Source organism: Polyodon spathula, chromosome 2 (genome assembly GCF_017654505.1).
Source record: "Polyodon spathula isolate WHYD16114869_AA chromosome 2, ASM1765450v1, whole genome shotgun sequence".
NCBI classification, from domain to species: domain Eukaryota; kingdom Metazoa; phylum Chordata; class Actinopteri; order Acipenseriformes; family Polyodontidae; genus Polyodon; species Polyodon spathula.
In genome coordinates this window covers 13088870-13160958 of record NC_054535.1, presented here as the reverse complement: position 1 = coordinate 13160958, position 72089 = coordinate 13088870, and the positions used below count along the sequence as shown (strand labels likewise).

The 72089-nt window shown below is 36.2% G+C and overlaps 2 protein-coding genes across 2 annotated transcripts; both read left to right on the top strand.

The window, feature by feature from the left end:
* Positions 1 to 29242: 29242 nt before the first annotated feature.
* Positions 29243 to 31322, top strand: LOC121327651 (homeobox protein HMX1-like). Its single transcript, XM_041271790.1, has 2 exons — positions 29243 to 29827; positions 30577 to 31322. The coding sequence occupies exons 1-2, from the start codon at positions 29536 to 29538 to the stop codon at positions 31173 to 31175; spliced, it is 891 nt and encodes a 296-aa protein (XP_041127724.1). The 5' UTR covers positions 29243 to 29535; the 3' UTR covers positions 31176 to 31322.
* A 5264-nt stretch (positions 31323 to 36586) lies between these two features.
* On the top strand, positions 36587 to 37982 carry LOC121327642 (homeobox protein HMX2-like). The gene is made up of 2 exons (XM_041271778.1): positions 36587 to 36878; positions 37350 to 37982. The coding sequence occupies exons 1-2, from the start codon at positions 36674 to 36676 to the stop codon at positions 37898 to 37900; spliced, it is 756 nt and encodes a 251-aa protein (XP_041127712.1). The 5' UTR covers positions 36587 to 36673; the 3' UTR covers positions 37901 to 37982.
* Positions 37983 to 72089: the final 34107 nt, after the last annotated feature.

The window sequence follows — 72089 nt, the reverse complement described above, 5'->3', positions numbered from 1 at the left end:
TAATTATTACTGCTGATCTTCAGTTTGATTTTTTTTTTTTTTTTTTTTGCGCGGCAGTACTGTTTAAAAAAAAAAAAAAGAAAAACGGCTCAGTGCTAATTGGTGTTGAAGAGGGCTAGCGTGTAGACAACTCCTCCCCTTTCTCCCTTTCAGTCGCTTCAAAAGTAAAACCTAAACTTAAAATATGTGGAATATATTTTTTCTCAAAAAACATTAAAATGACAAATATATAAATAAATAATAAAAATAGGTTTAGAATATCCCCTCTTCCACCACAGCGAGCCGTTAGCCATTTTGAAGTGAACGCTCTGCAAGTGGCAGGAGTGTGCATCGAGCGTTCTGAAATTCATCTCTGAGACTGAGTTTACAAACACACCCATAGACTGTACACACAGATGTCGTCATCATTTTTCCATTCATCCGAATCTGAGACGAGAGAGACTACAAACAGATAAGTGTCAGGTTACTTATATCTGCTTATTCACTTGTGTAATTACACTATTAATGCGATTTATTGTTACATGCTTATTGTAATTGCTACTTACACGTATTGGGTACTCAGCCATGGTTTTCGTTAGTCCCACAGCGGCCTTGTGCCCCGTGCAAAGCTGGTGGCTGCATCGCCCCTACCCAGGGACCGAATAACCTTAACTTGGCTACTTGTGTTCTCTCTCTGGCTGCTAGCTTCATTTGAAGTTTAAATGTAAAGTTATGTTTCTTGTTATGAAAATTATATTAAATGAACTGTATCTGAGTTGTTAGTAAGCTATGTGAGAAAATGAGTTTCTCAGTGTGTATTTTTCAGTTTTTTTCACAGAAATACAGACACAGCTGCTGGGCTCAGCAGTCCTGCGTTGGACCAAGATGCATGCTTCTAGCTAAGCTGCTTGCAATCTTTCCCACAGTGTCTCATTGCCACATTAGTTCTGCTTGCAGAATAAGGGTGAAGGCTGTTAGAGCTCTATCAGTAGGCTTTCCTCAGTTTTTGAGCTGTTGGTTAGCCAAGAGCATTATAGGTGGGCATCCCTATATATTGCCCCCGGGTAAGTATCGGTCCCAGACCGGCTCCCATTCCCGCTGGTACTTTGTACAACGAACAAGATTACCTTTTCCGATTCACTAGCAGTTGCTGAGATCAGCTCTTCTTCAGGTCTGACTGTTCATTACACTAATATTACAGAAAGGAAAGGCTATTGGTTAAGAGATATTCATTAATAATTTACATCTCATTGATTCCTTAGTCAAACGATTACAATGACCACAACATTATTAGCATACATGGCAAAGATACTAATATTAATTATGGTTACACACAAAGTGGTCTACTTTGCATTAGTATTTTCAATACTCTTTTCTTGTTTTAATCAATATTTCATATCAAAATGAATGAGAATTAATTCAATGTCCCATTCAGAACGGAATCCAACATTCCAGTAACTAATTTATCAAACTAGTTTTAACATTACCATTAGTTTAGACATGATCTACCTAACTGACAATATGTTATCACCCTCAATTGATTCTATATTCAAATTAACTCAGAAATGGGGCAATGATCAAATTTCTCCCATCTCTCTCTCGATCTGAAGTTCCACCAAAAGAAAAGAAGACGGTTATCCTTGAAAGGCACCGTATTGCATCATCTCGTAGCAAAACAATAGTTATTTTCAAACGGAGGCAGCTGTCGAGTTCAAATAATCTTGCAACATTATCTTTGACTTGTTGGAAGGTTTCCAACTGGAAATAGTTCAGTTGATCAGACATAACTCATAGTGAAAGAATGCGTTCCAAATAAAAAGTTATGTAGTTGTCACAGGTGACGAACCGCGGTGTTAGTGTTTTATTAATTTCTTGTTTCTCACTGTGTGCACGGTGAACTGTTCTGTTGAATCTGCTGCACTGAAACCTTTGCTTTTATTTTTGACTGCACTATCTGTGCTACCCCACTGCACTTTCACCAGCACTGTTGAGTAGGTCCCGCCTTAAGCATACTGCATGACTGGTGATTGGGTGAGCAGGGGGAAGGGGTTGTATAAAGGGGGTGGCTAGAGAACCAGAAAGGGGAAGCACCAGGGAGAGTCTTGGAAGGACGGTTCTTGGAGTAAATGGTATTTGGAAGAAGAAGGATCTAAGACTGGCGGTGTGGAATACAAACGGGAGCTTCGTAAGCTTTGGATAATTTATTTTTGGATATCGGGACTTCATTGGAGCATAGGTGATACAGCCATTTGTTTCGGGACTTTGTTTTCTTTGTGGTTGGATTAGGACTGTGTTTTTTTTAATTTTTTGCCAAAATTATTATTTTTTTGGCTGTATTACCTCCCTTAGTCTGTATACTATACCTTATTTGACTCTACCTGGTGCATAAATACTATTATACAAAGAAGGAATAGACTGACGGTTTTATTAAAAAAGGTTGTTTTTAACAGAACTTTTATTGATTGGTTACAAGCGTGGAAACTATTTGGAGGCCGCACAATAGGCTATTTTGTGGTTGCCCTGGTATTTTCTTTTTGTGTGTTCCCTCTGCGTGCTGCCTGTGTTGGCGGAGGGAGGGGGCTGCCACCTGGGAAGAGGAAGGAGAGAGATGGTGGCATAGCATTGTGCAGTGGTGGTGGACTACATACTGGGACGAACGCAGCAGACTCGGTTGGGTCGATATGGTACTGGGAACCTGAAAAGACACCAGCAAGGGGTGTAGTATTCTGCTTGCATTCACTGTGCAATTTCATATTAATGTGTGCAACTGGGAGGAGTCTAGCAGCTACTTACCGAGTGCATTGTTCCGTGACACCACTGGGGGCAGTTGACGATGGCGGTACCAGTTCCAGAGTTCAGAAGAGAGCAGTGGCGACGCAGGTTCCATCTGGGCTGGGTAGACAAAGAGGTAGAGACCAGCAAGGGCACAAGTCCAGTTAAAGGGAAGTAACCAGCTTTGCTGGATTTAGGAAGAATTGTGAACCTGCTTACCTGTATTTCCTCTTCCCTGAAAGCTATTTTTGTCCTCTCCCAGGTTTCCTGGGATCTCCCCTCTATAGAGTCGGCAGTGGGTTGGAGGACGATTCCAGTGGGTGTAGCAGCGATGATATCGGGCAAGGATGGGGAGGGGGGAGCATAACACCCCCCCCCCCCCCTTTTTTTTTTTTTTTTTTTGGACTCTGATCTTTTCCATTCCTTTGCAGGATTCTGAACTACTAAGAACTGCATTATTATTGCACTTTGTCTCCTTTGTTGGATTTGCTATTTTATTAATAAAGTGTTTTTACCGGCGGGAGGGTAGCTCAGAGTTGTGTTTTTAGCAAAAGTAAGTAAAGCAAAAGTGTTCTTGTTGCAATTCTTTTGTATGGGCTACGAGACCTTTCAGAGGCACAGCTGCTGGCTCTTTGCTTCCGTTCAATTCATGGTTAGTTTCAAACACCAAAAATAAAAGACTTAGTCTCTCAGAGAGCAGGGCCCTCTTCACAGGTGATTTCAGAGTCCTCTTAGCCTTCTCAGAACATGACTTTAACCATTTTTTGGACCTGATTCTACCTTTCGATTTTCTGTTTGCCTCAGTGTTTTAAATTAAAACCTGACCCATCTTGACTGGTTGGTTTGTCTCTGGGCCACTCCTTGGCCATACCTACAGCTCATGATTGACAGTTCAACCAAAGTTCCTTTGTCCTGTCGAGGGTGATTGACTAGCTTCCCCCCTCTCCACTTTATTGCGGGGGTAAGAAACTCACCCATGCCTTTGTCTCCTCAGTCTGCCAGAATTGCCTGTACAGAGATCCCAGTTCGTGATTATGCAAAGCAATTTTTACAATCCAGCTTCACAAAGTTGCATTTGTCTACCTCTGACCTAGAGATGGGAGAAGAGAAATATTAACTTGCAAGTTTCTCAAATGATTCAAACTGCATTTTAGTATGCAGCCATACCCTTATTTGACTGAACTGTCCGCTACAGTACCTTACATTTGCACCATACCATTGGTACTGTGTAGGGTGCACCATACCGTGTGTACCGCACTGTAGGTACCTTACCATATGCACGGTACCATGGGTACTGTGCAGGGTGCACAGTTCCATGTGCACTGTACTGCGTGTATCGTACCGTGGTTATCCGTCTGTATCAATAATTCACTGTCTTTCTGTCTACAGGAACAACAATGCCTACATTGCAACCTTTAAAAGAAAATGACGGCTGATTTATTTTCTTTTCTCTGTTTCTTTTCTTTCTTTTGCCTGAGGTCAAGTTTACAGCTTGTTTGTCTTTTAAAACAATTCAATGACATTTCTCAACAATCTTGATGAGTTAGTGCCCTCACATTCAACATAATAACTTAATGTGGTGTTTATCTGAAATAAACTCTGCAGCTGAGATCATGGCTCCTTATTTCGCTTGCTTTTTTCTCAATTCTGTTCCACCTTTCAACTTTGGTGTTTTTAACTTACTAACAAAAAAAAAATGTACAGGGCTCTACACATCTGCCATGTATTTAAAAGGTACTGTAATATCAAAGAAAGATTTTTGTTTGGTATTACAGTACCGGTTACGGGTGCGGAGCCTTACGCGACACACTGCCTCAGAAAGTCGCTCTAGGACTTGGCAGCGACCCTCCCACAAACTCTCCAGCTTGGAGCTGAGGCACTTCTTGTGGTGTGGGCAGTAGACTCACACCAGGTCCTTGGCCTGGAAACTGCGGTTCCGGGCCTGGTAGTCATACGTGTGCTTCTGGCTGACCCCAGCTAGCTGTAGATGAACCCGAGCAAAAGTGTATGCAGTCTCCAGCCGCTCTTGAAGGGTGGTCAGGTACTCTGGATCAAGAGGACCTTGGAGCTCTGGTGTGGGGGTGTGGCAGAGCAAAGCTCTGCCCTTTCTAAATTGGCAGGGATGGGGTTAATTTCCCCTACCTGCCTGGGTTTATTATGTTCAAGTGGCTGGGGTTGATTAGGTTAATTAACAATCAATCAGCGTCCAGCCACCCGACATAAAAGGAGGCCTCTGCTTCTCATTTGGGGAGGAGGGAGCTGAGGAAGCAGGTTGGTGGGTTTTTTGTGTGTGATTTTTGAATATTGATAAATCCAGTGAAGGCTTTGCCCAGCCTGGAAATTGTTATTTTTGCTTTTTGTCTTGCTTTATTTGTGTTTAAATCCCTTTATTTTGGCCCTTGTGCCCTTTCATTTTTGTGTTTATTTATAATCAAGTAGTTAATTTTTTGAACTACAGACTGTCTCTGGGTCTCTATCCACTTCCCAGCCTGCCACATATGGTGTCAGAAGCGGGATAGCGCCACCTAGAGGCTCAGAACAGTATTTATTTATTTATTTTTTTGGGAAGAATTGTTGGGAGAATTATTATTATTATTTTTTTTTGATTATGGGAAAGAAGAAGAGCAGACAGAAAAGCAGCAGCTGAAGAAAAGTAAGCTGCTGCAGCCACCGCTGGAGGACCCGGCCAGCCTCTTCCCTTGGTGTTCCTGGTGCGGGAAGGAGGACCATTGTTGGCGGTCCTGCCCAGATGTGCCACCAGCAAACTGGTGTGGCCAGTGTGAGGAGGACGGCCACAACTGGGCAGGATACCCCTACAACCAGGCCCAGAAAGAGGTGCAGTATTCACCCCGGGCATCAGGGGCCACCCCACTACCTCCAGCACCACCACCTTCACCACTGTCCCCGTCTGGGACTGGTTGATGCACCCTGAGGCAGACCTCGTCCATGATCTCCCCATAGTTATCAACACGCTGTGGCGTCGAGATGGGGAGAGGTGCGAACAGTGGGAGGAACAACACCACCCAGCGTCCTTCCCAGAGGTTGCCCTCATGGTGGTTAATTACCTGGCGGTAGACATGGGAGATGCCCGGGTCACTCCAATAAAGAGGGAGGAGCCGCCGTCGCTCCCAGAGCCAGAGAGGGAGGAGGAGCCGCCGTCACTCCCAGAGCCAGAGAGGGAGGAGGAGCCGCCATCGCTCCCAGAGCCAGAGATGGAAAAGGAGCTGCCGTTGCTCCCAGAGCCAGAGAGGGAGGAGGAGCCGCCGTCACTCCCAGAGCCAGAGATGGAGGAGGAGCCGCCGTTGCTCCCAGAGCCAGAGATGGAGGAGGAGCCGCCGTCGCTCCCAGAAAGGGAGGAGGAGCCGCCGTCGTCCCCAGAGCCAGAGAGGGAGGAGCCGCCGTCGTCCCCAGAGCCAGAGAGGGAGGAGCCGCCGCTCCCAGAGCCAGAGAGGGAGGAGCCGCCCCTCTCAGAGCCCAGAGGGGAGGAGCTATGGCCCAAGGATGCCTGCCTTGCACCGCCCAGAGATGCCATGCCCGCTCCGCTCAGGGATGACTCATTTGGATTGCCTGGGGTTGTCTGCTGCTCCGCATCGCCTGGGGTTGCCTGCTGCTCCGCATCGCTTGGGACTGCTAGTGTCTCCTTTTTGTTTTCTAGGGTTGCCAAGGGTCTGCCGCCGTCTCCGCCTCCGCCACCAGAGGGAGCCGGGCCGCCGTCGCCGCCTCCGCCACCAGAGGGAGCCGGGCCGCCGTCTCCTTGCTACCTTGGAGATCCGGGGCCCCCTCAACTAAAGAAGGCTTGGGGGCTCCGACATCAACCCTGCCCACCACCACCCACCATAACAGCCCACCCAAGGGACATAATTGGACTTGAGGGGGGAAGGGGGGAGTTGGCCGATTACGGCCGGTGTAAGTTGTACATGGGGGGATGTGTGTGGCAGAGCAAAGCTCTGCCTTTTTAAATTGGCAGGGATGGTGTTAATTTCCCCTACCTGCCTGGGTTTATTATGTTCAGGTGGCTGGGGTTGATTAGTCGATTAGGTTAATTAACGATCAATCACCGTCCAGCCACCTGACATAAAAGGAGGCCTCTGCTTCTCATTTGGGGAGGAGGGAGCTGAGGAAGCAGGTTGGTGGGTTTTTTGTGTGTGATTTTTGAATTTTGATAAATCCAGTGAAGGCTTTGCCCAGCCTGGAAATTGTTATTTTTGTTAGTTTTGCTTTTTGTCTTGCTTTATTTGTGTTTAAATCCCTTTATTTTGGCCCTTGTGCCCTTTCATTTTTGTGTTTATTTATAATAAAATAGTTATTTTTTTGAACTACAGACTGTTTCTGGGCCTCTATCCACTCACCAGCCTGCCAATGGGGGTCTGCAAAATAACAGTTCCACCAGGGTGCGCAAATCACGGCCAAATATGAGGGCTGTGGGGGTGCACCCGGTAGACTCCTGGATGTCGACCACTACTTGCTCAAGCGGGGTCCCCACCTGATAATGCTGAAGTGTCGAGTGCTCCCAGTCGAGAGGGCCCTTACGGTGCAGGAGTCTGCGTGGCAGTGGCCCCATTAGAAGCTTTAGACTACTCACCAGTTTAAATGTTACTTTAGATTATAAAACGTACAATACATACTTCTGACAAACATAATTTCCGGTCGGAGTCGTGGGTCTCCAACCCTGTGTGAAAAGTCGGAAATAATTTAAAATCTTGCACCGCACGTCTTTTTTGGAAAGGAGCACAGCCTTAACAGATCGTCAAACATTTCATCTGTCATTCTAAAATACCTAAAATAACTGTCACATACCAGCATCTCTCTAAATAGTGTTTGAAATTATCTCTTTTGATTGTATAGATGTTCAAACTCAGCACATTTACTTAAATGTACATTTGCATAAATGGCCAGCAGCTCCCCTTTGTGGGGCTCCGAACATCGTACTTCCTGCTGCAAAAGTGAGGCTAGGGGAGCTGGTCTCCTGACCTCCCCCCCTTCTTTATAGCTGACATCCCCCTTTTCTGAGGTTCTGGCCCCAGTGCTTCCTGTGGTCCTGCAGGACTAGCAGCAGCCCCGGGTGGCACAAGCCAGGCAGTGGCCCCAGGCAGTGCAAGCCGGGCAGTGGCCCCAGGCAAAGCAGAGCCCTCAGCAATCCCAGGTGAAGCAGAGTTCTCAGTGACCCTAGGCAAAGCAGAGCCCTCAGCAACCCCAAGTGAAGCAGAGCCGGCAGCGACCCCGGGTGAAGCAGAGCACTCAGTGACCCCAGGCGAAGCAGGACTGGCAGCAACCCTAGTAGAAGCAGAGGAGAGACAAGCAACACCAGGTGAAGCGGGACCCTCAGCAACCCTAGGGGATATAAGAGAGACACAGGCTGCCCCAGGCGATGCGGAGCAACAGGTAGCCCCAGGCGATGCAGACGTGGCATCCTTGCACGGCGCAAGACAGGCATCCTTGGGCGGTGCGAGGCAGGCATCCTTGGGTGGTGTGAGGCAGGGCAGCAGTGGACTCTCGGGAGGCGACAGTGGGAGAAGAGCCAGGCCTAGCTGCGGTGCTGGGGTCGGCCCACTTCACAGCCACTGCGGCAGGGCAGTTTTCCCCCATGCTCCCTTCAGCAACCTATGCAGAGGCTGCTGAGGTCTGGCAGCATCCTGCCTTGGTCCCTCCAATGCTGAAGGGAGAAGCATCTCCTGCTTCTCTCCCTCTAGCTGGGTGGAGACAGAGGCAGCTCCTGCTGTTTTGCTCCTGGTGAATGCAGCAGGGGCTCCTCCCGTTCTGGCGGCGAAGGCGTCAGGGGCTCCTCCCCTTCTCGCAGTGAAGGCGGCAGGGGCTCCTTCCCTTCTGGCTGCAGTGGAGAAACAAGCAGGCATGCTTCCTCTGCTGGTGGAGGTGGGAGTGGCACGTAGTCCTCCCACGGTGGTGGAGGTGGAACCAGCAGGCATTCTACCTCTGCTGGTGGGTACCTGGGTTGTGGATGCACAAACTCTCCCCTCTTGGGCTGTGGATGCACCAACCCCCCTCTTGGGCTGTGGACGTACCTACTCCCCCCTCTTGTGCTGTGGACGTACCTACTCCCCCCTCTTGTGCTGTGGACGCATCGACTCCCCCCTCTTGGGCTGTGGATGCATCGACCCCCCCTTGGGCTGTGGACGCATCGACTCCCCCCTCTTGGGCTGTGGACGCATCGACTCTCCCCTCTTGGGCTGTGGATGCACCGACTCCCCCCTCTTGGTCTGTGGATGCACCGACTCCCCCCTCTTGGGATGTGGACGTTCGGGCTCCTCCCACTCAGGCGCAGGATGTTTGGGCTCCTCCCTCTTGGACTATAGTGGGGGTTGGCACAGCATGCGTTCCTCTGGGGGGACGGGGCAGTTCGCTGGGAAATTCCCCCACTCCCCACAGATGCAGCAACAATAATGCACTCCCATGCTGTGGAGGAGGGCTTCCCAGCTAACCTCCTCTTGTATCTCCCGATTAGCAACAAATTAATCACTTAATTAATTCAGGAGATGGCCACCTTCTGCTCAAGTTTTAATTAACATGGATGGGCTGGAAAATACATTTTCAAAACAAAACACGGCATTCGACGACATTTATATATTAATAAATAAAACAAACACAAAACACAGTACAGGGGCGGAGGGGGAAACCCCGTTCTAAAATAAATACTGAACAGGGCTGCTTGCCCTGTTACAGTCCCCCTCAGGGTCCATCAGCCAGTTTAAGATCTCTCTGAAGGGCATTGCTTGCACTGGCTTCCCCCTCGTGGGCACTGGATGCACAGACTATTCCTTTGTCTGTGCTGGAGCTTGCAACGGCTTCTTACCCTTCTTCTAGGGATAACCACTCCTCCCCTTCTTCCTCTTTGAGGCCAACAGTTGTTCCTCTTCCTCCAACAACACCCAGGAAAACCCATCGAGCTGTGAGCACTTCTGCCATAAATGGATGGAGTGCTCACACAGCCCACACCAGTCTTGGACTTCTGGACCTTCCAGTGGTGGTGGTTCTACTTCCCCAGTACACGCAATAGTATCACTCCTTTGGGGCCATTGTATATACCTCCATTCTTTCAAAAAAAAAAATCATTTTCACATGCAAAAAAACTGTGTACCCGCAGTACAGTTCCTGGCCTGAGTGTGGCAATGCTGTTTCCTACTTTCTGGCACCATATAAGAACATAAGAAAGTTTACAAACAAGAGGAGGCCATTCAGCCCATCTTGCTCGGTTGTTAGTAGCTTATTGATCCCAGAATCTCATTAACAGTAGAAGGACCGGAGACTACTACTATATATGAACATTTATTTTACAAATCAAAAAAAGTATAAAGTATAAATAAACATGCATTCTCACGCTTTTATCTGGATAGGGCATTTTAACCCCATCCAGGCTGTAAAGAATAATAACAAAACATACAGTAAAACAATAATAATAAAAAAATAATACAAACTACATACAGGGACGGGGTGTACCCTGTCAGGCAGGAAGGACACAGCCTAGAAACAAGTGGAGGCTGAATGAATTGTAAGACTGTACATGTTTACATACAAGATAAAGCTCCCATATTTTACAACAGTGGTGCACAACAAGGGTCATTCCACTTGGAGATACAATTCAGACTAAACCAAGGCCTGGATTAAATCAAAACTTGGACAACACCATACATGTTACAAAGTGTAACAAGGGTGGAAAAATTAACTTTGATTCAATTCAGGACTAGGCATATGCTGCAGAACTGCTACCAAACACTTAACAGATATTTACCTGCAGCAAAACAATATTCTGCGCATAACATCATGGTTATACTGTACTTTAATTTGAGGTTAGAGTGTCTTATTAGTTAATGGGACATATACATGTCTATGGCTAACTACAGAGACATTTACATGTACAAACTCTATACCTAGAAGAACATCTACGAGATCAACACAAATTACAAGTCATATGTTTTCCAAAACAATGTACTGCAGTGCCCTCTAAAGGAGACAACTGAGAATTTTAGTTTAAAAAAATACATTTAAAAAAAAAGCCTCTGTAAGTCGCCTTGGATAAAGGCATCTTCTAAATAATAATAAACAAAGAGCTTTGTGCAAGTAGAGCATTTAAAGCACAGTAAAAACAAAGAAATACAAATAGTAGGCCCATGTATTTTTGTAACATTTTGAAATTGCAAGGCCGTTACTTTTATCAATGTGTTTAAAAAAAAAGTCAATTTAATGCAACAGTTTTTAAAAACAAGTTCTTAGTACAAATGTATTTTGCCTTTAAACTTGAAGTTTCAACGTGCTGTCTAAAATTAAGTTTACAAATGTTATTGATTTGAAGACTTTAGTTTCGTCAGATGGACACTAAAAAGGAGGAGGTGTCAGGTGATTCCAATCTTAGCTTGTTATGTTTTGTAGCAGGCCTACCATTAATTTACATTAAGGTATTAATTAAACAAAGTTGTTAATTTCTGGTTTTAAAAAAAAAAAAAAAAAAAAAAAAACACATTAAAGATTTTTGTGTCAACAAAGAAGTGTTTTCACAGAGTAATATTGACAAAAACGCTTTTGTTTTTTTTGTTTTTTTTTTTTAACATGTTCTAATAAATTTCAATTAACACAGCGGCTAACGCTTGGACAATATGGTTCTTAATGACTGTGGCCTATTAAAGTGCCCACCACACTGTGGCTGGAAGTGGTTATGGTTTCATCGGTTTGCTACTGATGCAACGAATTGATCATTTGGGGCCATATTACGCAGACAGGTTTCTTCCAGTGCGTACATAGCGTGTAGACGAAGTGAGACGAGGACCCTTGTTTATTGAGTAGGCATTCTAAAAACGCACTGCATGGCATTACGTTTTTCTTGTGCGCTAAATAAGACATTTCTTAATAGGCCTTCTGTAGTAATTTATACATTGAATACATAATCAGAATACAATTTAAATATGCAAATGGTAAAATCTATTTGTGGACATGGATGAGTTCAATTAAAAGTGTGTGTGTGTGTGTGTGTGTGTGTGTGTGTGTGTGTGTGTGTGTGTGTGTGTGTGTGTATGTGTGTGTGTGTGTGTATGTATGTGTATATATATATATATATATATATATATATATATATATATATATATATATATATATATATTGGAAATTCTGGCCTGTGATTGGTTAAAACCTCATCATAGGAGCAAAAATAGATTGTTGCCCTGACATCCTTACACCACTGGGCAATAGTGACATGTGACAGGAACGCCCTCCACTTCTACTACAAGATAAAGTGGTTGAATTAAAACAAACTGCTGAATGGTGATTCCGTGACTTAACAGAAAATGAATTACAAAACATACTGTAAAAAAAAAAAAAAAAAAAAACAAAAACAAACAAACACACACACACACACACACACACACACACACGCCATTTACCTGCATATGCCCTTGTACATGGGGTTCTGAAAAGTGCCGGTGTAGTTTCCAGAAAGAACAGGAAACAATTATATAACTAAACTAATTGGAAATACCCCATGTCACATACATTTCTGACATCATTGCAACCTGTGATATATTGATTAACCAAAAAAAAAAAAAAAGGCTGAATAAATTAGTGTGATTGCATGGTAAAGTAATTTAGATTGCTTACTGGGTAGTATTGAAATATTTAAAAATGCATGTGGAAAAATTGGAATGCCATTTAAATGTGAACAAGTGAAACATGTTGAGTATTGCAACCTTTTAATACAATTGATTGTTTTAAGATGCACGGTTAGCAAACTTCAAAATACAATTAAGAAAGAGCTTTCCTATAGCTCAATTAACTGGATAGCATTAAAGTCACGCTTGTCTGTTTAAGAATAGCCTACAATAGTAAACATGTAAAACCGTTGGTCAAATGAGATCAATTGGGAATGTGTCGTAATAGGGAATGAAAGAACCCACCCACTGCCTAATGGTACTGAGTTGAAACCCAGGCTCACTTGCATCGTGAAGAATACCCCAGGGGTACCTAGGCAGCCAACAGATCTACTAAATAATACATAAAACAGCCCTGTAATCAATGACAAAGACCTTTTTTCCCTCTGTCCAGCCTTTTCCAAGCCCAAGGCTTCCTCATTGCAGCATTTACATGTTTTATGAAGCCTGTGCCTGTGGATGGAAAAACAAAACACCAATGTCCTGCTTTGAATGAAATGGTAGGAGAGACTGGGGCTGGTTGTCACATTGTTTACTGTTTATTATTTTCCTCAATCTGGTGATATGCTGCGAGGTTCCGTTCCTCGTTATATTGAAGAATAACTCTTCACATACAAAGTGATGTTTTTCTATTTCAGTATAACTTTATTTCAAATATGATATTTAGATGGTTGAAAATGCGCCGGTCACCTGTGACAACCTGCCCCATACTGGGGTTGGTTGTCACACGATATGGGGTTGGTTGTCACAACGTGTGCAACATTTTTAGTTTTTTTTTTTTTTTTAAAACATAAAGTTTCTACTATGTACAAAGACAGAAAAAGTTGTATTTTTACTTTTTATGTGAACATAAAAAATACAGACTTATATATATTTGAAATGTTGAGCCATGCTACAAAATAATACCACAGCCTCCACAGCACCAGAGGACAAACAGTAAATAATTTAAATAAGCATTACAGTGTGACATAGCCCACACTTTGATGTAAAAAAGTAGAAAGAAAAATATAAGACTTCTTCCTATAGGATTTACATGTGACAACCAACCCCCAAAACTATGTGACAACCTGCCCCAACCAGACCTTACATGATAATTAAATTCTCTCAGTACTGCTGGGAGAACCTACTGGTTTTGTTTTTACACCAGCCAGTATCTGGTTCTATTTAACATGGCCACCAGTTCAAACAAACTCCAATACTACTAAGAGTTATAACATAAATAACAAAATATGCATTTTTTATTTTGGGTATGAAAAAAAAATGAAATATGTGCTAACCTTCATGTTGCATGGAATTGACCTCAAATTACAAGATGGTTGACTTCCAGACAATAGAACACACACATTTCAGTGTTAGTATCACCTGCCTGCGCCTTCTAGTTTCACAGCTATGAGCACTGTAACAATCAACCCATGTGACAATCAAGCCCGGTCTCCCCTATTGGCCATGGACAAGTCGCTGGATTCCAGGGGCGCTCCATCCGTTTCCTTCTTTATACACGATATTTTGGGAGAATCCCCATCTAAACCACAACACCACGATGCTGGGCACACAAAAGTATTAACCATTTCCACAGAGAACGCAGAGCATGAAAAACAATAGGAGGCCACGTCTAGCGAGAATTCCGGTAAGATGCCGATACAAGGTTATACAAATGCCACAGTGAAGTTTAATGAATATGGATACTTTATAAGAGTGAACATTTCCCAAGCTAGCCTTATTAGTAGAGTATCTAATATTGCATGTCGCTGCTTTTGTTCTCGTATTCGTTTAAAAAGATAACAAGTTATCTATCTTTCACAAACGCTTGACGGAAAACTCATTACATCTTGTATTTTTTTTTTAAATTTTCAACACAACCTGTATATTTCAGTGATTGTTGAAAAACAGATCCTGAAAGGAAAAAGAAAACAAGGACTGTTTTTTTCACACAATCAGGTTTTCCAGCTGCAATCTACATTTGATATAAAACGATATTTAAGCAGCTCCGAAACAGCTGGACTGGCTGCTGCTTTGCATCTCACAGAGACTCGGGTTTCAGAATAGAAGAAATACATGGAAACGACAACTGACCTCTGAAACGGAGTCACCAAATCTAGGAACCGAACCCCAGCCACTGTCATCGTTCCACATACAAGCAGCTTTACAGAACAGAGACGAGCCTCTTCACACTCCAGGAGATGTATTACAAAATAAGGCCTCATTGTATGCAGCATTCTTACCTTATTATGGGACATTACTACCACAGGATACGCCAATCATACATTATGCTTTACTCTAAAAAACACAATTGTTTGATACGTTCTATGTTTATTCTATTATTTCACGAATTACACATTTATATACCGGTATACACTTTACAAATTACAATAATTTATTTTAAAATATTATTATTATTATTATTATTATTATTATTATTATTATTATTATTATTATTATTATTATTATTCACATTGCAAACTACTTTTTGACTATGTAGAATAAATGTTTTACATTTTTCGAATTGCCATGGAGGTATATCTGAAACCTGTCATTTTTCTTTGGTCATATTTAAGAAATTTTAATTTAAACTCATACGTTGCATGAGTAAGAAGCGTATTTATTAATCAGTTTATTTAAAATGTTATTTTTTTGTACTGGTAAAAATCTGATCTGATTGAGAGGAAGACTGGTATTAGAACTTCATAACTGTAAACGACAATAACATAAACTAGAAAGTTTATAATATGTGAATGTGTTTTGTAACGTTTTTGAAAGTAGCGACGTGTATATAATAACTGCAGTGATAACACGTTTACGCGTTTACTGTGCATACCATAAAAGCAAACATAGTAAATCAAACTAAAATCAAAGTGAAAGAAAGGCAGAAGACAGGAGAGCATGGGAAATGGTGACTGAAAACACAGTTAATTACCCGATTAAGAAATGCATGGCAAATGTGCAAGCACTGGAGAAAAAAAAAATAATAATAATAATAAATCATTTATTTAAAGAGACGGGTCTGGTGCAATAATGCGCACGATAGAATGTCTTTAACCTTGGGGGCAGATAGTTTCAAGCCAGCCCTCTTCTCTTTCTCACGCGATTGCCAAGTTCAACAGGCGTTCAGTTAGGCGCAGAACAGCTTTCGTGCATTAACCGGTTCATTGTCTGTTTAGATAACTTCAGAGGAACTCAATCAAATAAAGCGTTTATAAAACAAAATCTCTTCAGTCGGTATGAAGCAGACAATGGACACAGAAGCATACCATAGCTAAAACAATGAAAAAGTCACTACACTAAACAGCGGCTTTTAAAAAGTATCAAATAAGAAAACCTATATATAATAGTTTCATGATAGCACTGCATACAATGATTCAATCGTTCTGTTGTATTTATGAAATAAACAGGAATCTTATGAAGCAAATTAGTGGAAATATAAATTAGTGTTAATAGTTTTTGAAATTACAAATCTTTACAAAATCAGCATTAAGGTGTGACGTATATATCTTACACCTTTGATTTACAGTATGGTCATAATTTGAGCCCAACTAAATATGCAATATGAATTAAGAAATATATTTTTATTTATAATGAAACCTGCGTATATTAATTTTAATATATCACATTAGTAGAAAAACAGAGAGCCTCAGTAATATACTAAAATACGGGAAAGTTACAATTACACTGGGTTTACCACTTATATACTGTTTTACAACTTTGTCTTTTCAATACAGGGCTCAGAATTTTGTAGGGTGAATCTGTTTCTTGTTTGGTCATTCTTACTGTAATGAAAGAGAAAACTTTCAAATATTTCAAACCAAGCTAATTGAAGATTAATACTAGAAGAGTTTACCATGTAAGTACATTTTATTTGAACCTGTATTGTCAATAAGCACAAATCTCAAGATCTGTTTCCTTCTGTTGGTTCTCACGATGATAAAAAACTTATCTATACATACATACATATAACGAATGAACAACCGAATTAAGAAAAAAAAGGTACATGAATGTGTAAAAGTGTCCCATTATTAAGAAAAATATAATTTGTTGTATATTAATGAACCACAAATAAAGACCTGTCGGTTTTAACTGCATACAACATATATGCTATGTATAACGGGTGTCAACACATTTCTTTACTGTTTTAATGTATGAAATAATACGTTTATGTGTGTGCAATTCGCAGATATACTGTATTTTTGCATGAAATGCTCTCAAAGCATTTGGTGCATGTTCTTGTGATCAATTTTTCTTAAAAATGGGGAACACAAATGGTATCTTATACGATTCCAGTGGTGTCTACAGCACAGTATTTTACACACTGAAATGTCTAAAGCCCATATTTTATATAGTTTGCGGTTAATCTGAAGTTATTTTAAACGGTTAAATAAAAAATATTAATAAAAATGGTAAATTGATGTTTTACTATACACTAAAAAGTTGCAAAGACATTGATTTTGAAAGCAAATAGGTCCAAAATGAGTCAGATAACAAATGTCTTTTTTTTTTTTTTATTGCCAACAACTGGTGGCAATCTGGAAAGAAAGTGATGTGCTCACTTCTGACCTTAGTTCCTGGCAATTCTCAGCATTGTATCAATTATCTTTGGGGAGCGCTGCCAGAGTCTTATTGAACACATAAAAACGTGACTCCACATAAGCTCAAATAGATTTGCATTGATTTAATTTCCCATATATAATTTCACTTGTATTTGTATTCATTGTTCCAGTAATTGTGTGTGTGCGTGCATGTATGTATGTATGTATGTATGTGTGTAGTTCACATCTTATCTTATATGTTAAGTGCTATCACGTGGAACACAATCGCAACCTGGGGCTCGTTTCTACATGCACTTACGATATCGTACCCAACAACGTCCCTGTTCATTATGGTTTTTATATGTTGTGACTTCTCATGTGTCGCACTTCTGATAGATTTAATAATCAGTCAAGGCAACACAATTATATGTTTATGGTGCAGTCCCAAGCATTTCATTTACATGGGAATACATACAATAAAAAATAGGGTAGATGGAAAATGTAATAGGACATTTAAAACTATAGTTTCTGCCTGTTACGTAAGTAATGATTACGCAAACCTAGTTTTCTAGACCATTCAAAATATATGGTAACCTTGTGGTGCTTGCCCAGCGCTAGTCGACCTGTCGTTCAGAAACACGACAGCGACTCGAATGGATTTTCATAGCCGATCGAATTGACAGGTGAGAAATGGTCGAAACATCTAACTGCAGTTATGACATCGCAATATAGAAAAGAGCCCCTGGCTATGTAAAAAAAGTACTGACCTACACACCACACACCTACACCAGCTGTGTATCCCCTAAACAACCAAAACAACAAAATATTAAGAGAAGAAACTGCATTGTAAAAGGTTATCAAGTTTGTTTGATCTTGGAAACCGCTAGAATAACTATAGTTGTTCCGTTTATCTTTTTCATTTTATTTCGTATATCAAAAACAAACACCAGGCTAACCAAAGTATGATATTCCTTAAATTAGATTGAATTCTAACAAGCTTCAAACTTTTAATTACAAAAAGAGGTCAAATGTCTAAACGATAGAGGTTTACAATTGTTTATTTGCCGATGTAATGCTTTTAATTAAGTTTCAAAAAGTATTTGAAATACTAATGTCCAGTATGGAGAAAAGCCATGTACAGTTGGTATTGGATATATATATATATATATATATATATATATATATATATATATATATATATATATATATATATATATATACACACACACACACTATCTAAATATTTTTGAATGAAAATTTTAGTGATTTCTTTTCAAACCGTTTGTATTTTATTTAAAAAATACCACAACATTTGTAGGCCCTACAATTCCTAAAACATACCAGAAAACATTATATATATATATATATATATATATATATATATATATATATATATATATATATATATATATATGTGTGTGTGTGTGTGTGTGTGTGTGTGTGTGTGTGTGTGTGTGTATATATATATATATATATATATATATGTGTGTGTGTGTGTGTGTGTGTATATATATAATTTATGATATCGCTAGAGGGTCCTACTTATACTCAGCTATGGGGGTTGCATATAAGTTTATTTAGAACAAGGAGAAACCTACATTCGTTTACATGACAAATATGGCATTTTGTTTAAGGGAGGCCCTCTTACCCCACCCTACCCGCATCCTTCATACCATGGCAGAGCGCTGTACAAAGTAACAAACAAAACAAAATAGCTCTTGTGTTTAATACACTCCAGTTACAATGAATTATTTAAAAGCACAATAAAAAAGGTAGGTTTTCAATTTAGATTTAAAATAATCTGTATGTTTCAGCCTGCCTAATGGTAACTGGAATTGAGTTCCCCAACCAAGGAGCACAACAGTAAAAAGCTCTTTTAAAGCTGTTTTTAGATGGCTATTTGGAACAATTAAAAGTTCTGCTTTTTCTCAAAGAACCACTAGGAACATATAGAGTTAGTAGTTATTGGAGACAGGATGGCCCTAATCCATGAAGGGCCTTATAAGTTATTACAGAAACTTTAAAATCAATTTGGTAGATCATTGGTAACCAATGTAAGGACCTAAGCACTGGAATAATATGTTGAGAATGATGAGCAGGCCTATGAGAAAGAAGTCTGGCAGCTATAGTGGCAGGTATAGCAACAAAGAATTGTAGTAATCAAGATGAGAAGTTATAAATGCGTGCATCAACATCTCTGAATAACTCACATCCAATATAAGATAGGCATTATATCATATAAAAGTACACCAAACATAGCTATAGATTCTACAATTTTAAACAACACAAAAAACTTGTTTTTTTAAGTACATTTATTTTATACTTTTATTGCGTTTTTATTATTTAAAGAGACAATAACTTGCCCCCATTCAAAATGCTGGAGTCGTGACCAAATCCCCTTTGAAAATAATATGATGATAATAATAATAATAATAATAATAATAATAATAATAATAATAATAATAATAATAATAATAATAATAATAACTTTTATTTATTATAGCGTCTTTCACACCTAGATGTCTCAAGGTGCTGTACAAAACAAAACAATCAAATAAGCATCACAAAAACATAATGAATAATAATTATTTAGTTTAAAAAAATCTATATTTGCATAAACAAATAAAATACAATCAAATAGGTAAATATAGTGATAAAAGTACAGTATATTATAATAAACAGCAGTAGCATCAATAAGTTAGAAAGGTACCCTCTGCAATCCTAAACAGGCTTGTACAACGTCGGGGCAGAATATACCACAGAATTAGCTTTTCTATATAATGTTGCTCACTACTTGGTCGCATTTCATTGATACCAATTTAGCCTCATTGAACTTTGAGAACCATGGCATTGTAAGATGTGTGCGCAATATCTTGACATGGTTTCTGATCAATAAATTATTATAGTTGACCGCTTGAAGAGGGAGGATATGTGACAGATCCACAATATTCTAATAACCCTGTCTTCTGATACTGAGAGTGTGTCCCGGGTGAGGGGGCCTTCTCCTGTCATTTCCCACTCATGTCTCCACCTTTGTATTTTTTTGAGTGCAATGTCAAGATACTATAACCTGTCCACTTAACCAGGCAATCATTCAAGAGTGCAAGTAAAAAAGGAAATTACAGAAAATGTGATTAAATCAAAACATAAGTTGTGCCTTGTCATTATACTACACTAGAAGAAAGGAACATTGTGATTTAATGTAGGGATATGGAGCCAGACAATTTTAGTGGTACATACATTCTTGCATTAAACACTCAGAAATACTAATCTCTTAAAACCTTAAACATTTTGGAAAAAAATTCCAATCAAACTAGAATCTTGAGATTAGTAATTGATTTTCAAAGTTCCCATCTTTGCATTCATCACATTTCCATTTTTGTCTTCATTTTCAGGGCCACAGAAGTGACCTTCAGTACAGGTGTGCAGAACATTATACAACACTTAAGCACCTATTATGACTCTGGAGTTAGGAAGAAAAGCATTGCTTACATTTAATTCACACATTGATCTACAAAATGCATCTCCAGTAACTGATGTGCAAAAGGAGACAAGCTGAACTATAACCATTACAAAATCTACAGTATATTGCTGGAACTCATTCTAACTTATTTTACATGGCCATTAAATACAACCCACTACTAGGGACGTCTATTGATATATTTGCAATAATTGTAAATCGGGTATGGGTAAAAACCTGCTAAGCCTGGGCCAACCCAGACAAGGCTTAAATTAAATAATAAATGCCTTTTTTTCTTAATTCATGCCTCTGTTGTTGTTGTTAAATCTAACTGGCTGCCATCTTGCTTGAACGCATTGTTCTTACTTCATGATAAGAGTTTAGAAGCAGATGAAGTTGGCAGATAACCATAACGAAACACAGGGAAACCACTTGATATCGCTTCAATTTCTAACCCCACAAGTTTGCAGAGTACAGTTGACTCTAAGCCCTATAAAACAATGGTTCGTGACTTATCTGTGATTAAAGTGGCTTTGTAGCTTACACTTTTGCAAAATCATTTTTCCCGAACTCCCTTGTGTCCACAGATGTCCCAGACTTTTACTTGAGTAAGTAATGGAAGCACGTAAATATTGGTTTACTCTATTTCTATCTGCAGAAAACACACTTCAAGGAAGTTTTATATAATCAGTGGCTTAAAAAGTGAACTCGGTGACCCTTATTGGTTTTAACACTGTTTGGCTTGTAAACTTGTAAGTTGTTGTTGTTGTTGTTGTTGTTGTTGTTGTTGTTGTTGTTGTTGTTGTTGTTGTTTTTGTTGTGAATGGATTTTAAAAAAAGAAACTAAACCAAAAAGTGAATACATGAAGGTCTGTTACATCATCAAAAATGGTTTGGGAACAATTCCTTTTGAATTATGTTATTATAACATATTTGAACTGTTTTTACACTCTTTCTTCTGGATATTTGTTTAATCAAGTGTGTTTTGTGAATGAAGAAATTAGCACCCAAACTGGATTCATTTTTTTCTAGGTGTAGGTCTATATTCCTCCAGCAATTCCTATTGTTTTAACAAATGCTAATTACTTTATAGATGAGTTTTTGATAGTAATATCCTTCAAATATCCTTTATGAGCAACCAAAGTCAGCCTAAACGTGTTTTCAAATGTTATTTTTAGTGAAGCATATCGCGTTTCTAGCCACCAACTGCCAGCGGCTCGTAATAACGCAAAGGCAATCTACAGTGCTGGAGTGGCTTAGGGGCTAACACTCAATTAATGCTCACTTTATTCAATACAAAAATCCTATACACTGGCGTCGTGTAGTCTGTACAGGAATCTTAGACTCTGCTAATGTTAGTTAATGGAAAACAGTGAAAACTTATAACACAGAGTTAAAACGTTAAAGAGCAAAAGAGCAAGTAAACAATTTACTGCACTTAAAGATAATAATGATACAAAAAAGTACTACTGACATTGAACACGGGGCCCTCTTACACACACACACACCACACACACACACACACACACACACACACACACACACACACACACACACACACACACACACACACACACACACACACACACACACACACACGATACATATATGGTCTCTAACGAAAATCAGTACTTTAAACATATATCGCATTTAGAACTGTACCATAACTCTGCCATAATTATTTTTTTCTTTTGTTGTAAAACTATAAACTGTTTTAATATTTCAAAAGTACTACTTCAATCTTCCTTCTGGAAACAATATAATATCAATTCAATGTCATTGAACTATTCGAGGCTGTTGTTAAAGAATAGTCTTCAGCAATTTCATGAATATCAGCTGTGTTTTATAAATACAAACAAACAAACAAACAAAGAGACAGATACAAAGGACTGGTCGCAAAATTGTTTGTTTCAGTTAAGGCTATGATAATCGGCATCATTGTCTATAATAATAATAATAATAATAATAATAATAATAATAATAATAATAATAATAATAATAATAATAATAATAAATTATGCTATATTCCAAACTCAATTTCAAAATCACTTTGGCCTAATGCCTAATGACAGGGATAATGTTGAAGTTAAAATAAACCCGTTTTTAATCGTTTTCACAAATGTGAAGTCTGCAATTGAAGCCCTGAAGGTGCTTAACGCGGGGGTTGCTATGAGCAACCACAGTCTTTGGAAGCGCTGGGATGTTGGTACCAGATCGCATGCGATTGATAAGGTATTTAATCACAGAAACCGCAGAATAGTCCACGTAGCGTGCTCGCTTTGGGCCTATTCTCACTTGGTTTACTCGCTATTTAAGCGCTGAAAGAACGGTTTACAATTACGCACCCTCCGAAAGCCTTTCTTCCAGAGCGTAAATAGCCTATAAACCAAGTGAGAACAGTGCCCTTGGTAATTTGGGTTTTAAACGTTGCTTTTCTTTGGTTACAGAAAAAGGCAAGCAAATATCACTGTAGTCAATTTGTAGCTGCTATATAGGTCGCCACAGAACTATTGGAGTAAATATAATGGTGAAAATTAAAACAAATAGAAACTAACTACACCTCACCTAATGGTTGCCATATCAAAGAAAAGGTGAACACTACTGCTACTACTGCTACTACTGCTAATAATAATAATAATAATAAATAATAATAATAATAATAATAATAATAATAATCAAGAAATAGTTGTTAATATATTAATACATGAATATATTTTGGTGCGCCAAGAACAAATTGCGTTTGAGTTCAGAGCTTAGGAGAGGTGAGCTGCCTTGTTGTTTATTATGGTCCACACCAATTATCACAATGACATCTTTACACAAACAGGGTCTAATTGGATGAGTGCCAATCGTAGAACCCATTATAGTGCAGTGGGTAGAGAATATATATGGGTTGACTGTACCAGATATATAAATACAGTACCGGAGATCTGAGTTATGAACGGGGGACGATTCAGCCAGAAAGGTAGACCGCAATCATAAAGGTGATCATCAGGGTCGTGTCAAAATATAATTGGAAAGGGTCCCTCAATAATCAAATCGTCATTAAAAAAATGATCATTGACATTATAAACACACATGAAGTTATCACATCACATGCAATACATCACATGCAATCAGAATTATGATAATATTATCTAAGGCATTACGAACTGTATTCAGTTAATTCAAATCATATATAGACGTTGCGATAGATTACATCTAAAACGGCATATGCGTTCTAAGATGTTGTGTCTTACGCAGTTCCCTTTTTCTTACACGTAAAGTATAAGCCGAGACATGGTCTTAAAAATAAATACCCAAAAATCATGAACTCGTCAAAAACTGAGCATAGTCCATCTGAAACCCTAGTAATGGCACCCTATGTTAAAGTATGTGCAATACATAACACCGTGTAACAATTTTATTATTATTATTATTATTATTATTATTATTATTATTATTATTATTATTATTATTATTATTTTTTTTTTTTTTTTGTTCCTGGGTAGTAAGTGTTATTTCCTAATTGCTTATTCCTCAAAAGTATAGAAAATGGATATTATTCCCCACAAACTTTGCTTTTGTGACCAGGACAGGTGCATTTCAAAATATCACTATTTCCAATGAGAAAACGGGCGAATTTGTGTCTTTTCGTTCACATAAAGTCGATTATACTGTAAATTTACAGTATAATCGTAAATCTCGAAAAACTACTCACTTCTAAATCGTTTGTAGTCATTTTTGTATTACTTTAGTATAAAGACATGTTAATTTGGATTCATATGTTGTTTTTTTCTAACTTTATGTGAACGAAAAGACACACATTTGCCCGTTTTCTCATTGGAAATAGTGATATTTTGAAATTTACCTGTCCTGGTCACAAAAGCAAAGTTTGTGGGGAATAATAGCCATTTTCTATACTTTTGAGGCATAAGCAATTAGGAAATAACACTTACTACCCAGGAACAAAATTGTGTTCCACAGATGCTCGTTTCTATGTAGGATGTGGTATCAGGCGAGTAAGACGTCTAGAGTAGAACATATGACAGAAGTAGCGTTTCTATACAACGTCCCTCACGCTAATTGGTCGTCCCTGTCGTATTTCCACCGACGCCAATTTATCTGGCGTATAGGACAGGATGGCAGTAAATCCGCTCATTGAACTATAAGAATCGTGGCTGTTCTGTTTATGCTGTGCATTTATGACACGAGACAATCGCTTATTTTTTTCACACTCACGTCTCCACTTGTATTATTTATTTATGTGTTTATTTATTTCGGGGCCAGACTGATATAACCTGTCCAATTTTTTAATTTTTTTTTTTAGCTTCGTCCATGTTATTGCACGCTAGCAGCATGTATTTTATTGTAAATTCCAATCCCTTTCACTCTCTTTGAAGAAGGTTGTTCATTTATAGTATCTGCAATCTATTTCTACTAGTATAGGCTGATGCTTTCTTTCTGTTGTTGTTTCGGCAGAAGACATTATTGATTTTCCTGCCCGGTGTGTATCCTAACACAACACAAATGTTCCTTTACTTTTAAAATATTTAATAATTATTTATTTCAATAATAAAATAAACGTACTAGATAATTATGTATTAGTCTATGTAACACGGTGCTGTGTTTATGGTGCAGGTCCAGAGTGAACATTAGGAATATATACAATTACATATACTGCATACATTAGTTAGAAAATGGGTTGATATTCGTGTATTTTACGTATTAACATATGACCGACTACGATTTGACTGGAATATAAAAACAAATGATAAATGATCGTAATATAGAAACGAGCTCCAGAAGATCTCTTAAACTTGTATCTGCCTATTGAATATTTTGCAACCAATGAATGACGAGACTAGTGATGAGTTTCGTTGATTCAGATAAATAGAACATTATAAACAGATCGACTTTGTGTTTGAGGTTTTTAATTGTAGGTAAATTGTGTTTTTAGGGTCATGTTCATGTAATGAAAAGAGAGAATTTGAAGCAATATCTGAATCGAATTGTAACCTATTCAACAACGATTGAATACAATTAGACACCTCTCTTCCTTTGCTCAGATGATTGCAAAGATATATGCGTTATCCCCCAAACTTCTCCTTTGGAAAGTAAATGTGGGTTACAAGTACTTGCACAACACACAGGTAAGGATATAGTTAACATCTCCAATTGTTGAGCGGTTTTGGTACAACGTGTATTATTATACACAAGTTGGTTTATAGCTTTATTAAAAATTAATTATATTGAAAAGATTAACTGTAAACCGCGCTTTATTGTTCTTGAAATCCATACTGAAAAAAAAAAAAAAAAATACCGGTATATAAATTTTAAATAAGATTAATTATTAATTAATAAAAATTAGTTTAAACTGACCATCAGATCAAGTGTGATAACTGTATGCTCGCGCTAACTTCCCTTTATCGTTTAATGTGAAATCGAAAACGACCACTAATGCTGAAGTATCGCACAATGTCTAATAGAAATATGTTACTGTCAACTTTTTGACAAACCTTAAGGCGGCGCTGCAGTAACAGGAACAGAACATACTTAAAATATTATCTTATTTGGATAATAATAATAATAATAATAATAATAATAATAATAATAATAATAATAATAATAATAATAATAATAATATTTGACAAGATTCGACACCATAGGTTTCCACAATTGTGATACGAAGGGTTTTACATGCATGGTTTGAAAATAGCTTATATCACAAAACAACAAATATTTTAAATACGCTAATATCTTTCATGTGTATTAGAAACAGTAGGTTTATATGAGTAACTGACTGGGTGGCACTGTTTAAAGGGAACGGCCAAGTAAGAAATGGAGCGGTTAACTGCTATTATGATTTAGTGTGCTGTAAATACTGTGTCCAATGAAACAGCAATTTTATTGAACATAATAGTTTAAATGATGTATTAGTTTAAAAACTATTTGTTTTATTTTATTCCAGAAACCGTTAATTAACGGGGTGCCTTCTTTTTATGTTACCATGATTCAATGTATTGAAATCTGTTAATCCCAGTTCAATAGTGCCATAGTAATGGAACACAGTTCGAAATTGATCTGTTGACAGGCATATCCTGCAGCTGTTATCAATTCTGACGGGATTACTTTGGGTAGCCTAAGTGCAAAAACACCCAAACCCATTATTCTGAAATGTTACAATGAAGAGATTCAGTTTGCAAATCGTTTTAGGACCCGGTTCTTAGTTTAAACACTTTGTGCATCGTTTAATGAGCCGCGGAACATACTAAATGCAATTAAAACAGACACAAAAACGTACAAGGAACGAGCCTGCGCTCACGTGCACGGGAAATCAAATTCAAATCCATATAACGCGTGATTAAGAATGCACACCTAACCGTCTCGCTTATTAAACGGATCATTCGAATTTCTAAAGTGTAATACAGCTGTGTCTCGATACACTGCTTTTTTTTTTCTTTGTTAATATTGTTTTCAAGAGTTGTGATGGAGACAGGGATCACGGGCAAAAGGACGGTTTTGACAGTTAAATATAATTTGCCACAACCGTTCAACGCAACATCGGATGACCGGTTCACAATTTGACTGGCAAATTTTTAGATTAAGAACACGAGCAAAACTGGATAATAGGTTTTACTGTATTAACTTGACTTCACAGTATAAACAAAATATAAACCAGTTTCCGTCTAATATGTGTCAGCATTCACATTCACAAGGGCGTCTTTTTATTGACAGAGAAAAGATAATGCTTCGAATGTGTAATTAGGTAATGTATCTTATCAATTACAGAAGAAAGAACAATTTAGGTCTGCTTGGTGGCATTATCGGCTGTATTTAAGATATTTCCTATTGTTACAGGTAAGTCATGTGGGTCAGATTACAATACCGCACAATCCAAAAGGTATGGCCCAGAGGACGGCTGGATATATAGATCTATCAATCACTCCAAACCAAATATGATACATACAGCTTCAGGGGGATGTGTGGAACACTGCCCGGCTATGTTAGGTCAATATATTTATCTTCAAGAGTGGCCATGGGAAAAACAATCACAGAGTCGTCTTTTTCGAGGAACAGAAATTATAGGAAAGCTGCAAGTTTCGCTGTTTTACTAGATCATTTTAGTTTATTATGTTTTCCGCCATTAGTAGTGCATGGGTAATATTAAATGGACAAATGAGTGTCTAGACAGCAATTTCATCCTTTAAACACTGGCATTATAATAACTGCGGTAATATAATAATAATAATAATAATAATAATAATAATAATAATAATAATAATAATAATAATAATAACAGTTTTTGACAGGATTCGACACCTTTAGGTTGCCACGATTGTGATGTCAAGGGTTTGGAACTGTTTGATCTTGCCGTGCGTTTGACATGTCAATCATAAAAACCAAAAAATGAGAGGACTCACATCTGTCTTTTTTTATAGTGCCCTTCCTTTATTCTTGTCTAGACTGTGTATAGCAATGTTAAATAAACTACAAAATTCACTTTCTTTGTTTGGCATAAAGTAAGAGCGAAGCATTGGCCTACCACATGTTTAAGGTAATTTTATAAAGTGACTTGTATTGCTGTGTTCGTTAAAATATGAAAACTTAATAAATTAGGAAATAGTACGAGTTAGTGGCACTTGCCTTTAAAAATAGAAATATGATTAATTATGACTAATACACAATATTTAGTTGTGGAATGTACTACTTCTGTAAGGAAATTGTCGAATGTTATTTAAAACAAAATAATAATTTTAGTTTTCTTGGTTTACAAATAGGTACAACATTGATGAGACCATATATAACACAGATTACCAGAAAGACAACGTCGATTCTGCAAACCACAATTACAGTGACAGCACAAAATTAGAATAATAAATACATAAATAAATAATCCATTCAGTCCTATCGCCCCAATACAATGCAATATTAAAAAAAAAAAAAATTCACTGAAAGATAATACCTTGTTTTTCAGGAAGCATTATGTTTAATATACAACATTGCCATATATCATATAGTGATCGGTGTTTTGTGTTTTTACTGTGTTGCATGGCAACAGTTCTATTTACTTTTCACAGTTCACAGCCTACCTCGGTAAAGCGCTTTGTGATGATGGTCCACTTTGAAGGCTCTGAAATAAATATGTTATTATTATATTATTATTACTTACCTTTTTTTACCCGATGCTGTGTTCTCAGATGCAGTGTAGAGGCTATTGCTATCCCTATGGAAATAAAGAAGATAAAATAAAATCGTTGGCGATGTCAATATAGTGACAAGCACATACATATCCTAAATCTATCAAGTAATGAAATAAAACACAAAACGTCAAATCAAACGAGTTGGTTACAGAATTGAAAATGTAAGGAAAGAATGTAAAGTGTAATTCGTTAAATACTAGAATAGACATTATTCTCCGGTACAGAGAACGTGAGTAATCTCCGAAAAGATGTACTAATATCTATATATATATATTAAATTACTTTCATTTTGAAACAATTTCACAGATTCGTGGAGGCATTTACACAAATATTCGCGTCACCAAAAAATAAAATTAAAATAAAATAAACTACAGGTATAGCACACATAGTTGGCCTGCCATGCTCTGGGTGCCCTTTCTGTAATAATGGCAGGATGCGAAGACACAGATAGCCAATAGGAGGTACTGTATCATGTTCTCCCAAATCCCTTTCTTTCAGTTATAACACGGAATCTGAGCCGTAGAAGCCGCTTTCTGTATTTTGATTTGCTCCCTAATTGACCTAAATACAGCTTCTGACTGACAGGGTTTCTCCAGCCCCCAAGGCACACTATCAAACAGAGTAGTGAACTCATTGCAAGTAATTCCCTTATTTTCTCGGGAATCCCATTGCCCTCGTCCAATCGCAGAATACTACATGCTTGTTAAGCGTTTAACTCGCATGACATGTGTACTTTATCATTATCGCTTTCCCTTGTGTTCTATCGCCTGGGATGTTCCGCGGCAATTTCATAGTGTTTATCATGGGAACTATTTGAAATGATTTATCATATAAATCGAGGCCTACGAGAAGGAACCCTTTTTGTTCGATTAAAGTAAACGGTGCTACAGCCTATATACAAATCAATACATTTATTTGATCTAGTAAAGAGAAACTACATCGAGTTCAGCTTGGATTTGAAAAAGAACAACATGCCAGACAAAGCAACAGCAGAAAGCCAGAATTCGACCTCTGCGCGAGTTTCTTCGTTTTTTATTGAGAATTTGCTGGGATCAAACAGAAAAGAAAGCAAAAATGAGAAGAATCGTGACCATATAGGCGACTGCAGCAAAGAGAAGCGTTTTCACAGCGCGCTGGTCATCAGCCGTTGCAGTCCGATCTCGAGCGCGGCGTTCAGTACACAAAACTATCCGATCAGGGCAAATCCATTGGAATGGTACAGAGGAGCAAAGCAGAACTCCAGACAGTACGAAGGGACTGCGAGTAAGTGTCTTTATTTCCTTGAAGATGGTGATAAAAAGCTAACTGATAGATAGATAGATAGATAGATAGATAGATAGATAGATAGATAGATAGATAGATAGATAGATAGATAGATTACAATATAGTGCATATGTTTGAGGGAATAATCTTGATCAAGATTATATTAAAAACAATGTCTTTAGAGAGTCGAACCTACTGTCTAGCCTATTGGCATCTGTGTTTAATATAAATGAGAATCTTTGACGCTTTTTTGTACAAACGCAAATTTCTCCTCCACTTCCTCCAAATGTCCATTTATCGAGTGACTGAGAGGTGATTGAACTGACACATCTTACAGGAATCTTAAAAATGTAGCAAAACACCTTAGCACGTGTATTTGCTGTTGAAAAGGTATTACATGGTAAAGTTATTATCTAGGCCTAAAAACAATGGTCTTAAATATCCAAGGAAAAACATATTAGCCTGTTATCGGTTGCATCAAGCATATGTTATTTATGGATAGGACCCTATATCCACTAGTGAAAGTCAAACTTATAATTGCGATAATTGTCATTGAAAGCTGATATTCAGGAATGTAAGTTGGTACAGCAATTCATGACATTTCTGTTTTAAAATCATTTTAAACTATCTTGTTGTGCTTTAGCCTAATCTATTTTCATTGTTATACGTATAGGTAGAACATACACTTTTTTTTCATGTGGACTGATTCGGGTTTGTTTGTTTGTTTGTTTTCTTGTTTACATTATTAGGCCCCAAAGAGGAAAATCGTCATTTCGAAGATCCGTGTTGTTTAGTAACAGCAAGCGACCGCGATTCTCCATTAATATCGGAATCCGCAGGACAAAAAGCAGAGAGGAAACAAGATGACAGCGTAGACGATGAAAAGGGGGACGATATGCTGCAAAGTTGTAATGCCGATCAAGAAACCCCAGAGCAGAAATCTGCCCGGAAGAAGAAAACTCGAACAGTCTTCAGCAGGAGTCAAGTTTTCCAGCTGGAATCGACCTTTGACACCAAGAGATACCTGAGCAGTTCCGAAAGAGCGGGGCTGGCGGCGGCGTTGCATCTCACTGAGACCCAGGTCAAAATTTGGTTCCAGAACAGGAGAAACAAGTGGAAAAGACAACTTGCAGCGGACTTGGAAGCTGCGAATCTTTCCCATTCCAGTCAAAGGATTGTAAGAGTTCCCATTTTATATCATGAAAACTCTAGCCCCGCTACATTGGGTTTCAACGTGCCTCAAGTGTCGCCTCCTTTGGTTGGCTTTTCCAGCTCTGTGAATTATCCCCTTTCAGCATTCCCCCACTCTATGGCTTTTCTACGGTCACAAATGACAGGTCTTGTATAAGCATATGTAATAAGAATTAGAAATGTGGAATAATTAACGGACTGCTTACTAATGCAAGTAAACAGTGCTGAGCACCCAAAGGATAACACAACAAGATGAATTGAAGCAGTATATTCAAACAACCTGCATCATTACTAATATACAACATTAAAGTCATTAATTAATCTCTATATTATTATTATTATTATTATTATTATTATTATTATTATTATTATTATTATTATGTTGTTGTTGTTGTTTGTTGTTGTTGTTGTTGTTGTTGTTAAAACATTATGTAATCCTTATATTGGTCACGTTTTATTGTTATATTCCAATCAGCATGCGGCAAATGCACGGGAAGTTTAATCTGATTGATAGGGGTGTTACCAAAGCCATTTTATAAAAAAAAAAAAAAAAAAGGTTATATATTGTTTTCAATACATCTTCACTATTAAAAGTGAATTGCAATAAAATAAATAAAATGAAACTGTTGTCTTTATTTATTAATTTTTAATAGAGCCAAGACATGATTTATATTGAAGGACATCACCATTTGTGTTAAATGTGACACATAATTTGTTCTTAATTTGTGTGGGACAGTTTTTTTTTTTTTTTTTTTTTTTTAACCCTAACGTTTTGTTTTCTTTTTTAGACACACGTGTTGTTAATTTAGAGCAGCAGTACATGCTTGGTGAATATTGCCCAATGTATGCATATTGTTTTTGGGGACTTTGTTTAATGCATTCCAAAATAAATAGGCCTACTTCATCGTGACAAAATGTGTTACTAACGATTATGTTTTCTGGTATACAAACACTATTATCGAAAAAATATAATAATAACACAGCGTAACAATTTTTTTTTTTTTTTTTGTTCCTGGGTAGTAAGTGTTATTTCCTAACTCCTTATGCCTCAAAAGTATAGAAAATGGCTATTATTCCCCACAAACTTTGTTTTTGAGACCAGGACAGTGATATTTCAAAATATCACTATTTCCAATGGGAAAACGGGCAAATATCGTTCACATAAAGTCAGAAAAAACAACATATGAATCCAAATTAACATGTATTTATACAACAGTAATACAAAAATGACTACAAAAGATTTAGAAGTGAGTAGTTTTTCGAGATTTACGATTATACCGTATTTACAGTATAATCGTAAATCTCGATAAACTACTCACTTCTAAATCTTTTGTAGTCATTTTTGTATTACCTTAGTATAAATATATGTTAATTTGGATTCATATGTTGTTTTTTTCTGACTTTATGTGAACGAAAAGACACACATTTGCCCGTTTTCCCATTGGAAATAGTGATATTTTGAAATATCACTGTCCTGGTCACAAAAGCAAAGTTTGTGGGGAATAATAGCCATTTTCTATACTTTTGAGGCATAAGCAATTAGGAAATAACACTTACTACCCAGGAACAAAAATTGTGTGTTAATAATAATAATAATAATAATAATAATAATAATAATAATAATAATAATAATAATAATAATAATAATGGTCAACTTATAGAAGTGCTATTACACCTTGCTCTAGAAGAAATATGTATTTACAATAACTGGACAATAAGATTAAAGTCTTTATAGTTGGGTCTTCTCTTGAGTCTGCGCAGGCCACGAACAATTATAACAAACAAGACATACATAAAAAATACATATCGCACGGTCACATATATTTTGGCATACGGTCAGAATGTATGTTTCTTACATATGCTATTCTAATCATGTTGCTGGTACTCTATAGGATACAGATACACAGGAGCATTTACACATGATAATCAAAATGAAACGCTGTTTTAAGAGTCATCCATACATTCTTTGGTACAGGCTATACACACTTTATGGTGTTTATTTTATTCTTAGATTCACAAGTAGTATACTGTAAAGTATATATAGGCGTTTATAATCTGTAACATAATGTTATTTACAAGTATATTTATAATATGAGATCTGAACAACTTCCTAATAGAAATAGTTTCACTTGCTTCTCGTTTCTCATCTTTTGAATTCCATGTGGCATTTATTTATTACTGCATACATTCACACACTATGCCTACTATATTGGTTACATATGCCTTACATTTGTACAGAAAATAAGACAAAATATATACAAGTGCCTCAAATACAGTACACGTTTGCAGCTTGTATATCCTCCCACCATGATTCAAGCAAACACCTGATAAATAGACCCATGCCAGTATGTAAAGAAAGCAGAACCATTTATCTTCACATATAGCATTGGACATGCACGTTCGACTATGAAAACAAAAAGCATGATGTGAGTACCTCCTATATGAAAGCAAATGAAAACCAACGTATTGTACGCTAAAGAAATGCATTGATATTTGATACAACGGATCCAAAATGAGTTAAATGTACCGTAATATGGAAATAATCAGTGTGTGTGTGTAGGTATGCATAAAGTGATACAAGCGCTATTAAAAGATAATTCCTGCTTTGTGCAGTTTCGTAATTCAGCTCAAACTAGATGGCACTCGAGGGACATCCTTGCACGATTGCGAAACAATGTGGAGAAATGAAAGATACTCTCTTATCTGAATATATTTCTCCCCCTTGTACTTTTACCGACGGTCATTTAGATAGGTCTACATGAAATAACTTTTAAAATATACAGTGTTAAATAGACAGCTGGGGATTTTCAGTTTTGAGAATTTAAGATTAAAAGATTTAACAGCATTCAGCATTTTCTAAATTTGTTTTAGTGTTAAAAACGTTTAAGCTAATAAATTGATATGTCAGCTTGGAAATTGAACTAGTGAACCTTCAAATGTTTTGTTTGTGTCTCCATAAAACAAATGTTTGCATTTTAAAAAATAAATAACATGTTGGCTTGTCTTAGACAAATAATACATATTTTCTTTTTATTTTCAACATGAAATCGTTTTTTACTGTATATTTAGGGTTTTTTAGGGTTATTTAGGGTTTTACCCGAATAAAAGTATGGGATGTGAAATGATTGCTTAAAAACAATAATGTATTTAAAAAAAAAAAAAAAAAAAAAAAAACTAATAATATATCACGAGGAGGATTAAATTTTTCCAAGGTTGTACATCCCTACATAAACAATATTTCATAATGGTTAATAAATATTATTATTATTATTATTATTTATTATTATTATTATTATTATTATTATTATTATTATTATCATGAATATTATATAATTGTATTATGACATGGTTATGAGAATATATTAAACATTCTCGTATGTCGTATGCACGCTTTGGGTAATACCGTTCAGTTAAATCTCTGTCCCTGTCCACCTCTCTCTGCATCCCAGTCCAGCTCTCTCAGTGTCCCTATCCAGCTCTCTGTCCAGCTCTTTCTGTGTCCCTGTCCAGCTCTCTCTCTCTCTCTCTCTCTCTCTCTCTCTCTCTCTCTCTCTCTCTCTCTCTCTCTCTCTCTCTCTCTCTCTCTCTCTCTCTCTGTGTCCCTGTCCAGCTCTCTTTGTCTGTGCAGTTCTCTCTATATGTCCCTGTCCAACTGTCTCTGTGTCTACCTGTCCAGCTTTCTGAATATCCCTGTCTATCTAACATGCACAAAGCTGAGTGAAATATAAAGTCGGTTTCAATTTAAAAAAAAAGAAAAAGATTTACAATAAATTCACTACTTAAATAATGCTTATAAAAGGAGAAGGATAGCATTTACTGAATATTTTAGTATCAACTGTAATTATTAGATATTATTTGTATTGTCTAAATTGAAATAGTATAGGCCCATCACTTATATAGTTTGTTACGGGAACTGTGGGGTTAATTTATCCTTCGTTGTTTTTAAAAGTATGAGCTCTTGAAAAAGTCACCGCCATATATTTATAATTAATATTCCAACTTGTACGTTATCGTTCCAATGATTTAAATAGTACATTACAACGTTCAGAATAGCTGCGGCAGTACTTCTAAGCATTTTAAGTTACGGTAATATTTCCTATTCAACAGAGAAGATATCTCAGCATTGTTTACTTATTATTTATTTCTCAGCGGATTTTTTTTTTTTAAAAGTCCTACGAATATTCCTAAACGCATTATTTTCAACATTAATACTAATAAAACGTCACTCTATATCTAAAACAAAAAACATTATCTTACCTTATAATAATGGAAAAACGTTATTAACTATGTAAACATTAACTGTACAGGAATGTAAATGATCCCCTTACCGCTTACCTCAAAAACCTCTCTGACAGCAAGTGAAAATGAAGATTTTCTCGAAGCGGCCTCAACATGGAGATGCGCGCCTCAGAAATCCTACCTAAGCTGTTCTATAAAGAATATTTTAACCTTAGGTTTCTTTATGGGTACCCATAGAATCAAAGGGTTCTACGTAGAACCTTAAAGAACCCTTTTTTTTTTCTTAGAGTGATTAGAACCACACTGGGTAACTTCATCAGTAAAACCTATACAATTAAAATACAAGACAACATTTCTTATGCATCACTACATGTATTTGAATGTGTTCATAAATTGTAGGCAAACATTAGGCCTAATAAAGTGAAAAACTATATTATAATTCTCTTTGGTGTTTTAAATTACTGTTAGTGTTTATTTTGTTATTCAATGGCAAACCATTTTGAATTTATACGAACACCAAAATACTGCTGGGGTTCTTGTTTGCGTTCTTGTATAGAACATTTCTCTAGAGAATCACAACGACCCAAAGCGGACTCGAAAGTAATAACATTCATAAGAGCAATTCTTCATTATTCAGGTATGTAAGTGAGTGGTCCTGGGTATTTACAGCATGGACACACAATAAATCGTCTCTGTTGTTATGGTTTATGTTCCCTTGATCTGTGATTATTGTATTTGCAGTACTGGAAACGAGAACTCTCAGTTTGCATTTCCAAGTAATTCCCTTTAATAAATAGGCCTACTACTAGGACGACTACTACTCTACGAGTACGACTAATTAATAATAATAATAATAATAATAATAATAATAATAATAATATTATTTATATTATTTATTATTATTATTATTATTATTATTATTATTATTATTATTATTATTATTATTATTAGAGTTCACTCTGGGCATTTTAAAGTTTAAAATACAACAACATTTGCATTCATTTCGAAAGTAAGTAGCCTGGGTATTGTTAAGTATTAGACTGTATTTTGACGTCTCCTTCCACACTTTTCAAAACCACTCTCCCATCATATGGCTAATGTTGCCTGAATGCCCTAAAACCTTCATTTATCGGAGAAATATTGAACAAATTAGCTCCTCTTCCCCCACCAGCTATCTGATAGCCTGTCACTGAGCTCCCGCCCTTTGTGATTATTGGTTAAGACACTCTGTTTACCGTTTGTCCAATCGATAGCTGTAAAAGCACGCTCTTCCGGTTCATTGAACAGCTGTCAACCATCCACAGATGCATTAGTACTAACCAGGGAGCAATGGTGCTTGGATCATCAAGACACTGCAGTTATCCGGAAACACAGCTGTAATTCTGAAAGCAAGAATTCGTGTGAACATCAGGGAATATGAGCAAAGAAGACCTGCAATGCCGATCTGCTTCTATAACATTTACAATAGATAGCATTCTCAATCTTAAACAAACCACTAAAGAAATATCTCATGCAAAGAGGCAAAGCGGGGCAGATAATAAAAATGCTTTGCAGCTACGGCTAGAACAGGATCAAGATTCGAGTGGCAGAAATGAACCTGACTATACAATGCCAGATAGAGGTATGTATGTATGTATGTATTCTTCTTCTTCTTCTTCTTCTTCTTCTTCTTCTTCTTCTTCTTCTTCTTCTTCTTCTTCTTATTATTATTATTATTATTATTATTATTATTATTATGGCACATTAACTGCTCTGTACTGTATATGTTTCTGTCGTATCATAAACGATATCGGCAACATAACTCTTAAATACACCTTTTTTTTATACACGTAAAAAATGAACACATGCTTGGTCGATAATTAAGTTATAAACTATGTGACCAGTTCATTCCGGCCCGGTTTACTGAAATACAATATAATACCCTTAACCTAATGAAATGGTTACATGTAGAGCACAGCTACTGGTTTTCTGCACTAGTTCCAATGGGCAAAGGATATGCACGCTGCAAAATAAATTGTAGCTATTGAATATTTTGCAGTAGCCTAGGAAATCAGATGTATATGTTGAATTGTTTTATCCTTTTGTTACGCAGAGCTAATACACACAGCCTGTTATAACGACAATGCACATGCCCTCACTGTCAGCAGAGATGATGCATTTAAACGAATGGAATCACTTCCAAGGACTGAAAGCATCGATAGCGGGGAAGACGGACATTTGCAACATAAAATCAACAAGAAAAACAAAATGATCAAAAAAAAAACACGTACTATTTTTTCGAAGAGACAGATTTTTCAGCTGGAATCTACATTTGACATGAAGAGGTATCTCAGTAGCGCAGAAAGGGCCTGCCTTGCGAACTCTTTACAACTTACAGAAACCCAGGTAAAAATCTGGTTCCAGAACCGCAGGAATAAATTGAAACGTCAGTTATCTTCAGAACTCGAGGGACCCAATACAGTTGACCAGTTTCCTGATGCCGGAAAGTCCGTTCAATTTCCAGTAATCTACAAAGAAAGCAATATTCTGGGTAGGTGTCTGCTGCCAATGCCTTTTCCTATTGTCTATCCTGGGAGCAGCACGCCTTATCTCTGTTTTTCAAACGCCAGCAAATATTTTAATATTTTTGATGGAGATGTATGACTTTGATTGAATAATTATATGGAATTTGACATCTAACTTTAAAATCAGCATCTGATTTGGTCATGAAAAAAAATCAATTGTTTTTATGTCATAATGTAAAATAATGTAGTCTTTTTTTCATTATTATTTGTATGTGAAATATCATTTTTTACTATTTAAAATACGCAATTATCATCACTTTTTACAATACAGCCACAATTCCCTTCATATCCTGGATAACGGTTATGTGATTATAGGTGTGTTTCTCAAATATTTATTTTGAATTTGTCTTTAGAATTATTAACTGTTATTGGTATATTGTATGCCAAAGAGATAAAGAAAAATAGTAGATTTTTAAAATTAACCACCACCACCTTCTTCTTCTTCTTCTTCTTCTTCTTCTTCTTCTTCTCCGTATCTTCTTTCGTCCTTCCTCGTCTTTTCTCTTCTTCGGGTCTCTCTTCTTCTTCTCTTTGCTTCTCTTCTTCTTCTCTTCTCTTCTTGACCCCCAATGCCCTCTGCTTCTTATAAAAGTTCTTCGTCAGATTCATCCTAAATAAGACGTGTACTTCTTTTTTATATCTGCAAATATTTTCAATTTTCTACGTAGGATTTATGTCTTATTTTCTTTCTTTCTTTCTTTCTTTCTTTCTTTCTTTCTTTCTTTCTTTCTTTCTTTCGCGACTTTTTTCAGTGTACTCATCGATACATATTATTTTTCTGTATTAATGCAGAAATCAGCCAAAGAAAATACAACGTGGCACGTAATTATACTCTTCAGCATGATTTTTATAAAATAATTTAAATTTTAATAAATATCACAATGCAATTTCATTTATATTCATGAATGTAAAATTGATTTAGAGCATGCCGTTTATTAACGTCTCACCTTGTGTACTTTAATGATATCATATCGCTGAATTGTGTTGCTTGCCTCGTATCTATAATCCAGTCAGATAACACTATTTACACATTGTCATGTTATAAACAATCACATTTAAATACATACATATATATATATATTGACTGTATAACTGTTCTCTGTGCATTTTATTTTGCTTTCAAATGATCTTTTACAATTGATGATTTCAAGCTTACATTGAATGTAAAGCATGATTCTTTTAATAGTTTATTTTGAATGAGTTAACTACAATGTGAAACTTGCAAACAAACGGTATATGCTGTGACCATTGAATTTAAATAACTCCATTAGACTACTTGTATCATCAGCATAATAATAATAATAATAATAATAATAATAATAATAATAATAATAATAATAATAATAATAATAATAATATTGATAGGTTTATATTTAGCAATTTTGGAATACATTTTCTTTAAATGAAATATCGTTAAAGGACACCATTTAACTGCAAAGCAGGATAAAACAGTATTTGCAATTAAAAAGTGCAAATAGGCTAAACATAGTTTCCCTTTTAAACCTATCACCTTTGCTTTGGCGCTTTTTTTTCTAATTTTGAAAATATTGTGAACAGGTTTTGTGTGGTAGCAAAACTATACAGGCACAAATTAATATCTAAGATTTGCATCACTTTATGTGTTTATTTGTCTACTCATTTGTCCAAAAAATATTATGCCAAATATATAGTCTACAGGAACACCTTGAGTGGACATAGATAAGGGAGACCGGGGTTAGATGTATTTTTAAAAAAACACTTTTTTTCTCCATTACTCACAGACGATTTGAGCTAGTTTAACATATATGCAGCAAGAGTGCTTGAAGTGTAAAGTGTCCGATGTTACAATTGACTCCATGGCCAGGTTCAGTTGTAACATTCCGTTAAGAATAATTAAATAAATAACAACACATTTAATTTAACTCAAACTGAATGTTCTATTGAATAAGATCAATTTTATTAAAAAGCAAATATGTTTGTTTTTATTTAACTAAAAAAAAAAAAAAAAAAAAACTGAATATCTTTATTGAAAAATGTAAGGCAATTTTTTAAACGTTTGAACATGCCTAAAATTATAGGCCTTTTCAAGCAAGAATATGTCACTCTGAGTCACAATTGTGACATATGTACATTTTGTTTTCTTCAGTGAAAGCTTGATGTGCCCAAATATATTTGAACTAATGTTGTTTGGGGCCAATTGTAATACGTGCTACATCTGCCCCAACCCAGGGAGCCATAACATCTCAGGGCTTTGGCACTTGCAGCTCCTCTCCCACAGGTAGACAGAGACCTAAACTGATCATGTGCCGAGGGAGTGATGGCTCTCTAGCTTACTTCTGATTGGAGCAATCCAAGGTGTTACAACTGTCCCCGGTCTCCCTACTTATTAAAATAAACGAATTGCACGCCACAACAAAAAATAAAAACATGTTCTAATATAGAAGAATATTCTTCTCACACCAATGTATTATTGTTATTATTATTATTGGTTTTTTTTTTGTTTTGTTTTTTTTACAACAAATCAAAACAAAACAAAACAAAACAAAAAATCACTTCACTAAACCGTAGCTATACGATTCGGGAAAAACAAAAAACAAAAACAAAAACAAAAACATCAAGTGAAGGATCGTATCCGACTCAAAACAAAAACAAAAACATCAAGTGAAGGATCGTATCCGACTCAAACAAAACCCTCAGGTCAAACACAACCAGGACACCGTGTGTGAAATACAAAATGGAGAATAGCAAGACAACGAGACTCCTATGGGAGGTGTTCTGTTTCTGGTTTGGTGTTCAGTGGAGAGATACAAAGTTAGATGTTTGCTGTGGGTCAAGCGGGAAATTATGACAGGCATTAAAGCACAGTATGTCAATGAAATGATTGATCAATATCCGTTTATTTATTGTAATCATGTCGGGCCGTCGCGTAACTATATTTATATTTATAGTTACGCGAGGACTCAGATATGATTACAATAAATAAACGGATACGGATATGATATATATATATATAATATATATATATATATATATATATAGATATATAATATAATATATATAATATATAAACGAAAACACAGTAATGTAAATCCAGTCGTGGGTGACCTTCATAACATATACACACACACACACACACACACACACACACACACACACACACACACACACACACACACCGTCCGTATGTATTGTTTTTATCAGTTGATGTGGTCAACTTATAATTGACACAAGCAAATATAACATAATGTAACTTCCCCATAGCTTTAAAGCATTGTCCAATGTGAAGCATAATGTAAGATGGATGCAGTCTATGCAGTCTATGTTTTGCTTTTTTTGTTTAGCTAGTAATATGCATTTACTCAATAGATAACAGTTTCAGTTGGTTTATAATTCTATACATTTATAACAATAACATTTCGGTCTCCTTTCATTTAGATATCGAGTTGTTTCATTAACAAACAAGTGATTGTAGGTCTACATGAAATGAAAATTTGACATAATGTATAGGTCAAATGGAGTTAAATAATTAAAAAGATGCAAGACCAAAATACATCTTATTTATTTATATAGAAATATATATATATATATATATATATATAATATATATATTATATATATATATATATATTATACACACATATTATATACAACACATTACACACACAAACAGTTAAATAATAAATTTATTGGTAGCTTGTAAAAATCGCATTTTACGTAACACAGGTATTATTATTATTATTATTATTATTATTATTATTATTATTATTTATTATTATTATTTATTATATTATTATAATATATAATATTAATTTACCCTATTGGGCGGCTGATTAGTAAGACATGTATTGAAAAATGAAATTCCACTATCACTACGGTCTATGACTGTCTTGTGTGGTATTGTTTATTTATGTAGAAAAACTATTCAAAAGATGAGATCGTTTTTGAATGGAAAATAACCACCCAACACGTAATGAATTTGCATCCAATATATTACCTTTTGAATATATATGATCAGTATTACTGACACCATGCTATGCCAAACAAAAGTTACCCCAATATATGCACATCTGAGACTCATTCTTTAGAATTGTGCTATTATTGGCAAGACGTATTTCGGAATTTCCAAAAACTAAACAACTGGTTGCAAATTTACAACAGTTACATCAGGAACATGTTAGTGCGCTTGTACAGCACACGTAGGGGACGCTGACTTCTGTTAATTACCGTAAAACTGTAATTAAACGTCAGCAGATCCAACGCGTATTGGAGACCGGCCTGCGATTAATAGAGACCAGCGTTTATATTAGATCACTAGCTTCACGTGCTTCATGAGGTCATTGAATAGCCACTAAAACACAACCACGTAGCAACATCGTAATTCAATGTAAACATTCCAGCAACTTTATTAAAAGGTTGTGTCAGTGGGAACTAAGTAAGTTTTGTTTTATAACAAAATTACATTGTATTGTACACCCTATAAAGCGAACGTATTACCATCTTTTTATAAGCACTGGTTAACAAGGACACGGTACCGGTATGCAAAACGTTGGAAAATTAACAAGCAGAAGTACGAATTTGTATTTTAAAAAGGCATTAGGTCTACCATTGTTAACAACAACAACAACAACAATAATAATAAATAATAATAATAATAATAATAATAATAATAATAATAATAATAATACAAACTTCTAAAATATTGTGAAATATGAACAATAAAGCAACGGGTATCATTATCAAAAATAATGTATTGTTTAATCTCAAGCTTGTACATTTTCAATTCAATAAAAGGGTTTATATCTGGCCTACCTTCAGCAAGCTTAAAATGATCAAAACTGTTAATAACGTAATAACTGCATTAAACAAATATGCATGTAGGCCTACAGTAAATTAGGTTTTCTATTATTATTTATTAATCCTGAGAGTCACTTTCATCGCTGTTACTTATTCACAGTTCATTACGCTCAAACTCCTCCTCATCTTCCTCAGCTTCAATTGCAAGATCCAGCGTTTAAGAGAGACCCAGTGTTTATTTATAATATTTGCCAGCAGACCCTGCACACATTGGAGACAGGCAATTATTTGAAGTTTTACAGTATTTACATTTCCCAAGTGAACTGTGGGTTACACATAAAGAGGTGTGTAATTATTTTTGGATCAGTGATTCGTTGAGTACATCATCGTCAAAGATAATGTTCTAGGCTTGAAGTCGTCTTCACATAAATAATAAACTCTTGCATTATTTATTTAGTTTGAGAATATAACATGTTTGTATGCATGTATGTATGTATGTATGTATGTAGGGTCGAATTAATGCAAGGGCTTTAGGTGCTGCAGCCAGGTGTTATGCCAAATAGTGCCATCGGAAGGAAAGAATCTCATGTAGCGTGTATGCAAATTCATGTCTATTTTGTGTAGTGCCATCTTTGACTGCCTGCTAAAAACAGTCTCATTTTAACGGTTTCATATTGAAATTTAACGATGGAAAGGTCAACACAAGAATCGGTTTCTCTGGAAGATGTGTACTATCGGATGGTAAAGAAACCAAATATTCTTGTAGACACCTTCAAAGTTTAAGAAGATATGCAGACAAGTTCACCTTGATAGGCATTGAACTCAGCAGAGAAGTCCGTGGAGATATGCAGTCAACTTCACCTTTTTCAATTTTTTAAATAAATATACTGTATATTTTACTCATTCAAATCTGATACGTTATGCTTTTTGTAGTCTTTAACATCTTTTTTTATTGAATTTATCATTAATTCTCAGTCTTTTACTTTGTTTTTAATGTCATTTATCCACCATTAAGAAAATACTATGTGAATAGTTATCATATGTAATACATTGGTCTTCTTCATCGTGAATTTTTTCTTTTCTTTTTAGAGAAATCGATTGTCTGTTTCCAATTTTAGTTTGCAAAAGAATAATGTAATGGTAAATGTACCCCTGTTTGACAATAGGAAAACACCTATCAGATCTTGATTGCATATGTACCAAACTCTGACAGAATACTGCTTTCAATGTGACAGTGTACCACTTTCTGACGTTGCATTGTTTAAGTTTTGATACATGTACCATATTCTGATGATGTACCATTTTCTAACACTACACAGTAAAAATGTTTGACAGGACACCTAGAAAGTATGAGAGTGGCGCCAAAGGGCAGAAAAGCACAACTAAAATGTAATCGCTAGGAAAATATGTGAAACAAAAAAACACCAAAGCTATTTAAATAAAATATCAACAAATGTATGTACCAGTACTTCGGAATATACATCAGAGAAACAGCAACAGGAAATGACCTGGGCTGACACGGATTACAATGTGAGTCACTGGTAAGTTCTAACTTTTTTAAATTAGAGAATTTGTAAGAGATAAGGACAACGACTTTAGAGATAAGTTGCTTATGAAAACATTGTTGACACTACAAGTAACTAACACTGGAGGCAAACCCTAATTCAAACATCAACTCAGGTCAAATATGAATCAGATAAGAGTAGTTTGACATTAATGTTAATTGAGTGTGATGGTAGTAAAACAGTAAAGGGAAACAAATGAATATCCAAAGAGGAGCCCCCAAAACAATAACAACCCCGGGCCCCCATTAAACTTAATCCGGCCCTGTATCTGTGTATGTATGTATGTATGCATGTAGGTATATTGAAAATGTAAATTAGTTAAGAAATTAGCTGAGAATGCTCTTCTTTATAGAAAACGTTAGCTTACTTACCGTAACCCTGGTTCCCTGAAGGAGAAGACGACCACCAAAACATTACGTATGAGATATGCCTGCCTATTGGTAGGTATCTTCTGAGCTCGCTATACCAAAGCTGTCGGTAGGCCCCTTCCTGGGATGATACACTCAGTCCCGCCTAGCGGGGGATTAAAACTGTAATTCAATGGACGCGACAGAACCACTTTACCCTAGATTAACAATGTCAAATCTACGCGGTCATGGCATGCAGAGATAGCTACTAAATACACCTTCAATGTGGAAGGTGACCTACCATCAACAAGCAGTTATTGCAGAAACTGCAAGATAACTGGTATGGAGCAAGAAACTGGGTAATGACTTCTGGTCAGACACCAATTCTGAAAATGGCAGTACAATTGAAATTGCCTCACCAGCACGTTCAGAGTATTTTCCTACAGCAAGGAGCCACACCGTCTTCAGAGGTAAATTGTTAAATGTTCCTTTTATTGAGAGGTCACATGACAGATCGATGTGCTGTGACTCCAGTTAGGATGGCAAAGAGATATTTGCTATGTCCACAACAAAAGGATCAGCAGCCCAGCCATACTCATCATGTGGGTTTCTAGTAAAGTAGTCCTGAAACTTGTCGTAAAGAGCTTTTAAATGCTGTCAATTACCCGTTGGCAATGGAGACATCAAACTGGTCATTCTTTTCAATAAATTCAGACAGAAGTGGGAACATTTGATAACAGCATTCTGTCATTTGCTCCTGCCACAATTGCAGCTTTACGTTTAATGCCTCAATTTTGCAGTGCTTCTCAAAAATATTATCACCTTTTCCCTGCATTGCTAAATGTAATTAGTTTAGGTAAGTGAATAAATCTTCAAGCTATTCTAGCTAAACAAAAGCCAATTATCATCAATAAAATCAGCAAGTGGGTGCTTTTTTCAGTGAGGAATGGACGCACCTCTTCTCGAAGCTGAAATAGATGCTGCAGCATCTTCCTACGGGAAAGCCATTGTGTTTCTGTGTGCATTAATAGCTGTTGATGAAGTATAGTGAAACAAAATCTTAATAGCGTGCACTGAACATCATATTTTGTAGATTGGTTGGAGACCCATCAGAAACCTTGCATTGACCCATATTTTGGTCGCTACCCACACTTTGGAAACAGATCTCAAAACCCAGTGCACTAGAGCGTCCATTTTCTAAATAGCTTTGTAAGAGAGTTCAATGTTATAAGTAGAGCATTGTCAGTATGTTAAGAATGAAAAGTAAATGACAGGTACATTATTTAAACAGTTGTAGCAAAAGTGGGTGGGGGTGAAACGCTATATTTTTTGGAACCCTGCTACTTACTCTTTAAACCTAGTTTTCTCTTTTCACCAATACCCAGAAAAGACCATCTTTTCTATCAGTCTATTGAATGGAACATTCTGAATGATTGTAATTAAAATTAAATAGTGTCAAATCTCATAAAATATACATTATATGGAGGGGGGGGGGAGGTATCTAGAGAAATCAAAAATATTTCAAGAGGCCCTTAAAACAAATATTTATAAAGCAGAACAAAATTACTCTATATATTCTACATATGTACAGAAAGGTCACATTACTAGAATCCAGACCTGCTCAGAATAAATGTACACATGACAAGTAAGGCAAATGTAATAATAATAATAATAATAATAATAATAATAATAATAATAATAATAACAACATTCAAATGACATTTAAAGGTAAAACTTTATCAGCTCAGCTCTTATCCTCGTAAGTCATTATGGTCACAGATGTGTTGCTTAAATACTATCTCATGTTCACGCAGATGACAGTTTCTGTGTTCTGCAAATGTGCAGATTTTCAATATTTTGGACTAATATTAAGTCAGTGTAGCTCCAAATTAAATGTAGGGTACATAGTCTATGAACATTCAATGAGTACATGAGTGAAGATGGTAAAATAGCACACAAATCCCCTGCAGATTAACAGAATATACAGTACATTTCACAAACTATATCCACAGGAAATGTTATCTGTGACAACTTGCAGTACTAGAGTCAGGGTGAAAACCAGAATTGTCTTTTTTTGCTTCTCTCTGAACTATGATGGGATTATCTGCTGGTCAATGTGTGACTGTGCAGCTATGCTGATCCAGTGGCTTTCAAAGAACTGAAGAAGAGCTGATTATTAGTTCTTTACATTCTGATGCAAGTGTAGATTTAAGGGATAGCGATCTGAGTTGTCAGACATTAAGTGAAAATGAATGTGGTAAGTGAATAGGCCCGCCAAGCTTACTGGATAGTGACAATAGTGACTGTACATGCTATCACACATATGATTAGAAAATGGAAATATTCTGCTGCTTGTAGCTGGGCACTCGAGGTTCAGATACTAGAAAAGCATTCAGAGGTTTGTGCCAGAAGGAGAGTGAACTTGTTCTGATGAATGGCATGTATGTTAAAGGAAAACATTAACATGGGGTCTCCATGCAAGTTTTTTTTTTTTTTTTTTTTTAACTCGAAACATTTGCACGAGAAAAATTGGGTTTCCATTTGCTCAGTTTATTTTACTCGAGTTAAATCAGGTTTTACACCAGACGTCATGCAAATGAATGGGAGGGGGGGGGGGGGGGGGGGGGGGGGGTTGATATGTAAATTAGCTATGCGTAAAGCACTTGTGCTGTTTTTGAAGATTACAAGTGAAATTTTGTGAAAATGTGTTTTCCATGTGCAGAGAACTGGTACACGAGTGAATCTAAGCTGCTGTAGTAAAACAAAATACCTTGTGCCTGGTTGATTAATAACGTGTTTTACTGCTCTTGCCCAAATTGTTTTTCAAATGTCATTAGTGGCTGAAAACCGGCGGAGACATATATATATATATCCCTTTCATTCAGGCAATACAGCCTATAGGGCAGGGGTGGGCAATTCCGGTCCTGGAGGGCTGACTTTCCTCCTGGTGTTTGTTCTGTTGTTTTTAATAAGCACTTAATTGGTGCAAAAACCAGGAGAGACACCACCCACAGTGGATCAGGGGATGCATATACTATCCTGGCTTAGAAACACTACCCGTCTGGACAGCTGACACCTGCTGAGGAAGCATTCAACACAACGCTTGGGCAAATACGGGTAGTGGGCACTTGAAAGGGAGGTGGCAGATACTGATGAAACAGACTAAAGTGCATTAATTCGTTCCCAAAATTGCCACTGCCTGCTGTATCCTGCGCAAACTCTTGCCAGCCACAAAATGAGGTGTTCAGGAATCAGTGGCTGCCTGTGAGACAGAAGGGGAAGGTTACAGTCACACAGGAAAAAAAGCAGCACTGCCTTTCACAACAAGCCCAAAACAACTGCAACCCATTTTAGAGTGGGTGTTTATGCAAATTACAACCTGTGACGCTCAAAAACAAGCCTAAATCCACTTATTATAAGCTGACTTGGCAACTGTGAAGGTTACCTCAGCCATCAGTTTCAATTGGACAGCAGGAATCTGAAGAGGCTCATGCTGTCAGAGATTCTTTCCTTTCTTTTAAGTTATGTTGGATTTACTGTTGTGTCAAATATTAATGATGCAAGCAAATAAAACACAGTCAATATGATCACTTGCAATTTTATTTGGTCAGTTCTGAGAGGGCATCAACAACTTGTTGGATGTTGTTGCGCTGTTTTGGACGATCCAGCTGGCTCATGACATCCAGTTCACCAACTATATTTATTAATGTGGAGGGCAGACACGTGTTGTTTTTGGACATAGCTGGGATCAAAAAAAGGACAGCAATTAATTCAGTTAATTTTAAGCAGCTCACTTGCACTTCTTGTTTAACTTTAGCGTAGTTTTTACAGCAAGGGTATTCTCAAACAACTGCTTTAATACTATAACACGGGCATAACTCAGTTCATGGTAAGTGCTTTTATACAGAACTATAAACCCACAAAAGATATACAACATGACAGTCCAGACACAGCAAAAAACTATTATAAAAAAAGCCATCCGCATTGTCATTAAGGTGAACTACACCACTGCTAACCATAAAATTGCCCTTCAGTCACTACTTTCTGCCGTCTTGGAATCCCTTGCAACATTTATAGTTAAGGATAAACACACTCATTAACATTTACATGTGAAATGCGGGTTTCCATGCGAAACAGGGCATGGATTTCCCGTGTGTTTCATCATTTACATGAGTAAATGAGATTTACCCTATCCCTCTCTGGCAGTTTTTTTTTTCTGCCACAAACCTGATTTACCCGAGTAATTCTCCCAAACGTACACCTGCATCGCAATTTCATGTGTCAATTGATCCGCATGGAAACCCCATGTAAGAAATCAATACAAAATGATTGCGGACATTGTTTGGTTGCTGAAATTAAACTTGTCTATAGCAATAACAATCCATTCATATTTTTACTGTGGATTAATCAAATGAAACATAGTTATTTCTAAGAGAACATTTTTCCACTGAATATTAGTTCCAGTGGTATGATTGCGTTGTTGGTAACAGCATAGTATATTTTAAATAAAATATTTTTCTTACAAAAAAAAACAAATATTTTATTTAAGTCAGACTGCTAAATTAAAAAAAAAGGCCAGGCTGTCTAGAACAGTTTAATATTTAAATAAATAAATAAATACAACTGTATTTTACTGTAAAACAAAAGCAACAACAAAAAAACTAAACTAAACCAAAGTTACTATGTATTTACAGTTAAACTTTGTGATTAGCTCATTGCGAAAATAAAGAATAATATAGCAATTTAACAATAATGAAATATTCAACAGAAATTATAAGCAGGATAAGATAAAACCTTATTTGTGACAGCAAGATTTTAAGCAAATGTTTTCAGTTAAATGGGCTCAATTTAACAACTACCAGGAGGCCTTTTCAGATGTGCACTCAAAACCCTGTCTGCTGCTTCTTAACTCATAATTATATATAATACATGGATACCCGTGTGATTCTAATATTAAAGAAGACAAGGTTCAACAGTACAGTTGGGGTTTTTTAAACATAGTGTTTCTGTGCTGTATAGACATTTTATGTCGTTATCTGTTAGTGCTTCAGCTTTATTTGGGTGATTACCTTCTTTTAATTTCCTGTTCCTTTCTAGTTTCTCTGAGATATGAATGTACCAGCTTTACATCTTTTTATTTTATTTTAAACGTGTTCTCATTTTGTTGATCATTAATAAACATTTCTGTACTATGAGTGTTGTCAAACGGTTGAAAGTGAGACATTTTGTGTTTGAATTGGTCTCAAGGCGTCGAATGGGTCAAAGTTCAAATATATTTTCCTCTAGAGAATTATCACTTTTTGACGTCACTACTGTGCCTTTTTTTTCCGAATGGCTCAGGATGCAAATATAGCCTTCATCCATGTATTATATATGCGTGAAAAAATTTGTGAACTCCTTAGGATTTTCACATATTTCACATATTTCAAACACAAAATGTTATTAGATCTTAATCTAAGTCCTACTAATAGAAAAAGATAACCCAATTAAACAAATGACACAAAAACATGATACCTTCTCAACATTTATTTATCCACAAATGATTCAACATTCAATATCCATGTGTGAAAAAGTATGTGAACCTTTAGATTCAGTAACTGGTGGCACCCCCTTGAGCAGCAATAACTTAAGCTAAGTGTTTCCTGTAACTGTTGGTCAGTCTCTCACATCGGTTTTGAAGAATTTTGGTCCATTCCTCACAGAACTGCTTCACCTCGGTGACATTTGAGGACTTCCTTACATGGACAGCTCGCTTCAGGTCCTGCCACAACATTTCAATTGGGTTTTGGGTTTAGGACTAGGCCATTCTAAAATGTGGAATTTCTTCTTCTGAAGCCATTCTTTTTCTTTTTGGATCATCTTTGTGCTCTTTGGCAAACTTCAAACTGGAAGCAATGTTCTTTTTAGAGAATAATGGTTTCCTCCTGGCTATCATTCCATGAAACACCATCATCTATGTTCTTGTTCAGTAGTGGTTTCCTCCTTTTTCATGAACAGTTTTTTTCATGAACATTTATATTAGCCAAGGCGAGAGTGGCCTGCAGATCCTTGGATGTTACTCTGTGGTTCTTTGTGACTTCCTTGATGATTTTCTGGTTTATTCTTGGAGAGATTTTGGTACGACAACTGTTCCTGGGTAGAGTGACTGTGGTCTTGAACTTTATGACAGTGGATTGGTGAAGACCCAAATACTTAGAAATTATTTTGTAACCCTTTCTAGACAGATGAGCATACAGTAAATAACTGTTTTTCTGAGGTCCTCAGAGATTTCTTTCGATTGTGGTATGATGTGTTTCCACACACCTGTATGGTGAAGACCAAACTCACAAAGTTTCTGATCTTTATATAGGGTGGGGCCTCCCAAACTCAGCCCTGAAAAGCTACCTAATTATTTAACACCTGATTGTAATTATCCCCTTAATTGAGCTGATAAAACCAGGGGTTCACTTACTTTTTCACATACCCTGAATCTTAATTACTCATTGTTTGTCTAATTTATACGTCATTTTGTTTCAAAAGACATGGAATTGATTAATATAAACCCTGTTGGATTAAAAAAAAGAAAAGTTAAGAAAAGACTGGTTTTGATTCAAGAAGGCTATCATTGTAAAACTATGGAATTTCCATAATTATCATTGGAGTTCACAAACTTTTTCTCGGCACTATATATATATATATATATATATTATATATATATATATATATATATTCTAATAATACATAAGAACATAACAAAAGTTTACAAACGAGAGGAGGCCATTCGGCCCATCTGCTCGTTTGGTTGTTAGTAGCTTATTGATCCCAAAATCTCATCAAGCAGCTTCTTGAAGGATCCCAGGTGTCAGCTTCAACAACATTGTAGTTGATTCCAGACCCTCACAATTCTCTGTGTAAAAAAGTGTCTCCTATTTTCTGTTCTGAATGCCCCTTTTTCTAAACTCCATTTGTGACCCCTGGTCCTTGTTTATATTTTTTCAGGCTGAAAAAGTCCCTTGGGTCGACACTGTCAATACCTTTTAGAATTTTGAATGCTTGAATTAGGTCGCCACGTAGTCTTCTTTGTTCAAGACTGAACAGATTCAATTCTTTTAGCCTGTCTGCATATGACATGCCTTTTAAGCCCGGAATAATTCTGGTCGCTCTTCTTTGCACTCTTTCTAGAGCAGCAATATCTTTTTTGTAGCGAGGTGACCAGAACTGCACACAATATTCAAGATGAGGTCTTACTAGTGCATTGTACAGTTTTAACATTACTTCCCTTGATTTAAATTAAACACTAGTTACATGGAACAGTGCTATTGTCACGGGAAATATTACGAAAGTGCCCCCCTCGAAACAATGTTCTGACAGATAAACACAAGACGAATATAGTCCATTATTTTCCCTGATGACGTTATCGTATACCTCGTTTATAACATCCTCGGGTGCAAATATTTGTAGTGCCACGACTCTACACACACTAATATATATATATATATATATATATATATATATATATATATATATATATATATATATATACATATCTACACACACACACACACACACACACACACACACACACATTGAACAGATATATGTAGTCAATCTACTATCTATGTGATAAAATTATAGAACCCTTTATATCCTTTTTAACAAATTATATTTGTCTATTTCCTTCATTTGTATATGCAGCTGAGACACGCTAATGAGATGTAGACCCCTGTTGATTGAAACTTGATACTGTAGACCGGCAGCAAAGAGCAATTTATTATTCCATCATTTACAGTGAATGCTGATGAGACAGTGGTCCCTGGAACAGTGCTAATGGGTTTAAAATGTATTTTTGTAACTTGATGTGTGACTTATATGGAGACTACATACTGAACAGCTGGTGTTAAAATGCATCTGTCGTCATCACCACAACTGATACAAGAGTCAGAACTGGGGAACTATTATTTGTTTCCTCTGTTGCTTGTGTTTGTTTCTCTATCTCTTATGTGCTGTAAATCCAGTACCACACCCCGTGCAACATGAAAATAAATAATTTTACATTTCCTTGCCGGCGGACACATTATTTATTTAAAACAAATGCATAACTTATTACATTAGAATTCAGAGCCTAATTTGATTACTGTCATTAAATGACTGATAGATATAACAAGATATAACGAATGATATACTGGCTTCAAACAGATTGAGTATTCTGGAACATCTGGAGTATTACAATGATTATGTAGTTAAATGCTTCATTAAAGTACATAGTTAAATGTTGCAAATTGCATACCAACAATAATACGCTATATGAAACACCAGGGTACACCATTTAACCCTATTATTCAATTATGAAACATTAAAATACCTATTTAACGGACATGTATCTGTTTAGTAAGACATAATTGTATAATCTATCGCTTTTGTGAAAAGCATTTGTTATTTTAAGATACAGATGGTTCAGAAGCAATTCCATCAACATCTTTATTCATATGATATGAGGGCCTCATTTTTTGAAGATGTCAGTATTTGATCACTTTCTAATATAACATACTGTATCAATGCCAAATAGGATTTGTTTTCCCGTAAATGTATTTGCATTGGTCACGTCCTAAAGTTTTGACAGCTTCAATGAACTAATAAAAGTGGAGGTGGCAGTTTCTTATATTGAGTTTCCTCATCTTTTCCTTTCACCCCACTAATGCTATTCTCTTGATCTCCTAATGGGGAAGAGAAATGGCAGCCGCCAGACTTCCTGACTCTGCTCATGTGCAAAGCTTGCAAACACTGGAACACCTTCTGTCGCCTGGCATACTTTGCTCCTAAACCACAAGGTTCAAATGACCTTCTGGCTTTTTCCATTTTGTTGTGCCTTGTTTGGTATAGTGATTTGTCAGGGGCAAAAATCTATTAAAAACCTGATCAAAGAACTCAAAGTGAAGACACACCATCTGCATTAATTTAGGTCATTTAGGGATATCCATGACTAAAGTGCATTACAGGCATGTTATACAGGCTATTGATTAACCCCATTGGTAGCTATTAAAGACATGATACACTATTCAAGCAATGTTTCATATTTCGTACAGTAACTTTAAGCCTTTTTGTATTTTTTTCAGTCTTTCTCAGTCCTTATCATTGATTCCAAAATTAAGGGCACTTGCTTTCAAGCATGACAAACTGCAAATCATATCCTGCATGTGTTCCTCATTTATTTGCTTTGCATATAACACTTAAAAGTAGATGATGGTACAAAATAAGCCTGCATGTATGTCTATTGTTCCTAATAAATAAATAAATAAATAAATAAATAATGACCTTGTAATATATTCAACATTGAATTTATAATGATTAAACATCACTTCATGCATTGCACTTGAAACTCACTCCAGTGATGTAGCTGCAATCCGACTGAGATCAACACTGAACCCAGCAGGAGGAAACAGTTTATCTATAGCTTGGTATTGAAGTATTTGCATATTCTCAGTTATGAAAAGGGAAGAACCAAAATATCCTTAACACAATAGTAGGAGGATTGTAATAATGTTCATAAGACTTAAGAAAATGTATTGTAAAGCATCAATTAGCACTGTGACTTGCATATGTTAATATTTCAAACACACCATTGGCAATATGAAGCAAAGTTGCTTATTGCTATGTTGCTAAATGTGTTTAACCATTCTCTTGGTAAATTCAACCACCTGTTGATTTGACTCTTATTATTAATGCAAATGCTATTAAAACCTACAAGCTGTCTCAAATAATGAAAGCTTGTCCTAAAACATTGTATTAATACCTCAGGGGTTTATTAGATATTTTATTAGATATTTAAAGAGACACAACTGTTTATCAAATGTAAATTATACATTTTACAAAAACAAAATCATATTTGTAATACGGCCCCTCCACTGAGTCTAATTCCCTTTTTGCACTTATACATATAAATGTAGCAGACTGGACCTCTGGGTGCTTGGTACGTATATGTATGTATGTATGTATATCTGGGTCATTCTACAGAAATGGGACATATTGAACCCCCCATCTCAAAGTAAAGTGTATTTATTTATTTATTTATTTATTTATTTATATTTAAGTAAACAAGTCTACGTTATGCATATGATATTATATATATAGAGGTAATATATATTAACTATATATGATAATATATATTATATATATATATAATATATATATTAAGAAAGCGACAAAAGTAATACATTTAGCAAATATGCAAAACATTTGAGGGTGATTTTTTATAAAAGTGCATTGTCTCCACTTCCAGCTCTTATACCTTTTCATCAAAAAAATGTATTTTATAGAATCATTTTAAAACATGGCAACATTTTAAGGAATATAGTATCATTGTATAATGTAGTATTTTTTTTTTTTATTCTCTTTTTGAATAAAATGCCATTGAAAACCTGTGCCCAGTTTTCAATATCATTACCGTAACAGACAGTGTATTGCTCCCCCTAGTGAAAATATGCCTTAGGCCACCCCTTTAAGCATGTGATCATGAAAAGAGATTGTATCGTTTCCAACATAGCTACATGGTGAGTAGATCAGTTTCAAACATTTATTTTTAAAAAAGCCCTTAAAGTGTTTGAAAATCACTGATTAGGTTTATTATGCATCATTACCGTACATACTGTTCTGCTGTGAATAAATGTTTTACGAAACAAATATTTAGAGGTTGGAATTATTTCATAATTTATATGTTCAAAGTTTGGCAAGGTCAGAATGTGTAGGCCTCAGCTTTTTATATATTCATAAAAATTCTTATTTTGTTTCGGTCATGACGGTAATGACACTTTATAGAAATGCTTTATACTAAATTATTGCTAAATATAAATGAATTCATCAGTATTTCATATATTCACACCATTTTCTTTGAATGCAGAATGACTAGGGAGGGGAATTAATGCCCTTTAAGTCCACTCCCATCTGCATTACTCGAAAATGTATTACATTGTAGGGTACATATTCCCTTGTAAGATGGCCTTGTGATTGAAATATTTGCCTGTTAACAATAATTCATATATAATATAAATATCTTGCTCTATTTAACAATGCCAAGATATTTAGTCAGTAAGGGGTTTTGTGGGGTCAATAGCCAGTAAAGGTCTCAACCCCACCAAATCCAATAGGATAGAAATGCACACAAGAAGGTGACCAGGCAGTGCATATCCTAATGCTTTACTGTATTTACACTTTTTTTTGCTTTACTTCGCTTAAATGTCACATACGCTACACTGTTCGCTTTAACACATGGTAAAAAAAAAATATATATATATATATATATATATATATATATATATATATATATAAATATATATATATATATATATATATATATATCAATGTGTGCCAAGAGGAATTTGCTGCCTTTTCTCCGAAATATCGTAGTCAGTGAGTACCACAGAGATCAGTATTAGGTCATCTGCTCTTCCTAATCTACATTAATGACTTAGATTCTGGTATAGTAAGCAAATGTGTTAAATATGCAGATGACACAAAAATAAAAACGACATTGCAGCAGCAAAGGTCATTCAAAATAATCTAGACAGCATTCAAAACTGGGCAGACACATGGCAAATGACATTTAATATAGAAAGATGTAAGATACTGCACGCAGGAAATAAACATGTGCATTATAAATATCATATGGGAAATACTGAAATCGAAGAAGGAATCTATGAGAAAGATCTAGGAGTTTATGTTGACTCAGAAATGTCTTCATCTAGACAATGTGGGGAAGCTATTAAAGAAGGCCAACAAAATGCTTGTATACATATAGTGAAACTTGTTGAATTTAAATCAAGGGAAATATTACTAAACTTTACAATGCATTAGTAAGCCCTCATCTAGAATATTGTGTTCAGTTCTGGTCACCTCGCTACAAAAAGGATATTGCTGCTCAAGAAAGAGTGCAAAGAAGAGCGACAAGAATTATTCAGAGTTTAAAAGGCATGTCATATGCAGTCAGGCTAAAATAAATATTCAGTTATGAACAAATAAGACTACGCTGCGATCTGATTCAATCATTCAAAATTCTAAAAGGTACTGACAATGTTGACCTGAAAAAAGAAACAAGGACCAGGGGTCACAAATGTAGATTAGATAAAGGGGCATTCAGAACAGAAAACAGGCACTTTTTTACATAGACAGCTGTGGAAGTCTGGAACAACTATAATAGATAAATGTAAAGGAAGGATAAATATTCTAAGAAGTATTTCAGGAACTAGTTGGGGAGCAAATAAAACTAGTGTGTTAATGATATACAGTACAGAGGGTTAATTAGGAGTGTAATAAAACTATGGAAGTCAGATTCTAGTGGAACTTGTAAAAGTAAGATGGAAAAATTGGATAATTTGTAATAATGGTATGCATAGGAGCTATGGAATCTGCTCAAATAAATGCTATGCAAGTTTTAATAAATGAGATGCCATTGGAATTAAGGAGAAAAATGGCTAAGTATAAAATATTGGATAAAGGCTAACTCTCTGCATAAAGAATTTCCTCTGTGGAAAAGCATGGAAGATAAGTGGATAAACCATTATAAAAAGGAGAGGTGGAAAACAAATGGGGGCACGTTGATGCAAATATGGATAAAGGAATTGGGAATTGAAAAGCTGAAGTTGGTAGAGAATGTTAATATAAATGTGTTACTGGGATGGTTGGTGGAAAAACCAAATTGTTGTATAGAATTGAGTGAGCAAGTGAAGAAAGGAGGGGAAAATTGAATTGAAAAGAAAAAGTCAAGCTTTTGTAGAGGAGAAGAGTATGGAGGCTCTATGTATATACAATGGCTTGAGAAAGTATTCACCCCCCCTTGGCATTTTTCCTATTTTGTTGCCTTACAACCTGGAATTAAAATTGATTTTTTGGGGGGTTTGTATCATTTGATTTACACAACATGCCTATCACTTTGAAGATGCAAAATATTTTTTATTGTGAAACAAACAGGAAATAAGACAGAAAAACAGAAAACTTGAGCGTGCATAAGTATTCACACCAACAAAAGTCAATACTTTGTAGATCCACCTTTTACAGAAATTACAGCTGCAAGTCTCTTGGGGTATGTATCTATAAGCTTGGCACATCTAGCCACTGGGATTTTTGCCCATTCTTCAAGGCAAAACTGCTCCAGCTCCTTCAAGTTGGATGGGTTCCGTTGGTGTACAGCAATCTTTAAGTCATAACACAGATTCTCAATTGGATGAGGTCTGGGCTTTGACTAGGCCATTCCAAGACATTTAAATGTTTCCCCTTAAACCACTCGAGTGTTGCTTTAGCAGTAGGCTTAGCGTCATTATCCTGCTGGAAAGTGACCCTCAGTCCCAGTCTCAAATCTCTGGAACACTGAAACAGGTTTCCCTGTATTTAGCGCCATCCATCAGTCCTTCAATTCTGACCAGTTTCCCAGTCCCTGCCGATGAAAAACATCCCCACAGCATGATGCTGCCACCACCATGCTTCACTGTGGGGATGGTGTTCTCGGGGTGATGAGAGGTGTTGGGTTTGCGCCAGACATAGCGTTTTCCTTGATGGCCAAAAAGCTCAATTTTAGTCTCATCTGATCAGAGTACCTTCTTCCATATGTTTGGGGAGTCTCCCACATGCCTTTTGGTGAACACCAAACGTGTTTGCTTATTTTTTTCTTTAAGCAATGGCTTTTTTCTGGCCACTCTTCCGTAAAACCCAGCTCTGTGGAGTGTACGGCTTAAAGTGGTCCTATGGACAAATACTCCAATCTCCGCTGTGGAGCTTTGCAGCTCCTTCAGGGTTATCTTTGGTCTCTTTGTTGCCTCTTTGATTAATGCCCTCCTTGCCTGGTCCATGAGTTTTGGTGGGCGGCCCTCTCTTGCCAGGTTTGTTGTGGTGCCATATTCTTTCCATTTTTTAATAATGGCTTTAATGGTGCTCCGTGGGATGTTCAAAGTTTCGGATATTTTTTTATAACCCAACCCTGATCTGTACTTCTCCACAACTTTGTCCCTGACCTGTTTGGAGAGCTCCTTGGTCTTCATGGTGCCGCTTTCTTGGTGGTGCCCCTTGTTTAGTGGTGTTGCAGAATCTGGGGCCTTTCAGAACAGGTGTATATATACTGAGATCATGTGACAGATCGTGTGACACTTAGATTGCACACAGGTGGACTTTATTTAACAAATTATGTGACTTCTGAAGGTAATTGGTTGCACCAGATCTTATTTAGAGGCTTAATATCAAAGGGGGTGAATACATATGCATGCACCACTTTTCCATTATTTATTTTTTTAGAATTTTTTGAAACAAGTTATTTTTTTCATTTCACTTCACCAATTTGGACTATTTTGTGTATGTCCATTACATGAAATCCAAATAAAAATCAATTTTAATTCCAGGTTGTAAGGCAGCAAAATAGGAAAAATGCCAAGGGGGGTCAATACTTTCACAAGCCACTGTACAGTATGCAGATGGATCCAATGATCCAAAAACAGGAAGGATGGCAATGGCATAATATATCCCAGAATTGGATATCTTTAAAATAGCAAGGATATCAGACCACGTATCAGTGTATGCTGCAGAAATGGTAGCTATACTATTTGCAATAGTTAAAATAGCTGAAATAAAGCCTAAGTGTTCATATTTTCAGATTCTTTACATGTACATATTGCATTAAAAGGGGATTTTACTAATAGAAGAGAGATCATGTTTGAAACAATACAACAATATAAGGAATGTACTATAATGGTGATAGCAGTAATTTTAGTTTGGATTCCTGGTCACTCTGGCATTCTGGGCAATGAGATGTTAGATTTTGCAGCAAACAATGGGTTGAAAAGAGAGGAGATTGATTTGGTGATTCTGTTGGGATCACAAGAAATGGGAGTGAAAAAAATGATAGTAAAAGAATGGCAGGAGAGATGGGATGAAAGCATAAAAGGAAGGTTTTATCATAATATCCAGATAAAGGTGAATAATAGTTGGGTGAATAAAGGATTGGGAAGGAAAGAGCATTGGATAGGGTAAGGATTGGGTATAGTTCTTTAAATGAACATATATTAAGACTGGGGAAGCATGAAGATGGAAAGTGTGAAAAATGTAAAGTAGCTGAAACAGCTGAACATTATTTATTAAAATGTGGAAAATGGAGAGGAGGGAAATGGAGGTATATGAGGTCAACATAAAGACATTGCTGGGAAAGGGAAAGAGGAAGGGAGACTGAAAAGAGAAACTATACTGACGAAATATATAAAGGAAACAGGAAAAGAAGGGAAGTTATAAATAATAAAGATGACAGAAAAGTGAAGTAAAATAAAGACAGACAAAGGACTACAGATAGAGGGCGCTAATCATCTAAAATAATAGATGGAATGCGCCCTATAGATTAACCAGAATAAGAAGAGTCTGGAACCATCTCCCCAATAATGTTGTTGAAGCTGACACTCTGGGATGCTTCAAGAAGCTGCTTGATGAGATTCTGGGATCAATAAGCTACTAACGACCAAACGAGCAAGATGGGCCGAATGGCCTCCTCTCGTTTGTAAACTTTCTAATGTTCTTATGTTTTTTGTTTTGTTTGATTTTTGTGCTCCACAAATCTCATACTGCTCCTACGGCTCTCTATACTCCTAACTCACCTCGCCTCTGGACTGTAAATGCCTCAGATAAATAGCCCGATCACCTTCATTATCATGATTGCAGCTCATTATTTGTGCGTGTTGAATAAATTGCATTGCTTTTAAGTTTACATAGGTCACAGTGCAAAATAATTGCCTGGCCTCTAGGCAATTTGGATTTTGCTGCCATAATTGTTTGCACTACGGCTATCCTTACAGCATCTCCAATGTGTTTTAAAGTTTTACATTTTCCAATAAAACCTATTTTGGAATCTGGGTAGTGTCATTATAAATTGTTTATTTCTTTACATATTTATTTTTTTAAGTGTCATTACTGTAACAAGCTGTCACTAATGTTACTGTAATGTCATTACTGTATTTTAGTGAATAAAACTGCACCAGAATAGGCAGGAGTCAAAATTATATTAACAATGGGTTAAGGGGCTAATAATCTAAAAAATTAAGAGTTTAGTATACTTTTAATCTTTGCTAACATATTTCTTAATTAAAAATATCAGCACAAAACCTGATGAAAGTGCCAAAACTAAGTTTAACTTATATTTTATTAGTCAATAAATATTAAAATCAAAGTTTCTCTTTTGAAAAATGAAATAAATATTTTCACAAATGTGTAATGTTATAATTCCTAATCGATTTTCTGTTTATTTCCCTTTACACAACAGTTTTTAGTTGTGTTACGGTAATTACAGATTTATGTGCTAAAACATTTTTGAACAAAAATATCAAAAAATACATAGCAATTTCAGATTGGCTGAGTAATGTTATGTGCAGATAAGACTTTCTTATTTAATTGTGGTTGTTTTGTTCATAATAAAAATATCATTTATAGATTTCAAAAAACCTTGGGGTTAACAGGGGAAAGACATATTACTTTCTGTATAATATATATCCATATATATATATATATATATATATATATATATATATATATATATATATATATATATATATATATATATATATATTTTTGTTTTTATTTAAAATGACTGTTCTTTATGGACACCTCTTTTAACAGGGAAAAAGCACATATCATATTTCACAAAAAGAGGAGTCACATAGCATACATGATACATGGATGTGTACGTCTCAAAATATCTCTGAGATTGAATTCTAAAAGCTTGTTTGGGTGCACAAGACAATATCTTTTAAAGTGCCCTTTAACAGTCATTGGTGGTGTCTCACATTTCTGTACATTCTGTCATGTTCTTTAAGGCTGGCGTCTAAAGTAAATGCCCTGTGGCTCATACAGCAATCTGTACTTAACTGGCAGTCTAAAGATCCCAGACTCTTTCCATCTTGTCATGCATTGAAACCTAAGAACTGCCAAAACAAGATGTCCAGAGATAATTCAGGTCAATTCTTCATTAGTTTAAGAAATAATAGTAAAACCTTAAATTGTAGCACACAGGTGTGAACAAAGCACTTAACGTGCATCATATAACTAAACTAACTTACAGGTAAGTGCGTGCTTTAATATACATACCGGAATGCAAATTATATTTCGTCAAACACTACAAATAAAAGAAAAATACTAAAGAAGACGCAATAACCTGGAAAGAGGACATAATAGTAATATAACTGGCCATATGGGGCAGGGGGCGTCCCGGCAGGGTCCCCGTCCCAGTGGGCAGGGCAGGGGAAGGTGGGAGGGGATGTCATTAAATAATAGTGAGTGAATTAACATTTACAGCTTCGGGGGGAGGGGGAGTGGTCATTAAATAATAGTGATGAATTAAAAATTAACAGCATGCAATATCGATTTACACCAGTATGTTATTGATTATGACTGTTATGCTAAATACTTGCTCATTTAAATATTTGAATTAGTGACGGTTATCTATTCGGTAGTTGATGTTCGAAAAAATATGTCCATGCTCCTGTCGCAACAATCCAAATTAGCCAAAACATAGATAGAAAAATTGGGGGTCTATTTTCCACCTCTTTCACACAAATGGGATGGGTGGTGTTGCTAAGCAGGAAATATTTAATTGAATGATTGTTACTATGTGTTTTCACTTTTTTGTTTTTCATAATAACACTATGTAACACAATTTTTGTTCCTGGGTAGTAAATGTTGTTTCCTAATTGCTTATGCCTCAAAAGTATAGAAAATGGCTATTATTTCCAAAAACTTTGCTTTTGTGACCAGGACAGTGATATTTTGAAATGTACCTATTTCCAATGAGAAAACGGTCTTTTCGTTCACATAAAGTCAGAAAAAAACAACATATGAATCCAAATTAATATGTATTTATACTAAAGTAATACAAAAATGACTACAAAAGATTTAGAAGTGAGTAGTTTTTCAGGATTTACGATTATACTGTAAATCACTTTCACGAATCAGCCCCCAGATGTAGTCTCCCATCATGTTCTCGTTATACTGTCCTTGGTAGCGGCATTCAAAGTCCAGTATATCCTGGTGGAAGCGCTCGCCTTGCTCCTCCGAGTACGCTCCCATGTTCTTCTTGAATTTATCAAGATCAGCATCAAGGATATGGACTTTGAGGGACATCCTACAGCCCACTGTGCCATAGTTCTTCACCAGAGTCTCAACCAGCTCCACATAGTTTTTGGCCTTGTGATTGCCCAGGAAGCCCCAAACCACTGCGACAAAGCTGTTCCAAGCCGCTTTCTCCTTACTAGTGAGCTTCTTGGGGAATTAATTGCACTCCAGGATCTTCTTTATCTGTGGTCGGACAAAGACACCGGCTTTGACCTTTGCCTCAGACAGCTTAGGGAAGAAGTCTTGAAGGTACTTGAAGGCTGCCGACTCCTTATCTAGAGCTCTGACAAATTGTTTCATAAGGCCCAATTTGATGTGCAGTGGTGGCATCAGCACCTTCCGGGGGTCCACCAGTGGCTCCCACTTGACATTGTTCCTCCCCACAGAGAAGTCAGTCCGCTGTGGCCAGTCCCGCCTGTGGTAGTGCGCCTTGGTGTCCCTGCTGTCCCAAAGGCAAAGATAGCAGGGAAACTTGGTAAAACCACCTTGGAGACCCATCAGGAATGCCACCATTGCAGCCTCTTGATGCCATCTCAGAAAAATGAAGATATGTATCCACTTGGGCAGCTGGAACTAAACTGAAATGGTGGGCTTAAGGCCCCTGTATTTATACTACTATTTATATTACTGGAAAGTTCTAGAAAGTTCTAGAAGTTACTCCAAGTTTACTCAGCACTGAATCTATCTGGAATGTTCTGGATAATAGGTAAATTTTAAAATATCACTGTCCTGGTCACAAAAGCAAAGTTTGTGGGGAATAATAGCCATTTTCTATACTTTTGAGGCATAAGCAATTAGGAAATAACACTTACTACCCAGGAACCAAAAAAAAAAAATAAATAATAATGTTACACGCTGTAATTTGTTTGTTTGTGTAGGGTCAATTTATTATTTGAAAATCACGCCATGACTTTGGCAGGTTTCATTATAGATACATAGTAGGGCAAAAAAAGACCAACTCCCCTCCCCTCGCCACCCCCAAGAATAAAGCATATTCACTGTGTCAGAACTGCTGGAGGGCAGTTTATCACTGACTGTAATTGTGCTGTTTGGTATGGCTATACCTCTGAAATCTTAATATTGATGTCAAATAGAACATTTAATCCAGGCCTTTGTAAGCAACTAGCTGGAATGGGGTAAAACGAGCAATATTCAACACACAAACACTCCAAGCCGGCAACTGTAGTTCATAAACTTTTTGAGTATCTTGTATCAAGAGCTACTGCAGTTTGCCTGGCACATTCAAATGACTATTATGTCACATCAAACTGGGAGAAAGTTTAAACTTTCACTATTTTAAACCAATTGCCCATTGAATACATTGTCTTTTGGCATTAAAATTGGTTATCTTTGGCTAAACTTCCCTTGGATTTTAACAAAAAATATCTAATGCATAAAGGAATTTATTATATCATGAAATAGGTGTGATTAAAAAAAAAAAAAAAAAACCTTCCATTCTCAGTTTGAGCAACTTGGATTAAAGTTTCTTTTTTTTTTCTGTTTAAAAGCAGCATCTACCGTAGTAGTTAGGAAAATCAAAGAATTGTGCTTTATATAACCTACTGAAACACACACTTACTGCATGAGGGTTCATTTATTTGTCTGAAGTGTTTTAAAACACTTATATTCTTGTGATTGATATATTTAGAGAATAGAACAGGTGGCAGTAAGCACAGCATTTTGACTTGCACTTGGCATTTCACTGCTCTTTCAGAGATATTGCTTTGTGCAACAAAGCCCATTGGAGAAGCATTGTGTACTTAAACCTACACAGTGTTACAGCCCTATGCTTTCCTTGTTTTTGCTGCAATAGATAATAAGCATAGCAAATTATCTAAGCTGAAGCAACAATTGATAATTATACAGAAAACTCATAATAGGATATTAAATGTACAGAGCATAACAAATCATTCAATTGTTTCAAACTAGGTTAAAAGAAATTATGTTGTCACATTTAATCAGTGCCCACAATCCAGCTTTACCGAGCTGTTGCTAGTGTTAATATAAAATGAGCTGTTTGCATACCATGAAGCCATGGATGACTGCATTTGCACTGAACCATTGCTTTACCTCATTTTGATCAAACTAAATCTCCATAATGGTCATTCAAATGAAATCCTTTAATGTATTTACAATCCATACCTTTCTTTATAAAATCAAATTTAACAAAGCAAACACAAGTTCATTTGTACTAGGAATTACAAAAAAAAAAAAAAAAAAAAAAACCCACAAAAATGTGTTTTACTCTGCCACTGCTTATCTTGGGGCTGGGCTTGCTCCTCCTCCATTGTTCTTGTCATTTTATATTTGGACCAGAGACAGACAAAGAACTATGGTTACTAACAAGTGGCAGCCTGGGGTACTTGCACACATTCCTGTCTGCTAATGATACTGGAAACATTTATAAGACACTTTATTCAATATCGACTAATATGCTTGTAAAAAAGTATTTCTGAATCTGCTAAACACTACATGATTCCCCCTTGTTTTTTTGGGGGGTCACGAACCACAGTCTAAAGAATGAACACATTCAACTCTTTCCGCATGACTGCAGCGCCAATATGGGTCAATGCAGCTTGGCTCATCCCATCTGTTTGACCTCTTTAACCTTTCTTAATCAACTGACAAAGGTCCCTGTCTTCAGCAACAATTTCACAAGTTCATGCAATTTATTTATCTGTAATATGAGGATAGGTTAGGCCCCTATTAAGATAAATACAATTATTTAACATCAATGAGATATAATTTCAGTGTTTGATATGATCCGGTTTCACTGTTTTATCTCATTTCTGTTCTGTTGGTATTATATCATTTACACCATGTGTTTACAGTACATTACTCATACTGGGCCAATTGTAATTCTCCTTTACTTTTACTTTGGTAACTTGACATTGCAGTGCTATTGGGCGATTTTAATGTACTTTTCTTGCATAACGTCTGACTGATGGCATTCCTCGGGTTTCACAACAAATAGCCTCAAAACCTTATATTACAAGATAGTACCCGTAGTAATGATACATTTCTAATGGTACATTGGCTGTGTTGTAATTATTTCTGTAGGTTTCTGTATTCGTGTGTCCAGGTTGTAAACATCCCGAGGGCTTCTAAAAGCCAACATTGGTTATTTTTAAAACTATGTTACAACACTCCTATAGCCAATAAACACCGGAAAATAAACACAGAAAAACTATTAAAATGGATACTCAATTCACATTAACTTCACCCTGTTCCCATTAAAAAACAACCACCAACTACAAAAAAACATAAACAAACTGTGTTTCCTAGTGCAGCTGGGCAATGCCCCTCCTTCCTGACATCTATCATCGATTCGTTGTTAATACTCTAAACCCACCACAACTACTGAGTAGCAGCACATCCCTACATTTCTATTGCGCTTGCAAGATTTAAAACAAAATTACAATTCAAAGGTTTGATCATGGCGTTTGAAGCTAAATTACAGCTGGCTAGAATAAAACAGAATTGCAAATTGTGGCAAAATGTAAAAAAAAAAGCCAGCAAACAAAACTCGAACATAGCTAAAAAAAAAAAAAAAGCACTGAAAAATGAAATTAATAAAAACCGAAAAACAGAAGCCCTTAATATAATGAACAAATACTACTACACACTTTATTATTACTATAAAATTGAATGACAAACGGTTTATATAGGATTCAAAGATTTCAAGAAAAAAAAGAAAATCATGAAGACACAATTATGTCATTTGGTGACCTTTAAAAGCAATATCATGACCTTAATACAAGTCAAAGGTAATTAGTTTAAAATGTCTTATAGGTTGAAAAACTGGAGAGGACTACCAAGGTAGAAAACACTAAACCAATGATTCCTATGCTGTAAATTGTATGGATGTGACTGACACCCCAGCTATCATCTGTGGTAAGGAGATGTGACATCTTCACAGACACCCAATTATCAGGAGATGGCCACACAAAATAAACATTTAAAAATATAGACACACGTTTGAACAGTTAAAATCATACACACATATTAGTGATAAAAAAATACATAAAACTTACATTCTTAAAATACTTATTTTTTCTTACTAGCGTAACACAATTTTAAAAATGTGAGATATGATCCAAACATGATTTCATTCCTGGCAAATCAGTAATTCCTCAGTTACAGAATATTGGCTCAGTCTTTGAGAGTGGAAAATTGCTAATCATTTAGTGTGAGGGACAGTGTCAATGCTATTTCTCTTTTAAAATGTTTTAAACAATTGCTGCAGAGTCTGTAGAGAACTGATGGGATTGTTACCACTCAGGAGAGTCGCAGACAAACGAAACTTCCCTTAACAAACTGAGTTGATAGGATTGAAGACTGGATTGACATTCGGGTGTATAGATGTAAAAATAAGGTTGCACATAAAATCTCAGAAGCTACGACAATCAAGTGACTATTTTGTTAGTGGTTTCTCTTAAAGGTTCTTGAAATGTTCAACTCCTCAAAATAAAGCAAGGTGTGGGAGGTGAAAACAGAACACTTTGAAATGATGGGCAATTCATTGGTTTGGAGGAATGAAGTAGTTTTTCTGCACCAAACTAATTTTACCAACAGTATAGTCAATAAAATCTGTGCACCAGCTTAAGATAGATGTGCACCAGACATGTGTTCAACAGTTTCAATAAGGTAGGTGATAGGAGATTCCAAATATCTGTCATGTCAATTAAGCAATATAACCCTAATTAGATAACTTTACCGTCTAGTAATTGAACTTGTTGGGAAGTTACAGACAGGGTCAACCATCAAAGAACTGCTCGATGATCAGGGTTTATTGTGAAAGAAACAGTGACTATTATTAAAAAGGGCTTTCCATCTAAATGTTCACAGTAGAGCGGTGGAATGGAGCTTCCTTAGTTAGAGGAGGATAACTGTGCAGAATTGTCTAACACAGCAGTCATTACCAGCTAGATAATTGACTGTGGTGACAGTTAGGCACTTAAGGAAAGACAAGGTCAGTTGTCTGCAGTTAGCTGAGAAACAACTATTTAAATACAAATTAATAACAATGAACATTTTTCATGTTCTGCTATTATAGGCCCAACAAGAATGCCTAGGTCACCTTTTTAGCAACTGCTTCAGAGAGTATGTGCACCTAAAATAATCATAGCTACATTAAATCAGAATATCATTTGTCCCATTGCTTTGTTTAGTATAAACTTACAATTTACAAATATATTCTTATGCTTGAATTAAACCTGCAGTTAGATGCACATCTTGTGCAACCCATTACTCAATAAACAGGTTTCATGATGTTTAAATAAAGATACAGATACAAATTGATATAGTACATCTAGACTGGCGCAGAGTAGAAAGTGAATAAGCAATGCTTTTAAAGCAAATCCTTTCCTATGTGGCTGTTGGCACAACAACCGTTGAGACAGCAGTTCTTAACACATTGGCCCACTTGAGCATGTGTACAGTCTGCCAGTGATAAAGTGCATTCAACCTCTGAAGTGAGGGTCTGGCCTTAGCTACCTTTTGCCTTTGGGGTGTTTGACTAATGAAAATATTATCACGCTGAAGGGCAATGGGCCATGAACTATTTTGAGAGTTTACTCAGAACAGAACAGTAAAGTCAATTATGTATACATAATTCACTTTAATTTATACTTAAACGGTCTAAATGAACTTAAACTCAATTAATTGGTTCCATGTAGTTCCTACTAAGTGTGACTAATGCAAGTGTCATTGCATGTTAATTAATCAGCACTTTAAAGTGTCATAACTTTGACAACTCAGTTTGTGTAAACGGCCTGGGTTTCTGAAAAACACTGTTTTTAGAAAACAAAACACAATAGCAAGATTCAGAAGATCCTTCTGAAAACTGTGTGCACACAACTTTGAAGTTTTATGAAAATGACTAGAATTCTTGGATGCATGTAGCTCAAGTAATAACAAGTAGATAAAGTGTTACCAATCGATCTGATATCTTTTATTTTTGGAACCAAGAGAAGTATCTCAGGTGGTAATTTAAAGTTAAATCAAAATTAATAAACACATTTTCTACATAATAGCTCAAACATTCAAAAGGGAAAAATGAACACAATCACATCACTTTTTAAATTGTATCCCCATATTCTGAAAAATAATTCTGCTTTCAAAAGTCATGTAAATACCTTTGAGAAAACATATGCAATTTGTGTAAAATTTCCAAGTAATCTACACAGTCAAATGCTGTTTTCTAAAACCTACAGTATATTCGGATTCATAATTAAAGGTTTAATTGGAGGCCATGTGATGTCCAGGGTGAGTCATACAGTCAGGGGAGCGTAGATTCACAAGTCTTCGGTCTTAGCTGGGGACTCCGGAGGGAGTGTAGCACTGGCTCTGACGCAAGCACTCCTGCAAATTAGGGAGGCAAAACCGGCAGAGACTGTTTCTCCTCATCGCACTACAGCAGACACTGCTGGCCAGGTGCGTGGTGAGCTCTGGCAGACACCCGCTGGGCTGGCTTTTGTTCACTAGAGACCGGCAGCTGAGTGTCAAAGAGCAAAAATGAAATTGCCTTAGTCGTGGGATCGGAGGGTGCCCACTAAACCTTTAGTTCTCCTGAGCTGTGTGGGGAATTGCTGTATTGAGGGAACATCATTGTACATTCAACATTTGGGAGAAAAATCAGGGGTAAAATTAAAAATAAATAAATAAATAATATTGTTATTTCAAACCGTTATGTCAAGATCCTGAGATAATTTAACAGTTTGAAATGGAAATGTTGAGGTCCTGAGATAATTTGTTTTGTTATTTTGACATAACACATCTCTATTCAATTTAGTTAATTTCTCCCTTGTACTTTGTGAGCAATCATAGTAAATATATGTTGTCGAGAACATCTGTAGAAATGATGTTGAGAGAAGGATGTTCTACATCTTGTCATGTGAATTGCTTCCACTGCGACTAGCTCTGTATCCTACTTTTGGTTAAACTGCTTTCTTGCTGTATTATTAAGTCCTTGAGGCAACAGTTTTTCCGCTCCTGCAAGCCAATCCGGAAGTGACGATTTTCCAGCAGGACAATGCAAGACCACAGAGTGCTAGGATTACAATTACACGACTTCAAGAAAACAATGTCAAGGTCTTAACCTGAGTTCAATAAAACATCTGTGGTACCAAATCGCCAGTGCCATCCACAGAAGAACCACAACCAGCCAACCTTTGCCAGCTGGCTGCAGCTGCACAGGAAGAGTGGCAGAACATTCCACAGCAGTCTATCCAGAGGCTGATCAGGTCTATGAGTCAAAGCTGCCAGGACTGTTTTAATGCTCAGGGAGGTCATATTCGATACTAACTTTGTAATGTTTCCATTTTGACAGTGTGTCACGTTTCATACTGAAAACTTATGATGATTCTTTGATCTGTATTTTTGTTCACATTTTCTGTGATTTTGTTTGATATCTATGTTTGATGAAATCCATTAGACCCGAGTATTGCGTTTCTTTTGTGCATCACTGTATATTTTGAAGGCTCAACTAGTATATTGAAATGCTAAAAAGCAAGGGAGTACAAATGGAGATAAGTCCCTGGAGATATTTCTTGAAAAATTCCCTAATGGGAAGTATTATTGATTTAAGGCTGACCCTAAGGGCCTTACTAGTCACATATTCAATTAATCTGCTGCTTGAAGGACAAACAGCTAAAAGTGTGAGAAACATCCAGCCACTTACAGACTAATTACTGAAATGCTATATAAGACTAACAACCTTTTAGCATTTAAAGTTACTCACTCTAATGATCTGCAAAACACTATAGTATTCAAATGAGACCCTTAGAGTTGTGCGTAAGGAAACTACTTTTAAAATCAATCAAGTCACAATGGGAATGCTGCTTTAAAATTAATTTTTGTTTAACAAAAAAACTGTCTAACAAATAGATTTAAACGACATCTTTAAGTGAAATAATTTTCAGCATCTGTACTGTCTCTTTTAAGGTTGTTTTTAATGCTGTGTTGATGTATTTATATACAGGACTGTTAGATCATTCAATGAAGATTATTTCACATTCCAGACATTTACAATGCCATAGTTCTAAAACACAGCCATCCTTCACTAGCTAGCATACTTTTGGAGTTCATTTCTTATCTAAGTGATGCTGTAACTGACAAATATTTTAATCTTGTCCAGTGTTGTATGTCGATTTTTCACAGATCACATAATTGATATATTGTTTTATGGCAATGTGTTTTAATGGGGTGGAGGATAGTATATATTCACTTCAAACAGTCATAGCATTAATGATAAAAACAAAATTGATAATAGCTAAATTGAAAGAAAAAAATTAAAATGACCAAACAATTTCAATTTTTGAACAGGCTGACAATTCCCCAGTGTGCTTTAGTGCTAGAAACGAGCTTGTAACAAGAACTCTATGACACAGCTCACTACAACACAAACAACAACCTATTTGTTAAGATCTGCAACTTGAGAGGGACACTGGGTATTTCAATATTCCCAGAGGTGTTTCAGATGGCTTATTGATCCATTAATTTGGTAGAATCCTGCGGCTGAAGTAATGTACAGCATTTCAGAAATTGAAAGGGGGCCAAGGGATTACAGAGACCCATTGAGAAAATGTGAGAAGAGGTGAGAGTCTCTGACATATAAATAAAATCATAGGTCATTTTGCTTAGAGTGGACTTTGTTTTTAAATTAGTTACTACAACTCGCCACAGACTGATTAATTATAAGCTGAGCTTTTAATACTAATTCCTTCATTTACTTTTAGCTTTGAATGTGATACAGTGCATACATTTATTACTTCTTTCTGTCTAATTTATTAGTATAATATTTAACTAATATTTCACACTCCATTTACAACAGGAACCTTTTGCAATATTTTTAACCTCATACTATGTGGTGTCAGTCCAAAGCTAAACTGTGACTTAGACAATACAGCTGTTGCCGTTCAAACTTTCTCCGCCATGCAAAAAAAGGAAAATATGAATGTATTTATTTTTAAATCAATATAAACTAATTTCTTAACTAACAGAGTAATTTTTATCCACATCCAATCCCCTATTCTACTCCAGATGTGACGATTCTTGTGTAACAGCTACTGTAGGTTACCTGTGTGACCTATTTAGCTTGCAAGGTACTGAACGTGAAGAATTGACTGAAAGCATTGTTTTAGTAAACTATCTCACTCTGCTTGGCTTCACCTTCCAGCATTGCTTTAGGCTAATACATTTTTTATGCACTGGGCCCTATTGTCTTCTTTACTGTAATGACAAGAAATAGCTTTAATTTGAAGCTTAATGGACTTGATATGTACGTACGTATCTGTCATTATATGCAGTTTCCAGTACGCCTCCAGCCTTCCCTTTGATGAATCATTGAAATGCCAAAACAATGTTATTTATAATGCATCGGTCCTTAACTGGCCTAAACGGCCGGGTTTTTAATGCCAAAATAACGCTAGAAAGTCTCCAAATATCTACATTTTATAACAGTTGTCTAGTTTTGAGATAA

Coding starts and splice junctions, on each gene's coding strand:
- LOC121327651 (XM_041271790.1), top strand. CDS start 29,536: ATGCCAGACAAAGCAACAGCAGAAAGCCAGAATTCGACCTCTGCGCGA. Junction 29,828..30,576: donor ACAGTACGAAGGGACTGCGA/GTAAGTGTCTTT, acceptor TTACATTATTAG/GCCCCAAAGAGGAAAATCGT.
- LOC121327642 (XM_041271778.1), top strand. CDS start 36,674: ATGAGCAAAGAAGACCTGCAATGCCGATCTGCTTCTATAACATTTACA. Junction 36,879..37,349: donor CTATACAATGCCAGATAGAG/GTATGTATGTAT, acceptor TTTGTTACGCAG/AGCTAATACACACAGCCTGT.